Source organism: Spermophilus citellus (genome assembly GCF_964194105.1).
Source record: "Spermophilus citellus genome assembly, chromosome: 1".
NCBI classification, from domain to species: Eukaryota; Metazoa; Chordata; class Mammalia; order Rodentia; family Sciuridae; genus Spermophilus; species Spermophilus citellus.
This window is the reverse complement of record NC_138182.1, coordinates 133,120,302-133,179,475: the sequence shown is the minus strand read 5'-3', so window position 1 is coordinate 133,179,475 and position 59,174 is coordinate 133,120,302. Positions and strand designations below refer to the sequence as shown.

Below are 59,174 nucleotides of genomic sequence, written 5' to 3'. Positions count from 1 at the left end.
TGGCTTTGGTGGTGAGTCACTGTCCAAAGGTGCTCTTAGCAGAGAGAGGCTTCCTGTGCTGGACAGCAGGGAGCTGGAGTAGCCTCTTTCATCCGCTCCATCCCTAGCCAAGCCAAGAAGAAATATTCTGTCATCCACTCACTCATTCAAAAACTAAACTTTAAGTACTTGCTATGGATCCGTTACCCTAGCTCCACCCTCACCCCCTGAACCTCATGGACAGGGAAGCACACACTTAAAACAAATGTATTCTACCTGTCTTCAGATTTCTTATGTTTAAATCGGGGGAGGGGAGAATTCTCTGCTTGTTCCAACTTTCCCTAAAGACAAATTGATCAAATATTTCCACCGTAGTATTATTTTATTGACTGTTGACTGCAAATTTGGCGATAGACTTGACTCTCTTGTTTTTTATATGATACAAACTCACAGATACAGTAAAATGCACATGCTGTCACCCTGGTCCCAGACCTCAAACTTCTTCCCAAGGACAACCATCACTTATGTTTCCTTAAAAAGTGACCTATGTGTTTACCAACATAGACCCTCATGCCTTTTTTCCTTTTACATTAATGGTAGCATAACATGAATGTTTTTATGGACCCCTTTTTTCCGCACTCGGTTGTTTGTGGCAGTGCCCATGGAGCTGCATGGTATCCCATAGTCCCAAAGGATCTATAGTGATGTATGTAACTGGTTCCAGCTTTTGCTGCCAGAACCACACTGCAGTGGATATTCTGGGCAAATGGGTCAAAGATATAAATTCTTTCAACACAACTTTCCAGGGGACACTGAGGCATATACTTTGAGTAGTGTTTCCTCTGGGTCTTAATGGTTTGCACTTGCTATTTAGGACCAAACGCCTGAAGTCTGGCTTGGAAGACATCTGCCTTGTTATCACTTTGCTCTTTAATCAAAACTCAAGCTCACCCCTTTAAACTGTTCCTAGCTGTTTCCTCTACATAATCAAAAGAACATTTGCCAAATCCTTTGTGATGCTTGCCTAGAAATTCTTGAGATATCATTCTGCAGATTAGGCCTGACAATCAGGCAGGAAATACCAAAAAAAAAAAAAAAAAAAAGCAACAATTTGCAAACAGAACTAAAAAATTAGGACATTTATGAATATGTCCCATATTACCTTTTTAAATAATAATAGAAAAGGATATAATGTGACAAAAATACAAGAGGAATAAGTGAAAAGTCTCCCTATGTCCAGCGTCAGGTTCATGCCTCTCCGTGTGACCCATGCAGTTGTATAGCATCTGTGCTCAGTTCAATGCTCCACCACTGAAATTCTGAAGAATTCATCTTTGAACCTGTGTTCCATAAATGAAGCTTGTTAGGACAGTGGAGTATGCAGGAGAGCAGAGCAAATAAGTGCAATAGGTGTCTGCTGTTCCTTGCAGTCTCGTTTGCCTTTCATATCCTGTGCCTCATGAGCACAGAATTCCCATGGATCTACGAAGCATTGTGTGGGTTGAGATTCCAAGGGATTACAAGGCAGGTGGGTTAGGTTTACAAGCTGCAGGGGAGGGTAGGCAGTAATAGCCTTGGGAGGCTGAGGGTTCCATTTGAACCAGAATTTGCTTTGTGCCCAGAAGGAAGGTGCTGCTTGTTTCCTAGGGTTGCTGTAACAAAGTGCACAAGCAAAATTGCTTAAGGACACGGACGGACATGCATTCTCTTGGTTCTGGATGCCAGAAATTTGAAGTCAGGCCTGGCTATGCTCCCTTGAAGACTCTAGGGAAGGACCTTCTTTGCTTCTTCCTAGTTTCTGGTAGTGGTCAGGAGTCCTTGTTCCTTGGCTTTTGGCTGCATGATTCCAAACTGTCTGCATCTTCGCCTGATCTTCTTCCCTCCTGCCTTCACCTAGTCTTATAAGGACACCAGTCATATTGGACTAAGGGCCCACCCTACTCCAGGATGGCCTCATTGTAACTAATGACATCTGCAACAACCCTATCCCCCCCCGCCCCGCAAAAGGTCACAATCTAGGGTATTAAGAGTTAGGGTTATCTTTTGGGGTACACAATTCTGCCCTGTAATAAAAGGCAATATCATTCTAAGTAACATGGATTATCAAGAAACCCTGTTATATGCTTTCATATGACTGTTAACTTCCTGCCTTAGGCATCCAGGTACCATGACAGAGAAGGGAAAGAATATTGGGTTAATCACTAGTTCCTCTTCCTTCAGCTCTTCTTTACTCTTTAGTAAGCCAAAGGTAGAGAATATTGATTAGATGTGCATGTATGTATCAAGAGGGGCAATAAAAATAATCAAGTTAGTTTTGTGCAGTATTTCTACTGTTTGTGGTTAGAACTAAATATGTATGTGTGCATCAGTTGCAAAATAGGTGTGCAATTTCAGTGATTCAGCATGAGTTAGTTTTTTTCATTTAAAACTGGCATTTTACAACATAAAGATGAATTATTAACACCAATGTTATTATACAACAAAAGTATCAATACTAATTTTAATACTAATATTTCAAATTTTCCTTTACTGAGAACATTAAATAACATATTATTAAAAAAAAAAAAACCTGGGCTGGATATATATAGTTCAGTTGGTATAGCTCTTGCCTGGCATGTGTGAGGCCCTGGGTTCCACCCCTAATACCACCAAAAAAAAAAAAAAATCAAGAAAGATGGGAGGGAGGGAAAAAACTGTTTATCTGAATACCTTTCATAACACTTTTTCCTACTTTTTGAACAAAGGTTCCAGTATCTTTATTTTGCAATGGGTTCCACAAATTGTGTAGTCAATACTGTTCTCATCCTGTTCCTGTGAACTCCATCCCAGAAGAAATCCATTTATGTTTCCCTCCAGAGATGTTCTATGCCATTTTACTCTTTTTTAAAAAGTATGATCAACAGATTTTTTTTTTAGATTTTTTAACCTTTATTTCTCTATTTATTTTTATGTGGTGCTGAGGATAAACCCAGTGCCTCACACATGCTTAGGCAAGTGCTCTACCACTGAGCTACAACCCCAGCTCCATTTTTACTCTTAACTGGCACTTACCTAGTTTCCTCTTTGGGGCCAAAATTTCCCCTTTTCTAGTTTTTCAAAAACTTATTCTTCAATTTTATGATAATTTTCAATATTTTTGTCAATAAATATGATAAAAATCTGTTTGCCATGCACAGTGCCACAGGCCCAGATGAGAGTAGGTGTCCCTCGTCCCCAAGGAATTAGCCATCCCCTTTCCTCTAGTTCTCCCATGTCCATCTGTATCCGCCCTCACACAGGCCTGGGTCCTGGAAGACGAGGACAGCGTTTGTCATATTTGTATCTCTGGTGCCTAGCACAGAGCCTGAAGTAAAGGAGGTGTTGATATGGGTTTACTGAATTAATAACAGTGGACATGTGGATGGCAGAGCCAGTAGGGGTTGGGGGGGTGCTAAAGGAACCCTCTGGCCCAAACTTTGGACTGATAAGGAGTTGTCCCCATTTTCAAATGGGATCCAGAAAGTTGCAAGACCTCAGACAAGCTGCTTAGGGCCTTGTTCATATTAGTAAAATGAAGGAACCACTCTTTCCTTAAAGGGTTGTCCTGACTTTGAGTGGAACCATACACTATTCTCTAACATCATTTTGTCATTCATAATAATAATAGAACACGCTAGTATCTTCCTAGGACATTGCTCTTTAGAACCAAATGCAAGTCTGTGCAAACTCCCTGAGGGACTGGGGACATCTCCTGAATGGTACATATTGGCTTTTTAAAGAAACTCTGCACGGGCCACACACACAGCACCAGCCCTGGTTTGGGAACCAGGATTAGGGATGCAGTAGGAGCCTTCCAGTCTGACTGGGATTCTGTGGGGAATAATGGAACAAGATGCCAAGAACTTCCCAGATTGCAGGAGGAGAAAATAAAAGGAACCATTAACTTCAAAGCTCCCAAAGCCTGCCAGACCTCCCTTCCCTGACAGACAATGAACAGGAAGGAGACGGAGACTGGACAGTAAAAAGTGACCAGACAAGCTTGCCCATGGGACCCTCAAGCCAGGGAGCCCCAACTGCCAGCAAAAGGGCACTGCTTTCCTTGGGCCACCAGGATGTCACTAAGTCACCTTCTATAAGGAGCTACCAAAGCTTCCAGATATTCAGAGACTTGAATTCAAAATGAGGATCAGGATAGCAGTTCCTTAGATGAGGGGTCTGAGGCTGGGGTTAAAGGCAAATGCCTTGAAATATTAAAGCTTTTAAAAATTATGTAAATACCATTTCTCTTTCTAACATTATTAGAGCATGATTAAATATAACTAAAGGTCTTGACACCTCCCCCCCAGCAGGTAAACAATTCATATCAGTGCAATAGCATCCTTGGCTGGGTACAGGGACAGTGGGGGGCAAGGCAGACCATTGGAGACAGCTGTAACCCAGACAAGAGGGGCGGTGGCTTGGACCAGGTGGAGGTAGCAGAGGAGGAAAGGAACCAGATCCACAGCTGAGTTGAAAATAAGGGTTGACAGGATCTGGTGATGGACTAGATGTGGGGTGGGAGAGAGAGAAGGGAGTCAGATTGAGCCCAGGTTTTAGTGCTGAGCATCCTGAGGAAGAAGTTCCCATTTAAGGCAGATACGGAATTTAATCCCACCTCTCAGGATATTGTGATGTATTGTCCTCACCCAAGCCCTCCCCTACCTACCTACCCTGCCTCCCACCAGCTCAAGGATGAAAGCTAAGACTCAGAGTAAGAATGCCTCTGATTCAACCTTGGCTTGGATTCTTTCCCATTGGTGATCTCAGGCTAAGTTAGTTAACCCCAGAGTCCTTGTTTGCAAAATGGTGATAACAACAGTACCCACTTTATAGTATGAAGATCAAATGGCAAGAATGCTTGGCCTTTGGAGGGTGCTGCATAAGAGTGAGCGAAAATTAGTATGGGATCATTAAGCTATCTCACATATACGGAGTTTTGTATCCTGCTGCTTCTAAGCCCAAAATGATCTCATGAGCAGTTTTCATGAGATACCTTAAAAATGCCTTTTGAAGATATTTTAATGACTGCATAATGTTCTATCATACACCTGGGCTTGGTGGTGCACACCTGTAATCCTAGTGGCGTGGGAGGCTGAGGTAGGAGGATCTTGAGTTCAAAGCCAGCCTCAGTAACTTAGTGAGGCCCTAAGCAACTTAGTGAGTCTCTTGTCTCTAAATAAAATACCCCAAAAGGGCTGGGGATGTGGCTCAGTGATTAAGCACCTCTTGTGTTTAATCTCTGGTACCAAATTTAAAAAAAAAGTTATATCAGGGATAATTTAACCAGTTTTTAAGTTATTGAATATTTTAAAATATGACTAAAACCACCTTATAACTCTTACAACATTTCTGGATTTTCTCCATTATAAACAACACGGAGAGGAAGATTCTAAAAATGTAATGATTTTATGCTTCTTCAATTACATATTGGGGATACATTCCTAGAAGTGAAACTGCTGTAATGAAGGATGTGATGGTTAATTTTTTGTGTCAACCTGATCAGGCAATGGGGTGCCCACATATTTGGTGGATTACTGTTCTGGGTGTGGCTATGAGGACTTCCTGGAAGACATTAACTTTGTCGGTAGACGGGGTGATGCAGATGCCCTCCCTATTGTGGGTGGGCCTCTTCCAATCAGTCCTATGCCTGAATAGAATAAAAAAAGTAGGTGGGAGAGAGTTCTCTCTTTGCCTGACTGCCCTTGAGTTGGGACACGGCTCTTTCTTACCCTCAGACTCAAGTTCACCAGCATTCAGAGTGGAACTATCCCACCAGCTCTCCTAGTTCTCAGGCTGTAGGACTTGGACTTGAACTAGTTGAACTATACAACTTGCCTTGCAGACTTTGGGACTTGTCTCCATAAACACATGAGCCTAATCCTCATAATTAATTTGTCAACCAATCAACCCCCATTGGTTCTGAGTCTCTGGAGAACCCTGACTTACACAAAGGGTGTGAACAGTTTTAAGACTTCTGAAACAGATTATAAATTGACCTCTAGGAAGCCTATACCAGAACATCCCCTATCAACAGCCATGTTAGAAAGTTGGATCTTCATCAGGATTAAGTCGCCATTAAAAAAAAAAAGTAGGAGCCGAGTACAGTGATGCTTGCCTATAATCCCAGCTACTCAGAAGGCCAAGGTGGGAGAATTGCAAGTTGGAGGTCAGCCTGGACAACTCAGCAAGACCCTGTCTCAAAATAAAAAATTTTAAAAGGCTGGGAGTGTAGCTCAATGGTAGAGCATCCCTAGGTGCAATTCCCAACTCCCCCTACCCCAAATCTATCATTTGTATTTCTTCTTCTCCAAACTGTCCTTTACCTCATCTTTCTGTTGATGTGTTGGAGTTTTGCGAAAGGAAGAGTCAGTTATGTGCTGAAACTAACAAGCTCTGCTCTGCTGGACCTGTTACATGTGTTTTTCCTGTTGTCTTTAAATGTTTTTTTTTTTTTTTTTTGCATTGATTTTTAGGACCTCCAATACACACGTGGTCAGACTCAGTTTCCTTTGTGGCAGTGTATGATTTCCAAAGCACATTGGCATATGTGCTCCTGGGATCCCGGGTGCTAGGCCTGCCTCAGTCCTCACTTGCTATGTGGCCTTGGGCATGTGACATCTCCTCTCAGATCTCAGCTCCCCCATTTATCAGTGGGGGTGGAGGGATAGGCCTGCGCTTCCTCAGGGCTCTGGCATTCTGGGATTCTAGTTCTAGGACTAATAATCCAGCACACTGACTGTGAGCTTAGAGTTTATTTCAAGAAACCATTGAGGGCCATCGTGGTTCATGCCTGTAATCCCAGCGGCTTGGGAGGCTGAGGCAGGAGGATCATGAGTTCAAAGCCAGCTTCAGCAAACATGAGGCACTAAGCAACTCAGTGAGACCCTGTCTCTAATTAAAATACAAAATAGGGCTGGGGATATGGCTTAGTGGTCGAGTGCCCCTGAGTTCAATCCCTAGCATCAAAAAAAAAAAAAAAAAAGAAAGAAAGAAAGAAACAAACAAACAAACAAACAAACTATTACTGTCTACTATAACAGTCTCTGAACCGGCCCCCTGGTTCTGATTGCTCCGTGCCCCAATTCTTAATGCGCACTGTCAACACCAACTTTCCTAAAGAGTGGTTCTATGGGTGGGTCTGTGGCTCAGTGGTAGAGCGCTTGTGAGGCACTGGGTTCGATCCTCAGCACTACATTAAAAAATAAATATACATGAAAAATGTACTCACAGTATCTATGACTTTTTAAAACTAAGATCTGTTTAAAAAAATCTGTTTCAACAGATGACCGTGTACAATACCATGTGGTGAAAATGAACTCAGACTTATTAAATGACTGAACTTGTTAAAAAACAACAACAACAAAAAGTGGTTCTAAGCACACTGCACACAGTCCTCACACCAGACTTCAATCCCTAGTCAGTGGGTCTCCCACCCTGCTGTTCCAACCTTATCACCTGCTACTCCCTGTCAAATGAATATTGTGATTCCCAAATATTTTTGCTTAGGCCGTTGTTTTTCTGGGAATGTGCCCAACCCCGACCTGTTTCATGGAAAATCTTTACCTAACTTTTAACTCCCACCAACCACCTTCCCATAAAGCCTGTCTTTATTATTTCCTGCTTCAGAGGAATCTTTGTCTCTTTGGAACTGCAGTGTTTCTCACGTGCCATGGTATTATGGTTGTTGATACTTATGTCTTATGGAATGAATGGAAGTGTACAAACCTCTGAGCAACACAGCAGGCCACTAAATTAAGGAAAACTGGCAGCTCATACTGTTTTTGGAATTGGGGAATTTTACATAAAAATCTTGATTTCCATTTTCTCTCAAAATATCAGATCTGACTTGTATTCTTAAACACAAACTATAACCCATAGACCAAATCTGACCTGGCCCCTATTTTTTTGTGAATAAAGTTTTATTGGAATACAACGATGCTCACCTCATCATAAATTCTCAGTGGCTGCTTTTCAGCTAAGGTGGCAGAGACGAGTAATTGCAATAGAAACTCTGTGGCCTGACAAGCCTATTTGCCATCTAGCCCTTTGCCTAAAAGTCTTCCTGACCCCTGATAGAAGGTCTAACTGCGGAACAGGTAGAGGTGCCCTTCCAATGGAGTCGTGCTCCAGGATCCCACTATCTCACCCCACGTCTTTATCCTGCCCTTCCAGGGCCTTGGAACTTTCTGAGTTTTTCATTCTTATTAATTCTCTCAATCACAGCCTAATACAACATGAAATCCATTATGCCACACATGTTAGTTTTTTGTCACTGAGGAAACACCTGAGAAGATCAGCTCAGAGGAAGAAAGATGACTTTGGTCCCACAAAGTTCCAGTCTGTGGTCTCTTGTACCCACGGTTTGGGCCTGTGGTGAGGCGGGACAGCCTGCCTGGGAGCACAAGGCAGAGCCGAGCTTCTCACCCCATGGCAGACACAAACCAGGCAGGCAGGGAGGGAGGGAGGGCTAGGGACAAGATGTTCTCCACCCCCATTCCCTGAGGACCTACCCCCTCCAACTAAGTTCCATGTCTTAGAGTTTCTATCACCTTGAAAGAGTCCAAAAATCCATTCAGCACTGAATCCCTCAGCAGATTAATCCACTGATGAGATCAGAGCCCTTACCATCCAATCACTACCCCAAAGCCCCACCTCTGAACATGGCTGCCTGGGACACCAAGCCTTCAACGCAGGAACCTTTGGGGAACATTTCAGATCTAAAGCAGAACACCATGTAAGCAAGACAATTTCTAAAAAAAATCCAGAAACATTCTACTGCCGACACAAACTTTGCTGATCAAGTTTAATGCTATCCCTCAGTAACTGTAGCTACTGGCAAAGCAGCCTGAGGTCTGAGGGCAGACAGTCTGAATCTGTACTCCAGGTAAGCTACCTACGTGAGCCAGGTGACCCCAAAGCAAGGCAGAGTCTTTGTTACCCCATTTAAAAAGAGGACAACAACAGTGCCTGTCCTGGTTTGATGAAAGGACTGGTTAGATTCATTCAACTAATATGTATGATACCTACTACGTGTTTAGCACCATGCTAGGCCCCCGGAATATATCACTGAACAGAACCAAGGTACCTCCATTTATGAAAAGCTTAGTGGGGGGAATGGATCAAGGCAGCAGACACCACCTGTGCCTGCCCTACAACTGTTCATTCTACCTATGAGCCACAGCTGTGGGGGAAGTTCTGAGTCCCTGCTGGGTGCCAGAATCTTCTCAGTGCAGCTAGAACAGGCTTGACCCCAGGCACATGCATTCTGGAAACCAAGGGAGTTAGAACCCCTGAGGCAGCCCCTACCAGGGGGGGAGTGGGAGTGAGTGGATAAAGGCTTTGGCTTCCCATCTTCTAGAAAGTATTCTGTGTGCTTCCAATAGGTCCTGGTGGAGCAAAGCTGCAGAATAAGCAGTGAGGCTGATAACCCTCTTCTCCTGGCTTAGCACCTTCCCTGACTCACTTTCTGTGTTTTCTGACAATTCCTTCCAAATACACTGTCTGTGTCCAAAGGTCTCAGTCCCTGCATTTGGGGGAATCCAAAATTAACAAATATAAACAAAGACAAGAAAATGCAAAAGAATAGTAACAGGTTGAACTGTTATATGAAGAGAATTAAAATAGGTTGAACCAAGTGAGTGATCAGACGCCACATGATGTGGGGCCATGGAAGGCCTCTTTTGAGACCCGAGTGACAGGAAGAATCTAGGCACGCACAGACGAGGGGAAAGGACATCCAAGCAGAGGGACAGCTGTTGGTGCAAAGGCCCAAACCAGAAATATGCTCGGCATGTCAAAGAAAAGAAATGTTGTGTGCAGTGAACATAGTGGGTGCAGAAATGAGGTGGAGAGGAGACCACATAAGGGACTTTGCTGAAATCCACGTATAATGATTTGAACTTTTTTTTTTTTAAGAGAGAGTGATAGGGGAGAGAGGGAGAGAGAGAGAGAGAGAGAGAGAGAGAGAGAGAGAGAATTTTTAATATTTTATTTTTTAGTTTTTTGGTGGACACAACATCTTTGTTGGTATGTGGTGCTGAGGATGGAACCCGGGCCGCACGCATGCCAGGTGAGCGCGCTACCGCTTGAGCCACATCCCCAGCCCCTAATGATTTGAACTTTATCTTAAATGCCATGGATAAGAAGTCATTGGAAGTTTCAAAGCAAAGGAGTAACATGGATTGACCTGCAGTTTCACAGTGTCTCCCTGGCTGTGGTGTGAGAGTGGGTTAAAGAGAGAATGGAGCTGGACTCGGTGGTGCACACCTGTAATCCCAGCAGCTTGGGAGGCTGAGGCAGGAGGATCAAAGCCAGCCTCAACAATTTAACGAGACCCTAAGCAACTTAGTGAGACCCTGTCTCAAAATAAAAAATAATGAAAACCAGGACTGGGGATATGGCTCAGGGGTTAAGCAACTCTGGGTTCAATCCCTGGTACCAAAAACAACATCAAAAAACCTATCACCATCACCACCACCAACAAACAGAGAATAAGGAATAAAACCAGGACACTTGCCAAGGAGGTTACTGCAGAAGTCCTGGCAAGTGATGGTGGTGGCTTGAACTAGTCTTGTAACAATGCATAACGAGAAGTACATTGGAGATGTCTTGGAAAGAATAACAGCAAACACAACTAGGACCTGCAGTATGCCAGGCTCTCTTCTGCAATCATGATAAATCAATTAATGCTCACAAATTCCCTCAGAGGTGGATACCATTCTTAGCCTCATTTTATGGATGAGAAAACTGGGGCACAGAAAGATTAACTTACCTAAGGTCACCCAGAGGTAACAATTATTTTTGTTGTTGTTGTTAAATTTTTTTTGCAGGACTGGGGATTGATCCCAGAGCCTCACATGTTCGGCAGGACTGGGGATTGATCCCAGAGCCTCACATGTTCGGCAGGTGCTCTATCACTGAGCCTTCTCTCTAGCCCTTGTCAATGTTCAAAATTCTGAGACAAGAGTCTGCATTGAATTGTGGTCCTCCTGCCTCAGCCTCCAGAGTGGTTGGGATTACAGGGATGCGTAACCACATTCAACTGCAGAACTGAGATTTGAATGAAGACCATTGGGCTCCACTGCCCATTCTCTAACTCTACATTCCCCGGCCTCACCAGAGCCCACCTTTCTGAGGGGTCAGATTCGAGGGCAAAGGGCAGAGGAAGCACGGAGCTAAGCTTGTGCACAGAGTTCCCAGTGATAAATGAAATCCACAGGACTCATTGTTATAAACTGAACTCCTATCACAGGCCCACCTGGACAGATCCATCCAGAGGGCGGTTGGGTGCTTGTCCTCAGTGCCACATGATCAAACTAAGAAAAACAGGAGCTTCACAGCAGCTAACCCAAAGGGGCCCAGTCAGTGTACATTGCATAATACTTAAATCTCCTCTGCTTTAACCCTAATTTTTGTTCCGTTTCTGCTTTCTTCAGCCATGCTGCTAAAAAGCCCACACCCTTGACTCGGCTTACTGAGCCTCTCTCTTCTGTAGATGCGCTGTTGTCCTATTCACAGATCACTGATAACAACCAATTTGACCTTGGAAACTCAATTGGTTGACATTTTGTCCTTGGACTCAGGTGTTGGTCTTGGGACTACCTCTTCCCTAACCTCCATACTGCACTGCCACTGGGGGCAGAGGAGGGGGCATCGCCACCATCTCTGTGCTCCTGGTGAGGCCCCTTCCCTGCTGTCCCCACCTCATGTCTGTTACTGAAGAAGCTAAGGTCTAAAGCGGGGATCTCATGAAGTTGGAAGTAGGAGGGTTACCAGAGTCTGGGAGTGTGGGGGAGGGGACGGATGGGGAGAGTTAGGAAGAGTGAGAAAGGGGTGGGGACAGGTGGGGAGAGGGTGATCATGGGAACCAAGTTACAATTGGATAGGAGCAAGGAGCTCTGGTGTGCCATTGCACACCGAAGTGACCACAGATAATGATAATACATATTTTAAAACGTTATAAGAAAGAGTTTTGAAAGTTTTTACTGTAAAGAAATGATGTTTCTTTTGCTGAGAAGAAACTTTTTAGTTTGAATCCATCCCATTTATTGATTCCTGATTTTAATTCTTGTGCTATAGGAGTCTTATTAAGGAAGTTGGGGCCTAATTTGATATGATAGAGATTAGGGCCTACTTTTTCTTCTATTAGACGCAGGGTCTCTACAGTTTTATTCCCAGGTCCTTGATCCATTTTGAGTTGAGTTTTGTGCATGGTGAGAGATGGGGTTTAATTTCATTTTGTTGCATGTGGATTTCCAAGTTTCCCAGCACCATTTGTTGAAGAGGCTATCTTTTCTCCAATGCATGTTTTTGGCGCCTTTGTCTAATATAAGATAATTGTAATTTTGTGGGTTAGTCTCTATGTCCTCTATTCTGTACCATTGCTATTATGAATAACAAACAACAATAAGTATTGGTGAGGAGTGGGGAAAAAGGTACACTCACACATTGCTGGTAGGACTACAAATTGGTGTAGCCAATATGGAAAGCAGTATGGAGATTCCTCAGAAAATTGGGAATGAAACCACCATTTGATCCAGTTATCCCTCTCCTTGGTCTATCCCCAAAGGAATTAAAAACAGCATACTACAGGGACACAGCCACATCAATGTTTACAGCAGCACAATTCACAATAGCTAAACTATGGAATCAACCTAGATGCCTTTCAGTAGATGAATGAATAAAAAAAATGTGGTATGTATATATATATATATATATATATATACACACACACACACACACACACACACACACACAGTGGAATATTACTCATCAATAAAAGAATAAAATTATGGCATTTTCAAGTAAATGGATGGAGTTAGAGAAGATAATGCTAAGTGAAGTTATCCAATCCCAAAAAACAAAATGCTGAATGTTTTATCTTATATAGTGGGATAGGAAGGGGGAGCATGGGAAGAATAGATGAACTCTAGATAGGGCAGAGGGGTAGGAGGGGAATGGAGAGGTTAGAAATGATGGTGGAATGTGATGGACATTATTATCCAAAGTATATGTATGAAGATACGAATTGGTGTGAATGTACTTTGTATACAACCAGAGATATGAAAAATTTGTGCTCTTTATGTGCAATGTGAATTGTACTGCATTCTGCTGTCATATATGAATTAAAAAATTATTTTAAAAAAGGAAATGATAAATGTTTGAGGAAATAAATATTTAACCTGATTTAAACATTATACCATGTATAAACTTATCAGACATTACATGGTACCTCACTAATATGTATAATGTTAATCTTTTCCCCATGTCAGTTAAAAAAAAAAAAGATAAAGGAACCCCCCCACCAAAAAAAAAAAAGTATAACAGGTTGTCTGGGATTCCAAGGCCAAGCCCCACGACTGCTCTGATTTAAACCAAGCCACACCAACTCTCAGCTGGACTGTGGCAAAAGCTTCCTAAGTAGTGCCCCTTTATCAGCTCTTGCCCCCCATCCCACCCCACTTTGCCCTCCCTCCACACAGAGCCAGAATGATTTGATCAAAATGCAGTTCACATCCTTTCTTTGCTCAAAACCCTTCGACTGTTCCTCATCTCACTCAGTGAAGGCCAAGTCCTTTCTTTACCTACTGCCCTGCAGATCTGCCCACCCTTGTCCAAAGCAGCTCTCCATGTACTCTGCCCCTGGGCAGCCTGGGCACAGTCAAACAAATCCAAGCCAATGGTCTCACTTAAAACTGATAGCGGCCACACTCAGTGCTCCCTGTGGTCAAGGTGCTGTTGTGGGTGCTTTACATATAATAAGTTATTTAACCTCACAACAACCTCGTGAGTTATTCATAGCACCGTTATTTTCAGGATAAGGAAACTGAGGCACGGAAAGGTTAAGGGCTTGCCCAAGATCACATAGCTAGGTGGAGGAATTAGAAGAACTAAACCTGCAAATCCAGCTCCAGAATCAACACTCACCACTACTCTATAGGCCTCTCAGGATCCACTAACTTCTTTCAGGCAGCTCATGGTACCCAGTGATTACTTCCCACCCACTTTGGCTACAATGACCCAGGGGACCAAGCATTTATCAACCTGGAAGGTTTGGGCAATACAGATGGCTGGTCCCTCGCTCTGGGTATCTGAATACATGACAAAGAGGGGCCTGATGACTAGCCTTCCTAACAGAAGCCCAGGGGATGCTGCTGGGCAGGATTGGGGTTTCTCCTTGACAACTCTGGCCCTGGTCCATTTATCCCTCCTTCTCATGGGTCACCATTTCAGCCTTTCCTCAACCTTCAACATCTTGTCCCTTGTCTCATATGTTTGCATGTATTTTTGGTGCTGGGACTTCAACGTAGTGCCTTGTGCATGCTAAGCACACACTCCACCACTCTACCTCTGCATCTTACACCCCCAGCTCCTGTTCTTCCTCTTGATGGATGACTTTGTTCTGGTCCCCTGAGAAAATAGGAGCCAATTAGAAGAGGGTGTCTATAAGCTGCCCTTCATATCTCCTCTGCTTTCTGAACCTTTGCCTGGGTAGCCTCCCTGCTTCCTGGATAATTCACATCAGTATGTAAATGTGCTATAAGTTTTCCCTTCTTAAAAGAAATTACTTCAAGCTGGGCAGGTGGCACATGCCTATAATCCTAGTGGCTTGGGAGGCTGACGCAGGAGGATCATGAATTTAAAGCCAGCCTCAGCAAACATGAAGCACTGAGCAACTCAGTGAGACCCTGTCTCTAAATAAAGTATAAAATAGGGCTGGGGGTGTGGCTCAGTGTTTGAGTGCCCCTAACTTCAATCCCTGGTACCCCGCCCCCCCAAAAAAAAGATATTACTTCAGCTATTCCTCTAGCTATTTTTTCTGTTTTTAACAAAATTTCTCAAGTCTGTTGCCTTACTCACTGTCTCCAAGTACTCATCCCCATTTTAAAATTCTTTTAAAAGATGCAATTTTATTTGTTTTTCTCAATAGTGGTACCACTCTACCACGGAACCACATACCCAGCCTTTTTCAGTTTTTATTTTGAGACAGGGTCTTGCTAAGTTGCACAGGCTGTCCTTTAACTTGCAACCCTCTTGCCTCAGCCTCCCAAGTCAGTGGGATTACAAAAATCATTTTTAAAAATTATTTTTAAAAATTAAAGAATTTTTGGTAATAAAATACATAAAACATAAAATACACCCTTTTAACTATTTTAAGTATACAGTTCAGGGGCATCAATACAATTATACTGTTGTGTAGTCATCACTACTGTTTTCAAATCTTTTCCCATATATAGACAACTCCCAGAATCCACAAGAAAGTTATTAGAGTTAACAAATGAATTCGATAAAGTTGCAGGCTCTTATTATCTCTCGAACATTCCCTGGCTGTGTATTGTCTCTGTTCCTCCACCTGAAATGTTCTTCCCAAGTCACCTCTGAGCTCTGTCTTGCTAAAGCCAGTGGCCAATGTGTGGTCCTTGTCTTAATTTTCTGACTGCCTCGTCTGGTGGGCTTGATCATTCCTTCCTTTCTAGCACACTCTCCAGGCTCTCTCTTCTGGCTCTGTACCCACTACTTACACCTCCGTTTCCTTTCTGCTTCCCACTCATCTCCCATGCTCAGACTCTCTCCTTCATGCCCCTGGTGATCTCAACTAGGGCTAAGACTTTAGAGATGTCTGTAAACTCACAACTTCTAAAGTTAAGGTCAGCTAAGTTCTCTCCTCCAAACTCCAGACTGAGAGATGTTCAACTACCCACTTTCCATCTCAGTTTGGACGTTCATGAGTTTGGTGATGGTTTCCCAAAAGACATGTCTATGTCAGGTCTCTGGGACCTGTGAATATGACTGCTATAATTTGGATCTGGAGTGTTCCCCCAAGGGTCCGTGTGTTAAAGGCTTGGTCCTCAGCTTGGTGCTGTTGGGAGCCGGTGTAAACCTTTAAGAAGTGGGAGGCTTTAGGTCACGGGGAACATGGTCTTGGAGGTGGGGATAGCAGGAATCAGCATCTTTCTGTCTCTCTCTCTCTCTCTTTGCTCCAGCGTGTGCTGTTCCTCATTGCCATCCAGCACCCCACCCAGAGACCCAAAAGCAATGGATCTACCTGATCATGAGCTGAAGCCTCTAAAACATGAACAAACTAAACCTTTTCTCTTTGTTAGTGACAATACAGTGACCTGATTTCTGAAAAAGGAACTTTGCAAGAATCATGAGATGGGGAATCACTAGAGTGAGTCCTCAATCAAACACACTTGACCTTAACAAGAGACATACAGAGGAGAAACAGAATCAGAGAAGGTAATGTGACCAGGGAGGCAGAGATTAAAGCAAGGGGGCCAAAGTCAAGGATCACTGGCAGCCACCAGAGCTGGGAAGGGCAAAAACATCTTCTTCCCCAGGGCCTTTGGTGTGAGCACAGCCCTGTTGACACCTGGATTTCAACCTCTGACTTTCAGAGCTGCTAGAGAATCCATCTCTATGGGTTCATGCCATCAAGTTTGTGGTCATTGGTTAGGGTAACCATATGATGCTAATTCAGATGTCTAATAGATATCTCCAGCTCAGCGTGTTCTAGCTCACCCCCAGCTCCCACCAGCCAGACTTCTCCACTTCCAGCAGCAGTCCTTCCCATCTTAGTAAAGGGCAATTCCAGCTTAACGTCATTTGGATCAAAACCTTGACTTTGACATTTCGACCCTTCACGTTCCATCAAACCCCTCATCCAGATCATCAACCAACCCTGGTGGGTCCTTTTTCAAGGATAATGCAAATCAGATCACTTGTCACCTTTGACCGTCTGACCACTGAGATCCAAGTCACTATCATCTCTTGCTTGGATTATGACAATAATCTCTGGTCTCCCTATTTTTTGTCCTAGCCCTTATTAGTCTCAAAATACCAGCTGGAGTGACACTTTTCTTTTTTTAAGTTTATTTTATTTTTTCTTTTCTTTTCTTTTTTTTTTAAGTTTATTTTTTAGTTGTAGTTGGACACAATACCTTTGCTTCATTCATCTATTTTTATGTGGTGCTGAGAATCGAACCCAGGGCCTCGCATGGGCTAGGCGAGCACTCTACCACTGAACCACAACCACAGCCCCTGGAGGGATGCTGTTCTAACCTAAGATTCCATCCAGCTTCTGCTCAAAACCCTCCAGGGATTTCCCATCTCACTCAGCATAAGAGCCAAGACTACAATGTAGATCCACAAGGGTCTCCCTGATCTTGGTGCCTGCAACCTCTCTGATATCACCCTCTGTCACCTACCCCGTTGCTAGGCCCCTGGAACCCATCATATTGGTTCCCACCCCGGAGACTTTACACTGAGAATATCGGGGATTTGCAGGGAGCTATTAAGATTTCCAGGCTAGATTTTGGGCCATTTGAAATTTGTAGACTTGAATTTAAAGTGAGGCCAATCGGCATAGCTGTGTCCTTTTCCCCATTCAATTGGGAATGTGTGACTTGGCCAGATTAAGGTTCTGCTGGGGAATAATGATGGGTAGAAAGGGGCAAAAATAGTAAGGCCATTTGTATATAGGAGCGATGGCTAACGTTGGACCATGAAATCTGAGCTGGGTAAGAAGGAATTGAGTTAAGTCATGCATATAAAGCACTTACTATAGGACCTGGCACGTTGTAAAGGCTCAATAAACCTGAGCTGTTATTACTACAAGCATTCATCCTAAGTCTGCTAAAAGCACTTTTAAATGCAAAAAGACCTGGCGAGATATTAACTTCAGTGCCACAATCTAGCCTAGCCTTGTAATTAAACCTCGAGTCCTATAAACAAGAGAGGGCTTTGAAGATAGAGCAATACAACCCAAGACAAGGATAATACTTAAGAAATGTACGTGTATTTTAGGCATAAATAAATAAAAGATATAATTTGGCCTTTGCCACCACCAGAATGAAAAGCCATCATTGCTTTTCAACTCAAGAATTTACTAGTAACATTCAAGCAACACATCTAAACATGTTCTTCAATTTAAATTCAAAAAGATTTACTTCCTCTTCCAAATATTTCTACTGGATAATATTGTGGTTTTCTCAGAGATGCATGCCGCATTTTACAAATCTTTATCGATTTGCTTTCAGTTATATATTAGTGCTGACACCAAAAGTGCTTTTTCGTCTGTTACCCGTATCTGCCAAGTAGCAAGCTGTGACCGGCTAATTGGAAACACACAACCAAATGGATCAACTTTATCAATGTGTTCCAGGTACCCAAGGCCATGGCCCATGTTCCTCAAGCTTCAATATTATTCGAAGACTTGGCTAAGGAAAACATTTTAAGTTCACACAAACAGAGGTGTTAATACGTGGAATGTCAGAGTCACATCTATTTTAAGGAATTAAGCAGATCAGCAAAACTCAGGAGTGGGTGCTTGGAGCAAGAAATTAACAGATGGGAGTCATAGACGGAGGCTCCATCTGCCAATTCAAGGTCCCGCTCATTTAGGACTAAGGGAAACCCTTGGTGACAACATGGTGGTGGCGGGAATGAGCTCCATGTTTTTGAGCTGAGCCCCCCAGATGGATGGATTTGCTGGTTACTAAAATGTAGGAGCTGGGGGTGGAATAAATGGCTGAGGGTTCAAGTCTCTCTCTGTTTGCTTCTAACTGTAGGAGCCCAAGTTTATTGTCTGTGAAATGGATGTGAAATCTCCAAACTTCCTCAATTCTGTCATTCAGTTTTTGACATTTCTGCTCTTAAGAATGTGTCTTAAAATTAATCCATTTGGAGCTGGAGTGTCTGCCAAGCATCCACAAGGTCCTGGGTTCAATCTATAACACTGCCCAAAAAAAGGAAAAACTAATCTCAGATAGGGCTTGTCTTTTAGTGGAAAATTCTGAAATGGAAGTCTTTTCTTTTACATGCTGTTGATTTTAAAATGTTGTGAGGATACATGTGTTGAAATGTAAAGCCTTTAGGGAAGTGTCTGGACCTTGGGTGCTGTTAGGAGAGGTGAGGAGCGAGTCAGAGATATAGGCTGAAGCTGTCCCATGTGCAGTCAGCTGTGCTGCTAAGACTTCCATTTTATCAGAGCACAACAGAAGAAAGGAAAGGGACAGCATCCCTACCCAATTGTGGGATGATTTCTTATCTCTCATTCAGTGTGACTGGGTTAAGGGATATGCATTTCCCTCAGTGTTTCCTACCCCAACCCCTTTTTGGTTAATCATTGTGAAGCCTACTTCAGAACAAGGTCATACTACTCTGGACCACCCAAACAGCATCTTTACATGGGGGATCTGGAACTCTCATTTATTTCCTGTTTACATGAAAGTCATTTATTTAAAACCATTGTTCAAAACATTCCAGAGCCCAGTGTCGGTCAACAGTCTGCAATGCCATATATGATCTGCCCACCATTACTTCTCCAACCAGCAACTCCAACCACAGTGGCTGTTCCTTCCACACACCAGGCATCCTCCTGTCTCAGGATTTTGCATTTGGTGGTCCCTCTGTCTGAAAAGGTCCCCTCATCGCCAACCCTATGCATATCTCATCTTCTAAAAAATCTTTGTTCAAATGTCTTCTTTGCAGTAACATCTTCTCTGATCAGCCCTGAAGGCTATAACCCACCCCAAACAGATCCTATTTTCTCACTTCCATCCACTTATGACATCTAATATATACTATTCCATGTGTTTACCTGGATTATTGCTTCTCTGTTAGCATACAAGGAATCTTTCGATATTGTGTTCACTGTTTTATCCTCTGTGCTCAGAACTGATCCTGGCACCCACAGGTATTCAGTAAGTCTTTATTTCAAATCTAGTCGTTATGTATTTAACATTTTCCTTCTTTAAGTTGGAACTCTGGGCCAAAAGGGATGACTATTTTCTCTAGTTCTTCATCTAGGCTGTTCCGTGTATCAATAGCCTGTACCTTTTTATTGCTGAGTAGTATTTCCTGGTATGACGTACCGGTTTGTTCAACAATTCATTCATTGAAGGATATCTGGACCCTTGCTACTTTGGCGCTATTATGAGTAAAGCTGCTGTAAAAAATTATGTACAGATTTTGGCGTAATTGCAAGCCTTCATTTCTCTGGAATAAATATCAAAGAATATAATATAGTTGTTGGTTGCGTGTTTAGGTTTTTAGGGTTTTCCTTCTTTCTTTTATTTCTTTTCTTTTTTTTTTTTTTAAAAAAGAAACTGCTAAACTGTCTTCCAGAGATGCTGTATCATTTTATATCCACCCTCAATGCACAAATGGTCCACTTTCCCTGAATCCTTGCCAGTATTCATTATTGTCACTGTTATTTCCTTTAGTGATTGTCATAGGTGTATAGTGATGTAGAGGTTCTGATTTGCATTTTGCTCATGTCTAATGATCTTGAACAAATTTTTCTATACTTATTTTTCATAAGATATTTTCCATCTGTATGTCTTCTTCAGTGAAATGGTTCTTAATATCTTTTGCCCATGGTATAACTGGAGGGTTTGCTTTTTATTATTAGCTTTTGAAATTTTTTTATGTATTCTAGATACCAGTCCTTTGAGAGATATTTTCTCCCACTTGGAAGGACTCCTCCACAGGATGAGATTGAGAGTCTTCTCATGCTTTTAACAGGGACTTTCATAGAGTAAAAGTTTTAAACTTTGATGAAGTCCAATTCATCAGTTTTTTCCTTGAATATGTCATGCTTTGGTGTCAAATCTAGAAGGGTTTTGCTAAACTAGGTCTTGAAGATTTTCTCCTCTCCCTCTCTCTCTTTTTTCTTTTTTAAAGACAGGGTCTCACTATGTTGCCCAGGCTGGTCTCAAACTTGTGAGCTCACTCTATCCTCCTGTCTTCAACCCCAGAGTAGTTGGCTTGCACTTCCATGCCTGGTTCTTTTTAATTCAAAGTTCAATAGTTTAATATAGTTCAATACACACACACACACACACACACACACACACACACACACACATATTTATTGTGTGTGTGTGTGGGGGGAGGTACTGGGGATCAAACCCAGAGCTTTATACATGGTAGGCAAGTACCGTACCACTGAGCTACATTCCTAGTCCTTATCCTGTAGTTTAATGTTTTACATCTGCATCTGTGATCTACCTTGAGCTAATTTTTGTATAAAGGTGTGAGGTGAAGTTAAAATTTTTTTATCTTCTTATTTTTTGGCCTGTGGATATCCAATTTGGAACTTGAATTTTAACAAACTTTTTAGGAACATCAGAGTCTGATAACCGGAACCATTCATGGGATTTAGACTGTGATGGTAAATGTTTAACAACCCACTTTTTTTTTTTGGGGGGGGGGCGGGGGCGGAGAGGGGGTGGAGATGCAATTCCATTCCTGTGAATACAACCTACAAGCTGATTTCAAGCTACCAACATGAGGGCTGGGGATGTGGCTCAAGCGGTAGCGCACTCGCCTGGCATGCATGCGGCCTGGGTTTGATCCTCAGCACCACATACAAACAAAGATGCTGTGTCCGCCGATAACTAAAAAATAAATATTAAAAAATTCTCTCTCTCACTCTCAAAAAAAAAGAAAGCTACCAACATGATGCCTCTGAACACAGACGTGCAAATGCACAACATTATGCAATATTGCTATACTTTAAAATAGGTGTAGACAACCTCAAATGTATAAATAATAGTAAAATGTAGTAGGAGTTACAAGTTTCCCCTTTGCTTTTGATATAGTTTAGTAAACTTTAAGTTCATTTCAAGAACTTTGAAGCTTCTGAGTTTATCTTACTTTGAAACTGACAAATGAGCTCATCACAGTTTCATGGATGCTGGCAGAAGACACAAGATTCCTGGGTCAGAGACAAAGGTCTCTGTTATTCAGGGCAATCAGAATGATCTTGCACTGGTCCTTCAAATGCTCATGACCATAGGGTGATTTAAAGTGAGCCAGCTGGTACTGCACATGCACTGGAAGAACACGAGAGAAATAGGAGAAGAATCCTGAGCGTAGGTGGCTGAATCTTTTATAAAGAAAATTTGATTTTTTTTAATACTATAGAGGTACATATTATTTTTATCATTCTAGACAATAAGCAAATTTAACTTATTTACTGGAGAAAAATAGTATGCAGAAAGTTTGAAGATAACCCAGAACAAAAACAATCAAAGCCTCCACTCATGAAACCTGCTGAAACACAACAATAGACCCATGGAGAATTGCCTCCCAACAGTTTATATAATTTAATTTTTTTAAATGACTGTCTTTTGTGTGTGTGGTACTAAGGATTGAACCCAGGGGCCCTTTTACCACTGAGCTAAATCTCCAGCCCTTTTTGTTCATTATTTTTGAGATAGCATCTCACTTAATTGTACAGGCTGGTCTCCAACTTGTGATCCTCCTGCCTCAGCCTCCTGGGTTGCTGAGATTAAAGGTGTGTGCCACTGCCCCCAGCAATAATGGCTGCCTTTAACAACCAGTTCATAAAATTCCCGAAAACTTAACAATAGATTCTTAGAGCTAGGACAAGCTGGATTAGAGGAAGAAAAAAGGAAAGACCCAGAGGAAAGATTTCCTTGGTTAATTTCTCCAGCTGGGAGCCAAGGAAGCTAAAGAGGAGGCCTGTGGCTGGAGGGGGCTTTTTGATTATTTGTTTTCCAAATATGGCAATTACAGTTTATAACAATGTCAATTAAAATTAAAACAGCAGCTATTCTTTTTTTTTTTTTTTTTTTTTTGCTTACCAACCAGGGATCATGCAGTTTGGGGCTTTTAATTTAATCTAATTCTCACAATGAGCCTTTGAAGTAAGGACCATTACCATCCTCATTAATAAATGAGGAAATTGAGACTCCCAGAGGTCAAGAGTAACAATGGGACGGGAATGGACTTATCTGGTGTATTCATTATGAGCTGCTGAGAACTCAGTTCTGGAGACAGCCTTACCTCTCAGAACCCATATCAACTGGTATTGCTTATGACACACCTGCCTTCTCTCTGCTCCTCCCTGAAGCAGGGCACTGTGGCACAATGGTTGGAAGGGCTGAGGGTGTAGGCTTTTGGTCTCTGTCCCTGAGGTACAATGTGACCTCAGACAGATTGATCTGTCTCTGTGCCTCTGTTTCCTCATCTGTAAGATGGGCTGAGGGTACTTCTCTGCTAGTCTTGCTTCATTATCCTGAAAATCAAAGGTGCAGTGGAATCACCGGGATTCTGGAGTAGGCCTGTCACTTAGGCCTAAGCTAAAGTGAAACCTCTCACCCCTACTAGTAGGTTTGAGTGAAAACCAATTGAAGTCTCATAATTTCCTCATCACCCACATTTACTTATATTATGAGGTGGTCCTCAGAGGTCAGCATGAGACTTGTCAGATTCTGTGAGTCTATAAATGAGACAATGACTCCCGAAGGGCCTGAAAAGACAGAAAGCAGCCTGTGATGTGAGGTACGACTCTGTACTCTCTGCTGCCCCATCTCCTTCCAACCTCCTGCGCCAAGAGGGTGAGGTGAACATTGTGAGTTGAGTCTTGGAGGGCAGTAGTGGGGTGCTTCACATGGGGTTGGTCTCCCTGGGGGCAAATAAGGCCTCGCTCCAGATACTAGGGAGAAAGGTCCTAGAAGCAGGGAGCATGGGCAGAGCCTTTGAGGCCCTTTCCTCAGAGCTTTTCTGGGCCACAGCTGCCTGGAGGTCAGTCCTGGGTTTTAGGCCCAATTGCCCTGGCCCAGTAGGGTGCTCCAGAGCTGACTGCTTCATCCTCCTAGTTTCCTCCTCTAAGAAACAAGGATGGAAACTCCCCTCAGAAGGATTGTAAGTGAGGCTCATGTGACGAGGAGATTGTAGTAACAACTATGAATTTTAGCTACTGTGATTAGTAATGGCAGAACCAGGAATAAGACATGTATTGATTTTCAAAGCAGCGCCCGCTTCATGTTAGTAATGAACTTAACCCATCCTTTACAATGTACCATTGACCTTACGCTTGCTATCTCTCGGCAATCTCAGCTGGTGGATATTATTTGACTTCCATTTTACAGATTGGAAAACTATAAAATTGAGAGATTGAGTCAGTTGCCTAATGTCACATAGTTGAGGCACGTGGAGGCAGGATTTAAACCCAGCCCACCTGATGCCCAAGTTCTAGCTCATTCTTCACCATCTAGCTCATCTGTGTTCTCTGGCATGCAAGCTACCCAGGTGGTCAGCAAGAAGGTGCTTCCCTACTGAGGGCCAGGTTCCCTTCCAGACTGTGTAATAACAAAGACCCTTCCTCACAGGGCCTGAGCTGAGATTTCAGGAGGAAGAGGGAGAGTGATCAAACAAATTGCTGCGGAAGAGTATTCCAGGCTCAGGGACCACTGGGTGCAAAGACCTGGAAGGGTCATGAGTTTGGCATGTTAAAGCAACAGACAAGTGTAGCTGGAGAGAGGAAGAAGAAAAGGTCACATGTCACAACATGACCCCAAGCAGCAGAACCCCCAGGCATCCCAGGGGCCAGAAGGGGCATGTGAATGATGTTCTCTTGGGCTTTGGCTGTGCAGCCCTTAGGCATGGTCCCAGCCCTGAGCTGGGGGCAGGCTGGGCTTTGGGAGGGGTCGTCTACCTTTCATAGCTCCAGATGTTCTTAAAGGAGTGGGTTGTTCTCCAGCCAACAGCCAGCAGCACCCAGCTGTGGCAGTGCCACTCTGGATCTGCAGATTTCATTTCTTCTCTCGGTTTGTCTGCAGGCTGGGCCTGGGCCAGAGGGAAGGTGCTGGCAGGGACTCAGAGATGCAGCCTTGAGGACTCAGCTCTCCCTGCCCAGCCCCTAGAGCCAGCATGGCATTACGAAGGTCCCTTGACCTCCATCTGTCAGTTCCAGAAACCCAGTCGCCTTGTGGGGAAGGCTTCTGGCAGCAGAACTGGTGAATCATAAAATCACAGAATATCTGAGCTGAAAGGGACTTTGAGGTCACTGAGTCCAGCCAGAGAGATGGCTCTGCAGTAAAAGCTTTCCCAAGTGTTTCCCATGCAGTTGGCCAGCTGGTCTCCACCTGGCTGCACAACAGACCTACCTGGGGAGTTTCCAGAAGTTTCCAGGGCTCAGGCTGCATTGCAGACGAATTGCATCAGAATCTCTTGGAAGGTTGGGGGTCAGGATTGAAATTTTTAACCCTTCACCCCGGTGATTCCATCATGCGTGCATCCAGGGTGAGGGCTGGGGACATGGCCTTTGTGGCCTCTTGGCAGTCAGGGTGCTGCATTCATTACAGATGGAGCTCTGGGGTCAGAGAAACTTGAACTTGAGGTCCTGCTCTGCAACTTCTCTGACTGGGTGACCTCAGTCAACTTTCTGAACCTTTCTGAGCCTCTATTTCCTCATCTGTAACGCATCACAGTAATAACACCTGTATTATAAGGTCAAATATATTTATCCACAAAAAGCTCATGGCACAATGCTTCATTCTTAGTAAGAGCCCAATAAATGTTAGCTTTTATTGTTGCTTTTCCAGGGCCAAGCATTCCATTTGAAAGCTCTTCTTTAGGTTAAGTTGAAATGTTCTTCTTGGAGCTGCAAGACTGATCTTCTTAAAACCTGTCTGCTTATGTCACCTGCCCACTTAAAATCAATCTGTGATTTTCCATTATTCTCTGGGTCATTTGACCGGTTGGCCTTTGAAGTTGGGGCTCCACCCCCTTGTCTTCTTGCACCCTCTCCCCCGTATCCTGGAGAGGGGCATCTTTGATTCCCCCCAGCTGCCATACTTTGTCTCACCACAGGGCTTGTGCATGTGATGCCTCCCTTCTGAATACCGTCTCCACCCAGCTTACCCTGGCTAACTTGCCCCTCAGCCCTCAGCTCTATTGTCACCCAGTAAATTCCCCCGATGTCATTGCCCGTCCTCCTGCTATTCTCATGGCACCATTGCCACAGCTGACATTCTTCATTTATTAGTGTGATCGTTGATGCAATGTTTGTCATCTGTGCTAGACTCTAAGTTCCAGGAGGACACAGACCATATCTATACTTTGCTCATTGCCTATCCCTAATACCTAACTTGGTGCTTGGCACAAAGTAGAGGATCAATAGATATTTGTTGAATAAACAACTTTTTTGGGTAGCTTTTGGAATTGAACCCAGGGCCTCACACATGCTAGGCAAGCACTCTCTCTACCACTGAGCTCATTCCCAGGCTTTTTTAAATTTCTATTTTTTTTTTTTTTTTTTTTTGGAGACAGGGTCTGGCTAAGTTACCCAGGTTGGCCTTGAACTTGCCACCGTCCTGCCTCAGCCTCCCAGATAGCTGGGATTTAAGGTATGACTTGAATAAACAAAGTTGGTAAAATCTTCCAGCTCTTTCTGTTCTGCTCTCCAGAGCTCCTCAAAGCAATGAGTGCCCTCCTCCCAGGACCACCCTGCAGAGGTGGACAGGCACCCTCTGGACTCCCATTCTTCTCTCTGTTCCTTATGGCAGGTGGCTCTTCAAGACCCTACACACCTTTCTTTGCACAGGTTCAGGCTGAATGACAATGGAACAGGACTCAGTATTGGGCAGTGGGAGCTTGTCAAAAAACAGTTTGCCCATCCTGCTCCGCCACGGAATGGGGCAGCTGTGAAGCGGGTTGGATTAGTGTGCAAGTCAGCAGTTCCGCCCTGAGCCCTCAGTCTCCATGTAATTATGCTCATACATTGAATGTGTTCCATGGGATAAGAGCCTGCCAAGTGGAATATGGGCATTTCACACCAGGATTACTGTCAGCCTCAGCTGGAAAAACCCACGTGGGTTGGGGACAGAGTAGGCACCACACTTTACAAAGACATCAGCAAGAAGAAATGCCAGTGAGGGAGTTGGACTCTCCCTTTTTATTTTTAAATCAGGGCCAATCTGAGACAAAATTATTAAGTAGATGAAGAAAGTCTGGGTGGGGATGGGGGGGTGAAAAAGAAAATCTGTGTGCCCAGAACCATCTTTGGATCTTTTCTGTCCATTTTAGGCCTAGGCCTCAGGAGCAGTGAGAGGAAGTGGCTAGGATTTCATAGCCCTTGAAAATAAGTGAGCCACCATCTCCTGCCCTTGGACAATGTGAGCGGGGAATTGGGCCTGTGACCTTCAGATTCATCTGCAGAGAGCTTCATTCTGTATCCATGTGGGTCCCAGGACAGCTGGAGATGCAACACCAGGGAAGGGGGAGAGGAACAAAAGGGTACATGCATCCCACTTCCCTGTAGAGCCGAATCCAAGTGGGTCCTGTTTGAATTTCCCCTGCAGCCAGACCAACGCTGGCCAAACTGCGGATCCAACAGGGGCACTCATTAAAATCCAGACTGAGGAAACTGAGACTCCAGAGGAGGCCGATTCTGCTCTGGATGCCTCGGGTGGTTGTGGTGCCTCATCTGACCCGGCTTGGGGACCACTGATGCATACCCAGGCTTCCCACAGCAAGTACCGAGGGACATATGATGAGTTGAAATGAAACGTTCCATGGATCCTGCTTTGGGGAGGGAAATATTTCGGTTCCCTCTTCTTTCTTTCTTTGCTTTAAAGTCAGGGCAATTCCCATGTCTCTGGCTGCCCTCTAGGGTGGGCTCATAGCTCACAGGAGGACCTGCTGGTGGCCACCTGCTGACAGCGTACTACTGGACCCAGATGTGCCTGCTGCTGTCCTGACTGTGTCACCTACCAGCCACATAACCTTTGGCATCCCCCTGAATCTCTCCATCTGCAAACTGAAGATGGTGATCCTGGCACCTGCTCACAGGGGTCTGGAGCAATGAAGAGTCCCTGTAGCAAAGTACAGCATCTGGCTAATATGCAATAAATGTTAGCTATTCTTTATATTCTAGCTTAAGAAACCTGACAACAGCACTTTATTAAAAGTGTTTAGGAGAAGAGGGGGCCGAACGTGAGAGTTCAACCTTTCAGAACATGCTGACAGAATTCACCCAGCAGTTTTAATGTACGTTTTAGGAATCTTAGCTCTTTCTTTATAGTCAGAAACATATTTATTGTCAAAATGGATTCTGAGATCATTTGGTCCAGCCCTTCATTTTATAGATAGGTAAACTGGGGTCACCAGGGTTGATAACATGGCCAAAGCCATACATGATAAGTGAAGACACACAGCAGGATAGGAACCCAGGCTTCTTTTCCCCTGGACAATGCTATATTGCTATGCTGTTCCAGGCTGCCTGCAACTTACAGGGCTAAAAACCTCTTTAAGTGAAAAAATTAGAGAAGAAGGGTGCCTCTTGTTTTCTTATTTCTTTTCTTTTTCTTAAGGTCATGGCTGCCTAAGACCCTGCCTTAAAGCTCCATCCCTTTCTGTCTGTGCAGAAGGCACAGAAGCGGATCTTCCAGCCTCTGCCTGGGTGACAGTTTTTGTAGTAGACCTTCTCCCCCTAGTGGCACAAGTGTAAATGACAAGCAGGAGAGAGAACCACAGGTTCTGCCTTCAAGGCACTGTTGATGGATGATCCGGGGATCCAGTCTGCCCTTGTAGGACTAGGTCTCCCTCACCTAAAAATTTTGATATTTTGTTCATCATGGCTTTTTTGAATTAATTTTGATTTATTAATATATCGTATTAAAGCATTATTAATATTGGTTACTGAGTCTTGTGGCATTGTCTTAAATTTTCTGCATGAGGAGAGTGTTTCATTCGCCTGTCCAAACCCCCTCCCCAGGCATAGTCCTGATGGGGAAATCAGCTCAGGAAGCTCTAAACAGAGGAAGTGCATACCCTCCTCATCAGGTGACGCAGGAGGCCTGTCAGGCACTGTGGGTCTGGTGCTCTTTGCATTATAGTGATCAGATCTGCACGGTCTCCAAGCTTTCTCCAGAGGGGGATGGCTTGCTTTGCAACGTGTGCCCTGAATGAGAAAATACCTTTGGATCAAGAGTGATTTTATTGCACAAAGATGCACCAAGTTTGGCTCTTCCATGCCTACAGTTGTGAAGGCCAAAAGATAGGCCCTGGCTGCTGAGGCCCAGAATAAATAGCCAGAGGTATTTGGGAGGAGGGGCTGGATCCCCAGAGCATCTGGGAAGGCCACCTCTTGGGAACACCTTCCTCACTTGGGCCTCCATCAGGAAGCATCTGCCTGAGGGTTCCAAGTGGCTTTCCAAGGTAGCAACCACCTCAGAGGTATCAAGGGATAATCCAGAGCTCAACTTTGCTCTCAGTGGCTACTAGGAACCCCCTCATCTGCATCACCTGCTTCTGCCCCTCCTGTCAGAGGCCTAGCATCTCCAGCAGCCCCAGACCACATCCAAGAAGACAAGACCCCAGCCCCGGGACCTGTAAGGTCTCTGCTCCTCTGTCCTCTCCCCAGAGTGCTGGGTATACCCCATGATCCCTACCACTCCTCAGTAGGATGCCAAGGAGACACAACCACAGAGCTCTGGGTCCTGCCCACCTTGCTCAGCTTGGATCTATTACTCAGCTGACAAGGGGTTAAGTTAACTGCCCACAAATGCCTATATCCCTGAGGACAGAAGAGGAAGTGGCCATAGGTACTCAGAAAAAAATTAAAAATAAAGGAAAAGAAAAATGACTATTTACTAACAAAGGTGTCACTCAATCATGCTGGCCCTTCCTACAGGGTGCTGGACAGGACCCCACCTACACACTGCTCTGTTTGGGTCTTAAACTCTTGCTTGGGTTTCTCAGACCCATCCCAATCTATATCATTTGTGGCCCAGTGAAAATGGAGTTATGTTAAATAAAACTGCTTTAATTATGTCAGAGGCCACTCTTTCTGGGACCACCCCATGCAGCATTTCCTGTCTCTGACGGTCCCAGAAGGGGTAGGTCAGAGCAAGCTGCTGGGGGGCTGTGGATCTGTGGGGCCTGCTCAGCACTAGCTATTTGCACTGTGGCTTCTTAGGCCCCCAGATGCCCGCACACTGGAGACACCTGGGCCAGAGGTGAGATTTATTTTATTCCTGCCATCCTGGAGCATGGCTCTCAGGTGGGTGCGGAGAGCCTGGTCTATCTCACTGACTGTGAAGCAGGCTGATGTGTGATTTGTAACTATTAATGAGGTGCTAGAATCTGTGACTTGACTGGTGCTTTGAGCAGATTCAAAGTTATCCCTGTGTTGATGTCATGCTCTCCCATCCTGCTGAGCTCTGTGGCATGAGATGCAGTGGCCTTAAGTTCTTCTGTATGAGCTTCCAGACTCCCACTTTCCTTCCTCTTTGTCACCTCCCCATCCTCTGGCCTTCAGTCACTTCCTCCAATGCGCCAAGCTCTTCCCTGCGTCAAGGCTCTTGTATGTGCGGCTCATTTTGCCAGGGGGACCCTCCCCCCTGTCCTTTGCATTGCTCTGTGTCTTGCTTCAGGACTCAGCTTAAAAATGAATCTTGTGGAGGGGCTGGGGTCCTAGCTCAGTGGTAGACGATGCTTGACTGGCCTGTGTGAGGCCCTGGGTTCGATCCTCAGCACCACATAAAAAGAAAGTTATTATGTCCCTCTACAACTTCATTTTTTTTAAAAAATGAATCGTGCTGATACAGATGGTCCCTGATTTAATGATGGTTTGACTTGCAATTTTTTAACTTTAAGATGGTGAAAAGCATTTTGCATTCAATAGAAACCATACTTCAAATTTTGATCTTCTCCCTCACTGTGGATACAAGATACACACTCTCTTGTGATGCTGCTCAGAAGGTGAACAGCTGATGCTTTTTGTGCTGTGTTGCTAAGCTCTCATGCTGCATGGGGTGGGTGTGTTAAGTGCACTTTCATCTTAGAATATTTACAACCTATGAACCCAGGGCCTCACACATGCTAGGCAAGTGTTCTACCTCTGAGTGACATCCCCTGTGATTTGTTTGTTTGTTTGTAACTCTAATGCAAGACTAGGACTATCCTGTACTGACTGGGAGAGTTCTTAGCCTTCAGGAGAGGGGGATGGAAGCTGGAAATAGTTTGCTAGTTTGTTCTTAATCTATATAGTGGTTTTAAGGTGTACACTTCAGTAAAAACTCATTGAGCTGTCCACTTAAAATTTGTTGACTTGTCTATAAATAAACTGAAAAAGATGAACTATAAAAAAAAAATTCAGCCTACTCTGGGTCTCCTATTATTCCTACCACTTTTGGGACATGCCCATTTCCATCCTGGTATAATAATTATATCATTAGATTGTCTATTTGTAAATTGTATCTCCTTCTAGCACATAAGCCCCATGAGGACAGGAACCTTTGTCTTGTCCTCTGCTGTAACTTCCAGAGTGCAGCACAGAGCCCGTGGCAGGACAGACACTGGAACAATTAGTGATTAGACAGATGGATAAAAAAGCTTAGATTTAATGATTAAAAAAAAAAAAAAGCAGAGGAGATCAGCCTGAGGCTAGAAGCTCCTGAGATTCCCAGCACCCAGCCTACAGTTGAGGGGTCTTGCTCTGTAGGCAGAAATCCAGAAGCTCGGTCCCTGCAGGGAGGACCCTGTCTACACCTCGTTGGGGTCTTCCCTGTCGGCATAGATGAGAAAGCCCGTGAAGAGGCTGTCGGTCCAGTAGGGGTCATAGAACAGCCCGTTCTGCTCCGAGTAGAAAATCTGCAGCCAGACCTCGTCACCCTGCTTGAGAGCCAGGATGGTGGAGCCCGAGGCCACATCGTGGTTGCCGGTGTTGGCGTCGAAGGTCCGGATGCGGTACTGGCCGTTGTGCACCAGGCCGATGGCCAGGTGCTTGTTGGCCAGCGTGATGTCGTAGGTGAAGTAGTAGATCCCCGGCACACCGCAGACGAACTTACCGCTGGATGCGTTGTAGTGACTGCCCTCATTCATCAGAATCTTGTCAAATTTGATGGGCAGTCGCTCCCGCGGGTAACTCTTGGTCACTGCCACTGAGAAGGCCGACTTGGCACGGCCACTGCCGCAGCTGCAGGGGCCCGGGAGGCCCGGCTCGCCCTTCTTGCCCTTGGGCCCCTTCTTGCCTGGAGTTCCGTGCTTTCCAGGGGTACCGCTGACCCCCTTGGGGCCACGAGGGCCAGCCCGTCCAATGGCCCCGGCTTTGCCCTTTGGCCCTTGCTTGCCCCGGTTACCTGTCCGGCCAGGTGGACCTGGAAGACAGAACAGCTGGTGTTATGAGGAGGGGGGGTCCTCATAGGCCTAGGCACAGGCTGCAGATCTTGCTCCCTTCCCTTCTTGTAGCAGGAGCCCTGGAGGAGTGGAAAGAACAAGGCGGGATCACATAGAACTGGGGCAAGTCTCATGGCCTATGGTGGGGGCACTTTCCTTCCTGGTTTTATCTGGAAAATGGGAATGGTGATAACTTTCAGAATCACTGTGGACAAAAAAGAACACATGATAATTTACACCCTCTGCTCTTCCTGCTCTCTGAAGGACAGCCGGTTTTGTTTGCCAGATCAGTCCTTCTGTGGGCTGCTGTGGTAATCCCTGGCTCAGGAACAAGAGCCCCATATATCTGCCCCATACACCAAGTTTTATTGCAGCATTGCTTATAATAGCAAAACAAAACCAAAACCAACCAATCAAATGCCTTTCCAAAGGGAAATGATTAGAAAATTATGGTCCATCTGTAGAATTCTAATTCTACGTGTTAAAATAAAGGGAGGCAGATTTACATGTACTATAAGCTACACTTAAGAGGAAAGAGCAGATGGTGGAACCCTTTCCCTTCAAGATAAACCACAAAGCTAAACACTTCTGTCCCATCAAGGTGCCTAAGACAGTGGCTGGTAAACACACTAAGTACTGGTTGGCATTACCCTGCAGGACATGTCTCCAACAATGTCTCCTGTAGAGTACTTCTCAGTTCTTAATACTCATATTTCATGGAGCTGGGGCTGTAGCTCAGTGGTAAAGTGCTTGTCTAGCATGTGTGAGGCACTGGGTTTGAGCCACATAAAATAAATAAAGATACTGTGTGTTCACCTACATATAAATAAATATTTTAAAAATACTTGTATTTCATAAAATGTACATTTCTCTCAGTGCAACATTTCAGACCAATGATGACATAGAAAACAACAATTATATTTAGGATTCCCAATATAACACAACATTTTAAACATAATAAATATAGAAAAAGATTTATATATGAATACAATTGTACATTTGGCAAAATAACAGAATTGAAGCTAGGTGCTTTGAAGTGCAGGTCGAATGTTAACTAAGGGTCCTGCTTTTGAAGACTGTTGGTGCCCACAACCATCCTTACATCACTGGACACAGCACTATTCTTTATTACAGCCACAGGGTTTGGGTGACGAAGGAAAATATTGTTACGCACTTTACCTCCTGACAGGGTATTTACATATACGTATATAGGCATTTCACCTTTTAGAGAATTATCAAGAAATGTGTTTAAATTTTCATATTTTAAATATTTGGGAAATAGATTTCCAGATGGCATTTTCTCACTGAAAACTGAATTTTCTGGAACATATTCCTTATGTTAACTGCTTAGCAATACCTGGCATTATTATACACATAGGTAAATACCTAGAAAAATGCTGGAAGGATACACGGGTAGCTAACCAACAGGGATTCCCCGCAGAGGATGTGGGCAGGATGAGAAGGGTCCAGATGAAGGAGGACCCGCACCCTCTGTGTTGCTTGACTATATGACAACGGGAAGGTGTGTGTATTTTTATTTGTACAAGAAGAAAAAAGAAAAAGAAAAAGAATGGGGGTGGAGGTGTGGCTCCTTGGTGGAGCTACTGCCTCTGGGAGAAATGAGGAAGAGGAGGAAGAGAAAGAGGGTGAGGAGGAAGAATGGGGGAAAAAAAACCTGATGAAGGTCACAAAACTCCTCCCTGAAACAATGAAAACAAAGAGAAGGTGGGAGAAGGGGCTGAGAAAACAGGGGGAGCAGAGGTTTGTTTTAGCTTGGAGCTTTTCCCCAGGAGGCACCTAAATAGGGAAGCTTACCCGGGAGTTCCACCATGGGCTCTGAGATGCGCTTCCTTCTTTTTTTTTTTTTTTTTTTTTTATTGGTTGTTCACAACATTACAAAGCTCTTGACATATCATATTTCATACATTAGATTGATGTGGGTTATGAACCCCCAATTTTACCCCCAAATGCAGATTGCAGAATCACGTCGGTTACACATCCACAATTTTACATAATGCCCTATTAGTAATTGTTGTATTCTGCCACCTTTCCTATCCCCTACTATCCCCCCTCCCCTCCCCTCCCATCTTCTCTCTCTACCCCATCTACTGTAATTCATTTCTCTCCTTGTTTATTTTCCCATTCCCCTCACAACCTCTTATATGTAATTTTGTATAGCAATGAGGGTCTCCCTTCATTTCCATGCAATTTCCCTTTTCTCTCCCTTTCCCTCCCATCTCATGTCTCTGTTTAATGTTACTCTTTTCTTCCTACTCTTCCTCCCTGCTCTGTTCATAGTTGCTCTCATTATATCAAAGAAGACATTTGGTATTTGTTTTTTAGGGATTGGCTAGCTTCACTAAGCATAATCTGCTCTAGTGCCATCCATTTCCCTGCAAATTCTATGATTTTGTCATTTTTTATTGCTGCATAGTACTCCATTGTATATAGATGCCACATTTTTTTTATCCATTCATCTATTGAAGGGCATCTGGGTTGGTTCCACAGTCTAGCTATTGTGAATTGTGCTGCTATGAACATCGATGTGGCAGTATCCCTGTAGCATGCTCTTTTAAGGTCTTCAGGGAATAGTCCGAGAAGGGCAATAGCAGGGTCAAATGGTGGTTCCATTCCCATCTTTCCCAGGAATCTCCAAACTGCTTTCCACATTGGCCGCACCAATTTGCAGTCCCACCAGCAATGTACAAGTGTACCCTTTTCTCCACATCCTCGCCAGCACTTGTTGTTGTTTGACTTCATAGTGGCTGCCAATCTTACTGGAGTGAGATGGTATCTTAGGGTGGTTTTGATTTGCATTTCTCTGACTGCTAGAGATGGTGAGCATTTTTTCATGTACTTGTTGATTGATTGTATATCCTCCTCTGAGAAGTGTCTGTTCAGGTCCTTGGCCCATTTGTTGATTGGGTTATTTGTTATCTTATTGTCTAATTTTTTGAGTTCTTTGTATACTCTGGATATTAGGGCTCTATCTGAAGTGTGAGGAGTAAAAATTTGTTCCCAGGATGTAGGCTCCCTATTTACCTCTCTTATTGTTTCTCTTGCTGAAAAAAACTTTTCAGTTTAAGAAAGTCCCATTTGTTGATTCTTGTTATTAACTCTTGTGCTACGGGTGTCCTATTAAAGAATTTGGAGCCCGACCCCACAATATGTAGATCGGAGCCAACTTTTTCTTCTATCAGACGCAGAGTCTCTGATTTGATATCAAGCTCCATGATCCATTTTGAGTTAACTTTTGTGCATGGCGAGAGAAAGGGATTCAGTTTCATTTTGTTGCATATGGATTTCCAGTTTTCCCAACACCATTTGTTGAAGATGCTATCCTTCCTCCATTGCATGCTTTTAGCCCCTTTATCAAATATAAGATAGTTGTAACTTTGTGGATTAGTCTCTGTGTCCTCTATTCTATACCATTGGTCCACCCTCCTGTTTTGGTACCAGTACCATGCTGTTTTTGTCACTATTGCTCTGTAATATAGTTTGAAATCTGGTATCGCTATACCGCCTGATTCACACTTCCTGCTTAGAATTGCTTTTGCTATTCTGGGTCTTTTATTTTTCCATATGAATTTCATGATTGCTTTATCTATTTCTACAAGAAATGCCATTGGGATTTTGATTGGCATTGCATTAAACCTATAGAGAACTTTTGGTAATATCACCATTTTGATGATGTTAGTTCTGCCTATCCATGAACAGGGTGTATTTTTCCATTTTCTAAGATCTTCTTCTACTTCTCTCTTTAGGGTTCTGTAGTTTTCATTGTATAAATCTTTCACCTCTTTTGTTAGGTTGATTCTCAAGTATTTTATTTTTTTTGAGGATATTGTGAATGGAGTGTTTTTCCTCATTTCCGTTTCAGAAGTTTTGTCGCTGATATACAGAAATGCCTTTGATTTATGCGTGTTGATTTTATATCCTGCCACTTTGCTGAATTCATTTATTAGTTCTAGTAGTTTCTTTGTAGACCCTTTTGGGTCTTCTAGGTATAGAATCATGTCATCTGCAAATAGTGATAATTTAAGTTCTTCTTTTCCAATTTTTATGCCTTTAATTTCTTTCGTCTGTCTAATTGCTCTGGTCAGTGTTTCGAGAACTATATTGAATAGAAGTGGTGATACAGGGCATCCCTGTCTTGTTCCGGATTTTAGAGGGAATGCCTTCAACTTTTGTCCATTCAGAATGATGCTAGCCTGAGGCTTAGCATAGATAGCTTTTACAATGTCAAGGTAAGTTCCTGTTATCCCTAGTTTTTCTAATGTTTTGAACATAAAGGGATGCTGTACTTTGTCGAATGCTTTCTCTGCATCTATCGAGATGATCATATGGTTCTTATCTTTAAGTCTATTGATGTGGTGAATAACATTTATTGATTTCCGTATATTGAACCATCCTTGCATCCCTTGGATGAATCCTACTTGATCATGGTGCACAATTTTTTTGATGTGTTTTTGTATTCGATTCGCCAGAATTTTATTGAGGATTTTTGCATCTAGGTTCATTAGAGATATTGGTCTGTAGTTTTCTTTCTTTGAGGTGTCTTTGTCTGGTTTCGGAATCAGGGTGATGTTGGCCTCATAGAATGAATTTGGAAGAGCTCCCTCTTTTTCTATTTCCTGAAATAACTTGAAAAGTATTGGTATTAATTCTTCTTTAAAGGTTTTGTAAAACTCCGCTGTATACCCATCCGGTCCTGGGCTTTTCTTGGTTGGTAGTCTTTTGATGGCTTCTTCAATTTCATCCATTGATATTGGTCTGTTCAAATTGTGTGTATCCTCCTGACTCAGTCTGGGCAAATCATATGACTTAAGAAATTTATCGATGTCTTCACTATCTTCTATTTTATTGGAATATAGGTTTTCAAAATAATTTCTAATTGTCTTCTGTATTTCTGTAGCATCTGTTGTGATATTGCCTTTTTCATCCCGTATGTTAGTAATTTGAGTTCTCTCTCTTCTTCTCTTCGTTAGCATGGCTAAAGGTCTGTCGATCTTATTTATTTTTTCGAAGAACCAACTTTTAGTTTTGTTAATTTTTTCAATAGTTTCTTTTGTTTCAATTTCATTGATTTCCGCTCTGATTTTAATTATTTCTTGCCTTCTGCTACATTTGCTGTTGTTTTGCTCTTCCTTTTCTAGGGCTTTGAGATGAAGTGTGAGCTCATTTATTTGTTGGTTTTTTCTTTTTTTGAGGAATGACCACCAGGCAATGAATTTTCCTCTTAAAACTGCTTTCATTGTGTCCCATAGATTCCGATATGTTGTGTCTGTATTTTCATTTATCTCTAAGAATTTTTTGATTTCCTCCTTTATGTCTTCTGTAACCCATTGATCATTCAGTAACATATTGTTCATTTTCCATGTGATGTAGGATTTTTCCTTCCTTCTTTTATCATTGATTTTCAGTTTCATTCCATTATGATCAGATAAAATGCACGGTATTATCTCCACCCCTTTATATTTACTGAGGGTTGCCCTATGGCATAATATATGGTCTATTTTTGAGAAGGATCCATGTGCTGCTGAGAAAAAAGTATATCCATTTGATGATGGTTGATATATTCTATATATGTCAGTTAAGTCTAGGTTATTGATTGTGATATTGAGTTCTATAGTTTCTTTATTCAACTTTTGTTTGGAGGATCTGTCCAATGGTGAGAGAGGTGTGTTGAAGTCACCCATAATTATTGTGTTGTGGTCTATTTGATTCTTGAACTTGAGGAGAATTTGTTTTATGAATGTCGCAGCACCATTATTTGGTGCATAAATATTGATAATTGTTATGTCTTGTTGGTGAATGGTTCCTTTTAACAGTATATAATGACCTTCTTTATCCCTTTTGATTAACTTAGTCTTGAAGTCGATTTTATTCGATATGAGGATGGCCACCCCTGCTTGCTTACGAGGACCGTGTGCGTGGTATATTTTTTCCCATCCTTTCACCTTCAGCCTGTGTATGTCTTTTCCAATCAGATGTGTCTCTTGGAGGCAGCATATTGTTGGATTTGTTTTTTTAATCCATGATACCAGCCTATGTCGCTTTATTGGAGAGTTTAAGCCATTAACATTCAGAGTTACTATTGATATATGGTTTGTACTTCCATCCATGTTTGATTGTTTATCCTTTTTTAAAAAAATTTAGTTTGTTTCTCCATGATTATCTTTCCCCTCGCCCTCTGTCTTTACTGAGGCACTTCCTGATGGTTTTGGTTATTGTTTTTCATTTCTTCCTCGTGTAGTGTTTTGCTCAAAATGCTTTGCAATGCTGGTTTTCTGGCTGCAAATTCTTTTAACTTTTGTTTATCATGAAAGATTTTTATTTCGTTGTCATACCTGAAGCTTAATTTTGCTGGATACAGAATTCTTGGTTGGCATCCATTGTCTTTCAGTGTTTGAAATACATTGTTCCATGACCTTCTTGCTTTCAGTGTCTGTGATGAAAAATCCGTTGTTAACCTTATTGGTTTACCCCTGAATGTAATCTGTCTCCTTTCTCTTGTAGCTTTTAATATTTTCTCTTTGTTCTGTATATTGGATATCTTCATAACAATGTGTCTTGGCGTTGGTCTACTGTGATTTTGTGTGCTTGGTGTCCTGTATGCATCTTTAATTTGTATATCTGTTTCCTTTTTTATTTCTGGAAAGTTTTCTGTAATTATTTCATTCAGCAGGTTACTCATTCCCTTGGTTTGACTCTCTGTACCTTCTTCTATCCCAATGACTCGTAAGTTTGGTTTTTTTTATGTTATCCCATAACTCTTGGATGTTTTTCTCGTGATTTTTTACCAGCCTTTCTGAGTTGGCTAGACTCTTTTCAAGATGATATATTTTGTCTTCATTATCTGACGTTCTGGCTTCTACTTGCTCCACTCTGTTAGTGATACTCTCAACTGAGTTTTTAATTTGGTTTATCGTTTCCTTCATTTCTAGAATTATTGTTTGATTATTTTTTATAATCTCTATCTCCTGATAAAGATGCTTAACTTCTTCTTTTATCTGTTTATGTAATTCATTCTCAATGTGTTCTTTCGTTGCTTGAATTTGCTGTCTTGTATCCTCTTTAAGGTTCCATTCCATCTGTCTAAGGTGTTCCTTGAGTTCTTTATATGACCATTTTTCTGTTGACTCTAGGTCCTCCTGAATATTTAGGCTGTCCTGCATTGTTTGTACTCCTTTTCTTCCTTGCTTTTTGAAGCTGCTCATGTTACTTCTTGTTCTGTTTGACTGCTGAGTTACTGTTTACTCCTATAAATTTATTTGATGCTTGGGAGGAAAGGTATTATAAGGGAAGGGAAGAAGTCACTAAAGAGAATGAGAGTAAGCAGGTAGAATTCAAGGAAGGGGGGATAAGAAAAATGAAAAAAAAAGAAGAAAAAAATAGGAAATAAAAAAGAAAAAAATTTAAAAAAATAATAATAATAATTAAAAAAAATAAAATTAAAATTAGAAGAAAAAAAATTTAAAAAATTGTTAAAAAAATTTAAAAAATAACAAGAAAGAAAAATGAAAATGAAAGAAAAACCCAAATCAAAAAAAAAAAAAAAGAGAAAAGAAAAAAAGAAAAAAAAAACTAATAAATGCAGTCTTAGAGTTTGATTAACTTCTCTTCCAGTAGGTGGCGCTGTGCCCACCAGGTCAAGTTTCTCCTGTCAATATGCGGGAACCAATCACTGTGCAGCAGCTCCTCCCAGACTGGGCGAGTCTCCAATCCTGAGTGTCTAGGCCTCCTCATGTGTCTAGTCACTTCCCACTTTTCCTCTAGCCAGGCCCCTCTCACCGGTGCCGCTCATCACAATACTGGCTACACACCAGATCTGCTGCTCCCGGGAGCCCTGTTTTCATGAACGACTGGGCACACTCTTCCAGTTTGCCATTCCCTCAGACCCTAAGTTTGTAGAGCTTGGGGCTGAGAATCCTCAGCGAATTTTACTTGCCCTCCGGTAGCCACACCCCCGGTAGCTGGTGCAAGAGACCTCAGCAGTCAGCCCTGGTGGGAGCGGTAGTCCCGCGCCACCTCTGATTCCCTCGGGCTGGCTGTAGCACTCACGGGAGAGCTGGGAGGGGCCCTCACGGGAGAGCTGGGAGGGGCCCTTAAGGTTTCCCCGATGTGTGGAGAGGGAAGGCTAGGGAATGACACACCTGTAGCCGCAGGTTTCAATGAAGTTATCTCCTCCACAGCAGTCTGATGACGTCAGTTCTCTGCCATAGTGGTGTCTCTTGCAAATGGCGACAGTTCGTTTCCCTTTGCCGGGCGACCAATGCAACGGGTGGGTCCTTACTGTCTCTCCAAAGCCCCGTTTCAAACCTGTGGCCACTACTTATGAAGGCTCGGTAGGCATTTACCTCCGTAGGATGAGAAGGGCTGACCAGTTGTTTCAGCCGGATGGATTAATGCTGAGTCACAGCTGTTTGTCTGCGGGAAGCAGGCGAACGGGAGCTTGAATTCAGCCGATCAGGGCTCAGTGTGTGTTCTGAGAGGCCCAGACTGTTCGCCCCAGATCCACGTCAGCTCAGCATTGCCTAGTGATCCTGAGCAAACAGATTTAGGTTGTTTACGACTCCCTATGCCCGCACAGCTGAAGAGATCAGAGACTTGATCTCTCTGCGCCTGCCGCCATGTTGGAATCCTTCTGCGCTTCCTTCTTGACTACCTTTTCTGTGAGACTCAGGGAACGTTAACTTTACTTTGGAAGAACTTTCTGGAAACAGATTTGTGTGTGTGGTGGGAGGGTGATTGGATATTATCCTGAACTGGCCCAAGGCGACCCAGTTTTATCTGGATTACGTGTTGGGACTCTCTACGCCTGTCTTCCACTGTGGAGACCCAAAGCATGGGAGAAAAGATAGCCTCTCTGATCAAGGGGAAAGTGTCCACATCAGACACTCTCTCCTGCAGGATCCATAGGCAAATCTCTGGGAAAGCTTTAATTGGCCCTGCTTGGAGTACATGTCCAGACCTGAGGGGGTCACTCCTCAAGTCCAAGCCACTGTTAGTACTTCCAGAGTTTTTCTCCTGGGAAGGAAGTACTTTTGGAGGAGTCAGTTTGGTGTGGTAGAAAAGGCCTGGATCTGAAGGCTGCTCCCAGCTTATGGGAGCTCAGCAAGTTAATTAAGGGGTGACTAACATTGACCTAGTCTCCTACTTGGAGACTAGGGATTTGTGTGTTATTCTACTTCATCTTCACCCCAACCTGGTGAGGAAGGTGCTGCTGTTATCCCTGTTTTAGAGATGAGGAAACCGAGGTTTGGATAGAGGATAAAGCGTTTCCCAAAACCGGTATCTAGATTTGTTTCCAAAGTTCAAGTTCCTGCAGCGATGACATAGTGTTCTTCATCACTTTGGTTCTCAGTTTCCTAATGTGTAACATGGGATAATAAGAATATCTCCTTTATAGGATGGCTTTGACGGTCAGAGGACAAATCTATTCAAAACTCCTTTGTCCATGTTTAAATGCCATGCCAACAAAAGTTATATAGGGTTGAGTGTGAAGCTTGATGGTAGAGCACGTGGTTAGCACATGCAAGTCCCTGAGTTTAATTCCCAGCAACCCCCCCATAAGTTATTATAATTTCCCTACTGCTTACACTTGGGGATTCTGACACTAAAAAGTGCTGGGGTGAAGGTTCAGAGCTGTAAGGAAAGCCAAAGCTGGAAAGGTCTGTAGAAAGCATCCAATCTGTCCTCTGCCTGGCAGCCCTGCCTTTAGGAATCCACCCTTCACTATCTTATGGGGTCTTAGTGAGGCTGTCAATCACAGTGACCAGTGGCCCTCACCACCCATTCACAAACACCCAGGGCTGGCACATGACCTGACAAATGGTGGTACCTCACCTCTATGATCAAAGGGATTGATCCAGGACACACAGGTGGCCAGGGAGGATCAGTCACTCTGAGGTGCTGTATAGATAAAGCCATGAACATGTAGACTTGAGCCCACTAGTTGCCATTCCAGAACTTTAGCCTGTGGGACAATGAAACCAACCCACAGAGAGAAGCCGTGCCCTGACAAGAGTGTTGAAGCTCCTGGACCTAGCTGTTGCTGAAACTCAACTCTTGGTCTTCCTGTACAGTACAATCCATTGGGGCTATACTTTGGGTTTCTGTTTCTTGCAACCAATAGAGTTTTGCATAATATTTCAGGGAACTTGCTCAAACTCACTTAGTAATTTAAAGTGCAGCTGCTGAGGCAAGAACACAGGATTTGCTATCCTCTGTTCCTTTCAGGACACACTGCTCTGTTTATAAAGAGACAGTGATTTGGTTTACAGAGAAAGCGATTCACATCACAAACAGCTACCTTAGCTCCCTCTGTGTCAATGTTGTCAACCCTGGGTGGGACAGTAGGCGTAGGTATTGGGCTTCTTACCTTCCTCTCCGCTGTCCCCCCGGTCCCCGTCCTGGCCGTCCTGACCGTCTTTGCCAGGAAAACCCATTCTTCCCACCATTCCTGAAGGCCCTGGGGCTCCTGGGGGGCCAGGTGGGCCCTGGGGGCCAGGCAGGCTGCAGACGAGTTGAGGGGAGCCCTTCTGGAAGTCCCTGCGTGCGAAGGCAGCAAGTAGTGGGTCGGCTGCACAGGGGAGGGCACAGGCCAAGAGCACCCAGGGGATCATGGTGGTCACCTGTGGGAGGCAAGAGAGCCGTGCAGGTGAGTGTGGCCGCGGAGCTGACCTACTGATCAGTCAGAAAGCCATCAGAGGAGGAGGAGGCAGCGGGGCATACTCAGATGCATTTCTGTCCCTTGCTCCATCCTGAATCACATACAAATAGCTGGACAATGTCATCATATCTTTTTTTAAATTAATGCCTTATAGTTATAAATAAAATCAGGTTCATTCTGACATAATTATATTAGCATGGGTTTGTCGCTATGTCTTGAGGACACATTTGGATGGGCTGTCATGTACCAGAAGATGCTTTGGAGGGGTCCTGGGGGCAAGATGTTCATACTGACACTCACCCACCCAGCTGGTTGAAATGCAGAAAGAATTTATTGCCCAGGACTGATGGCTGTGAGGAGCTGTGGAAGAGGGGAATGATCTATGGTTTTATTCAAGTATGTGACCTGAATTGACAATTACAAGGGCGGAAATAATTTGAATTGTAGGTGATGATTTGTAACTAGGCTGCTTCCATGGGGATGTTGCAGGTGTGGAGAAGCAAAGACCCGATGACTGGGGAAGGTGAACCACCACCAGAGCCAGACTGGCAGGCCACGGTGACAGCTCCTTTCCCAAGTGCCTCCTGCACCCCAGACATATGCCAAGAGACTCTTTCTTCACAGTACAGCCTCCTTGTGGAACATACACAGGTGGAGAAATGGAGACTCAGAGTGGACAGATAGCTGTAGGTCATGCAGTTAGCAGGTGGCAGGGCTGGGGTTTGACCTAGTCCATCCAGATCCAGAACTTGTGCCTTTCTGGTCCATGCTAGAGTGTGTCCTTAAGGCTAGGGCAGCAATGGCACAGCCCACTGGAAATCAAGATGTTATGCATTCACAGATTCTCTACTCCTCATGCTCAGTGGGCCGATGCAGAAACTGAGGCCCAGAGTAGAAATAAAAGACTTGGCTGAGACCTTTCAACAAATTGTCCTGTTGTTTTGCAATCCGCAGCCTGTCTTCCTAGAAGGAAACAGTCGAGAGAGCAAGCATTTTGGGTATCCTGCCACGGGGATGAGCTGTTACTCCAAAGGTAACTTATTTTGTGACCTTAGGCTCACCCTTTTCTATCTCTGAGCCTCAGTTTACCCACCTGAACAGTAAGGGCACTAGACTAGAAAAAGCAATGGTTCCCAAACTTCCGTGTGCATCAGATTCACCTGGAGGGGCCTTTTCAAACACAGGTGGTTGGGTCCCACCTCCAGAGTTTCAGAATCAATAGTTCTGGAGTGGGGATGGATAATTGTCATTCCTAGCAAGTTTATAAGTGATGCTGCTGATAGGGATCCCTGGATACCACTGTGAGAACCACTAGACTGGATGGTCTTGATGCTGAGCCATTCAGTCTCCAGTCTTTCTTCTCTTCCTGGGTATGAAGCATTGCTGGCTTCACGGTTCCCACACGCCTTTGGCTACTTAATCAGAGTCCTTAGGGGGCTCATGCCACCATGGGGCTGGTCGTGGAGCAGGGACATTGCTCAACCTCCCTTTGCTTCTGACCCTGATTTGGCCTTGGTATTGAGAACTAAACAGGCTGACCTCACCTTTCCTCCTGCCCCCCTCCAGCACCTTTAACCCTGGAAACAGATGAAGAGACAGAATGCCAGGCTGGGTGCTGAAAGGGCCTGTAGAGGGTATCCAATGTGATCACTGTCTGCCTGGTGTCCCTTCCTGGGGGAGCCACTCTGCCTGACTTTATGGGGTCCCAGTGAGGCTGTCAATAATAATGACCAGCTGTCCTTACCACCCACTCATAGTTCCCAGGGAGAGCTGGGGAGACCTTTCCCATGCCCTGCCCTGCACTTGGAGGTCCACGTCACTTCCAGTCCTGATGCTCACCAGTGGCGTGACTTTGGGGAAGCCCCTTCCTTTCTGGACCTCAGAGGGTTTCTCTAAGTAAGCGCCATAGAGGAACCACTGACCAGGTAGAGGACTTAGCCAGTGCCAGGTACTGCTTTCAATATAATCACATATGGCAACGAAAGCATTTTCTTTCCAACTTCTTCAATCCTGAATAAGGGAAGGGGGTAGGGGGGGATGTCTCAAGTTGACAGAGTGTGTCTTAAAAGTCTCGATACCCCTTTTCTAATGTCCCTATCTATCAACTAGTGTGGTCCTTTGTAGCAGTACAGACCCATTCCTTCCTCCATTCCCAACCATTTATTCAAAAGGTCTTTATTTAGTGCCCATCAAGTGCGAGACACTATTTTTTGAGAATACAGCCATGAAGCCTGAAGTCAAGAGTCCCCCCTGGAGTTTACATTTTAGTGGGAAGAAAGACAGTAAATAAAAATAAGTAGAATATTTAGTATGTAAAGGGGCGGGGCGGGGGGGGAGGGAAGGGATTGAAACCTTGAATGGGGAGTTTGTGTTTTGTTTTGTTCTTTATTAGAGCAAATAACAATTCACCCAGCAAAGTTCTTGGTTCTGAGTGCTGCCCTATTTATGAATCACTCAGTAATGTGGGCAGGCAATATTTATAGACAGAACAAAGGAAGTGAGGAGCAGAAACAGCTTGGGCATGGGGAGATGAGCCATTGGCCTCATATGGCTATAGTCTGACCAGTTGGCAGCATGTGATTGGCTGAGACTCAGTTATTTGACACTTTTGTGTTGCAGTGCTTACATATTAAGTTAGGTGACAGTTTGCTACCTAGGGATTCAAAGTATGGAGTCAGCTTTAGGCCAAATTTAATTTAATACTGATATGTTTCATTTAAAAGGGAGGAGAAGTAAAACCAGAAAAATCTGAGAATTAGGAACTTCACACAGCAGAAATGTGGGACTTCACCATCATATTAAGAAAAAGGAAGAAAGTTGGGAATGTCAGACGGCATGTTATAGAAAACACTATTGAGGTTCCTCAGAAATGTAAAAATAGAACTATCATATGAGCCAGCATTCCTGATTCTGGGTGCATATCCAAAAGAACCAAAATCAGGGTCTTGGAGAGACACCCGCATTCTCTGTTCACTGCAGTGTATTCACGATAGCCAAGATGGGGAAACAATGCAAGTGTCCCTTATCCACTAACAGATGGTGAATGAGGAAAATCTGATAAATATATAGAGTGGAATATTATTCAGCCTGAAAATCTTGCCATTTTCAATAATATAGATGAGCCTAGAGGACATTTGCTAAGTGAAGTAAGCCGGTCACAGAAGGAAAAACACCGCACAGTCCTACATCAATGAAGTATTTATAAGTTAAGCCCATGGAAGCAGGGAAGGGACTCTGGGGGTCAGGGAGAGCCTCCCTGTGAAGGTGACTTGTGAGGGAAGACCTTGGTGTTTGTGGGAATCCTGCAGGGAGGGGATGTTCACCCCTGTGGAGGTGGCCGCCCACCAGGAGCTGCCCAGCCTGCCACAGAGCCTCCTTTTGTGTTGTGACCTGATGCTGAGCAGAAGGTACAGAAATGGATCTTAGATGGAAAGGTCACATCACAAGCAGTGTGTACCCATTCTTAAAGAATTTTGGGTAGGCCACCCCAGACAGGAGCATGGGGACCCCAGCTACCTTGGACAGGAGCATGGAGCCAGGGACAGGGCCCCTACGGGGGGCAAGGAAGGCCTTTGGCACTGTGTAAAGAATGAGACAGAGGGACACATTAGTTTTGGGTGTCTAGTTCTCTGGAAAGGTGGTAAAAGAAGGACTTAGTGGGTGAATGTGGGAGGGCATTGAAATCGAATGACCCATCTGGGCACGTAAGATGCTTCATGCCAAACTGAGGTATGTGTCTCGGGGCAGAATTCACAAAGGAACAATTTTTTTTTTTAAAAGAGAGAGAGTGAGAGAGGGAGAGAGAGGGAGAGAGAGAGGGAGAGAGAGAGAGAGAGAGAGAGAGAGAGAGAGAGAGAATTTTTTAATATTTATTTTTTAGTTCTCGGCGGACACAACATCTTTGTTGGTATGTGGTGCTGGGGATCGAACCCGGGCCGCACGCACGCCAGGCGAGCGCGCTACCGCTTGAGCCACATCCCCAGCCCCACAAAGGTACAATTTGAGAGCCCATTCCATGTCTCTTGACACACTTGTTGATGAAGAATTTTAAAATGTGACTCATGTGGGGTTGGGGTTGTAGCTCAGTGGTAGAGCGCTTGCCTAGCATGTGTGAGACAGTGGGTTCGAGTCTCAGCCCCATATGTAAATAAAATAAGGTACATTGACAACTAAAAAAATATTAAAAGAAAATGTGACCCATGTCCATTGTGAGTGAAGAGCAGGACAGGACCTGAGTCTGAGGAAGCCAGCCGGCTGGCTGCTTGGTGGGAGGATACTAGGCAGCACTCCTGCAGCCTGCTCTCTGGGGAGGGGACTGATCACCTTTGACCTTCCCCTGATAGAGGAAGGGGACAAGACATTCTGCAGTAGGAGCTGGCCTGGCCCAGTGGCTGGAGTGAGGAAGGAAGCAGGTGGGAGAGATCTTCAAGGCGGATGAGAATCCTGCAAACAGCTGAATGGGCAGGAAACAGACAGCTAGATGAGAGAGCCGGGAAGGAGAGAGGGGAACCATCTGTCACAGTTCAGGGTCTCCTCTCTCTTCTGACCTCCACGCCCAGCCACACAGGCCCCACGACAGGGAGGTGGGTTCGCTCTCTCCAGTGCAGGTCTGCTTTGCACTGACCTCTTTGGACAAAAAGGAAACGCCTCTCAGTGACAGCCGCTGGACAGGCCCCAGTGCCTGGGTGGAGGAGGGGGTTCTGGAACAGGGGGAGTTTTCTCAGAGCTGGAGCTGGAGGTTCCTGCAGCCCTGGAGTCCCAGCATTGGAGCCAGGAACTGTTTTGGAAATAAAGGCGGGAGACTAGATTTGGTTCCAAACCTGGAGGGAGGGAGAGGAGAGTCTCTGCCGCCAGGGCACCTCCAAGAAAAACAAAACTCCAAATAGCTCTACTCCCAGCCTGTGCCCCACCCTGCCCCCACACTCTACACCCTGGCAGAGAGAAAGCCCAGGGGCAGGACTTTTAGGGAGGAGCCAGAACCCGAGGAATCCAGACAGGTTAACTCTTCCAGGGCCTTTTACATAGATGGAGAATCATGAACTTGGAGAGAATCCCTACGGACTATCATATCCCATCCTTTGTTACTGGTGGGGAAACTGAGGCAGAGACAGACTGACTTCATGATACACCTATGATACTCCAAGTATTGCTTACCTGCACTCTTTCATTCAAAGTGTACAACAGACTCCATGAAGGCCGTAGACTTAATGCCCCGGTTTTCAAGTGGAGAAACAGGCTCTGAGAAATGAAATGACTTCCTAAAGGTCACATAATCGGGGAGCAGTGGGCACACCTGACCCTGGAGCTGAGTGGCTCTGAAGACTGTTCACCCCACTCCACCTGCTCCCTTCCCTCACTACTTTTTCCCCCAGTTTTACAGAAGAGGAAACTGAGACTCGGAGAGACTAATCTGCTCATGTTTACACAACTTGTTGGCGGCAGAAGTTATATTTGAACTTGGATTTGGCTGCCTCTAGGACCCAAATGCTTTCCATTATGTCAGCATTTCTTAGATTTTTTTCCTCCCAAATATCCCAAATTATAGAAAAGACCTTGGAGCAAGCGCCAAAGCCACACATGGCAGTAGAGACATTTCTTTGATATGTTGTGTTTTATTTTATAATTTTCCACGCACGCACACTGCATGACTTTGAAGATGTAAAAGCAATGCTGTTTTGTTCTCGGAATACTTTAGTAAATCGATGCTTGAGGAAAACCTCCTGTCCTTTGAGACGCCCTCCTTCTAAGGACAGGAGCCTCCTGGTCATTTGGATCACTGAGCAGAGCCCACCAGCAGCCCCCTTGGTCCATCCATCCCTTGCTTGGACCCTGCAGCAACTGCTAGCTGCAAACTGCAGACACAGGGACCCTGTCAAGGCCCTAAATGACCTGGTCCCTGCTCTGCTTAGCCTCGGCTGCTCCCTCTCCAGCTCTGCTCCCTGCCAGCTGCCCCAGGCTCCTTCAGGTCAAGCTCCATTCCCTCATGGTCTCCTCTGGGGTAACCTGGCTGCTCCACCCTCTGACTTGCTGGCTATTTATTCTTTCTGATTCAGCTTAAATGTCCCTCCCTCCAGGCTCTCCTGATGCCACTCTTAGGTCACTTTCCTTTGGATCCCAGCTCTTCTTTTCTTTCCTGGCCCTTACAACAACTTGCTGGTATTTACTTTTATTTGGTTACTTCTCCTGTGTGTCTTATGGTAAAAATGTACCCCCCCCCACAGAATGGGACCCCCAGCTGGGTACCTGGCTTCAAACTTCTTTGTACACAATGAATTTCTAAGAAATATTTGCTTAACCGAAAAATGTTTGAGATTCAGACTCTGCCATCAAGAAAGTCCAGAGCAAAGAGAAATCGAGGCAGTGGCCTAAATCCCATAGGCCTTCAAATACCTTCAAATTCAAAGAGCTTCTCTTTCTTCCCTCGGTTTTTCCAACCAGCCTAGATCTGATCCCTCCTTCTTTGGACCTCCTAGCTGGGTCTGGGTCTTTCTCTGTCCCTGGGGCTGGGCTTACATAAGACCCCACAGATAGCAAACACTCCATAAATAGTTGCTCAGTTGATGAAAAGCAAGCATTAGTCCTTCCGTATCCTTTTAATGGTTTATGTATTTAATTACTTTTTTTTTTTTTTGTGATGCTGGGAATCAAACCCAGGGCCTTGCACGTGTCAGGCAATCATTCTTCCAATGAGCTACGTCCCCAGCCCAGCCCTTCCTTATCTTAAAAAAAAATAAAAATAAAAATAAACCTATCTAAATTGTGCTTTCTGGGTGTGGAAAGGTGTGAGATGGACAGGGGAGCCTCAGCTGTAGTCTTCCTATTGAAGGAGGGAAAAGATTTGTTGTTGAAATCCCAGACATGGAATCAGGAGGTGCTAAAATGTCTGGTTTTAATTTGCCCAGTCCCTGGCTTCTCAACTCTTGGTAGAGTAGCTGATGATTCCTAAGTACACATGTTTTGGAGGAGCCAGGGTGTTGTAGCCTGAAGTCCCCTGTGGGACATAGCCTTCTCCCTCCCCAGTCCCACACTCACAGGACACAGCCCCCTGGCTCATTCCTTGGGGCCCTTCGCCCAGACAGTAATGAGAGAAGGGGCAGAAGTGGAGACACTGGGCTCTCACTGATTCTTCTGGAATGTGGTCTGTCAGTACAAACTCCAGGAGCCCCTGTCTGGGCCTCGAGTGAGGCTGCTAGGCCTGGATGCCGAATAGTCTCCCCTTGGAGATTATAAATCCTGCTCAATTGTTGTTTACGTTTACAGCAGCTTTTAACTCGGTGGTTAAGAGCTGTGGGAAACACAACCACTTGGTTTCCTCAGCTTGGAAGTAATGGTGCACTTAAGACCCCCTGGACTTGGAGTGAGGAAGGAGGTGATGCACTCAAAGCTTCTAGCCTGTGTCAGACACCGAATGCTCAGCAGTTCAACAACACTCTGCCTAAAATGTTCCCAATCCTAACCTCCTCCGCAGGAGGCCTTGGAGCTGCCTGGTTGGCCCTTCAAGTTCTCAGAGAGGTCTGACCGGTGGCATGGTCTAAAGTGTCCTGCGCACCTGGCCCTGCTCTCAGACCACGCTGTTCTTCTGTTCAGAGCACTTGGCCCAATTTGTGATGATGTATTTGCTTGTTCCTTAACTGTCTGTCTCTTCCCAGGGAAGTGGGAGCCCTATCCCTTGCATTCTCGTACCCCCAGAGCCTAGCACAATGCCACATACAGGGCATGCTCAGCCAGTTCCTCAACATCCTCAATTCAATGGTGGCTCTTATAATTAATGAAATATCCACAGGATCACAGGATCTGGATGCCAAAGCTACATGTGGCTACCGGTGAGATGACTGGTCTTGGATTCAGAGGACCCTGACTGCCAGGCCTAGTTTGGTAACTGAGAGGTCACAAGACTGTGAAAAAAGACATTTCATCTTATCTGGACCTCCATGGGGATAATAACACTTCCCTGTTTGCCTGCCTTCAGGACTATTCTGATAAGAAATGTGAAAACAAATCCTCATACAAAATTTGAGCCTGATTTAAGACTGGAATTGCTACCAACTGCAGCAGAACTAAGGAATCGCAGTCCTGACCTCCCCTGGAGGGTATCATGGGGCTGCTTCATCCTGGGTGGAGGGGACACCTGAATCTGACCCAGCAGGATAACTCTGTCTGGAAGGATGAGGTGGGTGGCTGGAATAGGATGAAGCTTGCTTGCAGATGAAACTTGCTGAAAATCCACTTTGATGGGAGTGAGAATTCTACAATGGAAAACACCCCTGCCCTCCCTGAATTCCAGGAAGCAAATTGGAAGCAGCCCTCTCCAGTTTCTCTGGAAAGCTAAGAAGATCAAGTACCAGAAGAGAGGGGTTGGCTGTAGCTTCACATACAGTGCCCTCAAAATGTCCCCTTTCCTGGAATCTCAAGACTAGGGAAACACCCTGTTAACCGGGAGTATAAATACAGAGGATTAAAAATCATGGGACTCACTTCACTGGAGGCCCCAGAATAATTCATTTGATCTTCTCTCTCTCTCTCTCCCCACTATTTCTGGCTCAGCCAAGAAAAAGAGGTCCAAGGACAAATTATGACCTAACGAGAGGTCTCATAAGCCGGGATCTTGCAGATTTGTCTCAGAAAGCATTCCTGAGAGCACACAGGAAGTCAATCTTGGGATGGAAAGTGACCGCATCTTTGATACATACACCCCAAGTCCTTCCAAATCGACAAACGTGGTGCATAACGTGGCACAGTGGAGTCCACCCTCTGGGACCCATTTCAGGTCTGGGCCTCAGCTGCCTCCCTTGAACAACAGGGTAAGAGCCAGGCTCTGGGTGGCTGGAGCCAGAGCCGCTGGGCCTGGGACCTGCCCACAGCTGCTGAGAGCCACGTGGAGAGGAGTGTGATAGCGAGGGAGAAGAATGGTATGCAGGGTGTGAGGGGAAGGGATGAGGCCTGGGGGTGCTGGACACCTACACCCAGATCTCCTGAGGCCTAGCTCCCACTGGGTGGCACAAGGAGGTGGGGAATGTGTTCGAGCAACAATGACAGGAAAATGAAGCAAGCCACATGTGTCATTTTAAATGGTCTTACTGCCACATTACAAATGTAAAAAGCAGGTGAAATTAATTTCAACGTTATTTCCTCAGTATATTCCAAACTTCATCATTTTAATGTGTAATCATTATAAAAATTACTAATGCCTCCTTTACATCTTTTAATCAGACCATCTGGGAAGCCCAGCGCTACTTTTTACACTTGCACATCTCTCAGTTCAAATGGGCCACATGCCCAGTGCTCCCAGCCACACTGTGGCGACTGGATTAGCTCTAGAGGAGCTGTTGGAGATCCAGTTCCACAAACTAGCTTTAAGACCTTCCCATGGTTTTAATGTGTCCCCACAAAGTTCATGTGTTGAAAACTTAAGCCTCAAATTCACATGTTAGTAGTATTTGGAGGTGAGGCCCTTGGGATGTAATTAGGATTAGAGGAGGTCATGAGGATGGGGCCCCATGTTGGCATTAGTGACTTTTTAAGAAGATGAGTGACCCAAACTAGCATGCTTGTTCTGTCTTGTCATGTGATGTCCTCCCTATATGATAATGCAACAAGAAGGCTCTTAGCAGAGGCTGGTATATGTTCTTGGACTTCCCAGGCCCCTCCCCCCATCCACAATTTGGAGCTAAATAAACCTCTATTCTTTATAAATTTCCTAGCCTCAGATGTTTTGTTACAGTAACAAAATGGAAGAAGACCTTTAAAATGTTACATATCCTCTTTCCCTCATTCTCCTACTCTCTAAAATAGGGGGATAGGGATAATAATTGTACCTACCTTTGAAGGTTGTTATGAGGATTTCACATTCCTATAATAAGGTCTGGCTTTGTGGTCAGAGGAATAAAATCATTAGTTACTATTATTTTACCACTATCAAACAAGACAGTGGATCAACATCAAAAGTAAAAACATGATACAAAATTTTAAAACCTTGTCTAAAATCATAATTGTCAACAACTGTAGTTGCATTAATAGAAAACAATCCTGATCTCCCACCATGAGTTCTGTGGCACTTTGGGTGGGGGCTTCTGTATATTCCAATAAATTCCTATTTTCACTTGAGTTCATTTGAGTTGTGCTTCTGCTAGTTGCTACTGAAAGAGAGCCCTAGGGGGGCTTGACCTTCACTCCTGCCCTGCTGCTGCTGTTCTGAGCGAGGATGGGGGTGTCAGGTTGGCCCTGTACCTCTGAGCCATCTGGCGTTTTCATGCTCCATGATACAAAGATAAGCGAATCAATGGAGCAGGGCTTATCTCATCAAGAGACTGGGCCAAGCCAATGTCGCATGCCCCAATGTCGCATGCCGGATGCCGGATGCTGTGTGTTTGGCCCTGGCCATTGCTTGTCGTTATTGCTCTTGGTGCAGACCCTGGAGATCTGAAAGAGAAACAGTGGGTGCTGCTCCATTAGGGCACATTGTGAGCCTATGATGCTGTGGTTACTTAGCATCCAGCCTGGTCTGCTTGTGCACTCAGCGACCAGGACAGAAAATATGCCTTGTACCTCCTCTTTCTTTGTAACAGGTTCTGCTAAAGCATCTAGGACCAAGCAGGAGGCAGAGCAAGAAAATGTGGGGGCTAGATGAACCCTCAGAATGGTACCAAAAGGACCACAGTGGAAGACCCAGGAACTGAGGGTGAAGAACAAATTCTGAACTTTGAGGGGTGGGGAAGGAAAGGCTATCTCCTCGATATCTCTGGGCTGTTGTGAGGGCTTGCCGGCTCACTTGGGGTCAGGCCCCCATGGCAGTCAGGATAACCTGAAGGATCTGATGCAGGGCTAGCCTCAGAGATCACAGAGCTAGGCTGGTGGTGAAGAGTCATTTTCTAGAATGTTTGACCATAGGCAAGTTATTTGACCTCTCTGAGACTCACTTTCCTTATCTGTAAAATGGGAACAATGATATCATCTTATTTGAAATTATGTAAAAATATTTACTGTTTCACTTTATGTGTGAAATCTGACATAACTCTGCGGTTATTCTGGGCTATACTGAGTTTTATTGGTTATACAATCCATATAATGTGGACTGTAAATTACAAGTTGTGTTTATTCTCTAGCTACATGATTGAACTATTGCTGAGGCTGGCTTTGAACTCATAATCCTCCTGCCTCAGCCTCCTGAGATGCTGGGATTACAGGCATGTGCCACCTGGTGATGATAGCATTATTCAGCAAGTGCTTAAGTAGACATTCCTGCCACCCTTCTGCAGGTGAGTTTTGAATCACTCCAGTTTGGAATTGTTTGAAGTCTTCAGGACTATCTCCTCTAAGTGATTTGATTGCTTGCCCCTTGTAGAGTAATTATGAACATTAAACAAGACCATGCAGTAACCAGCCCACAGCAAGCACTCAGTGATAGTGTGCTTCTGAAAAAAAAATAATCATTTTTGAGAACAAAGAGATAGATGTTCTGTCAGAGAAGGATGCTACACCCCTGTGGACGAACAAGCAGACCTGGGTTTGCTGTCTCCTCACCTGTAATGTGGTAGTAACTGAGTTGTGTTGAGTTGAGCAGTTGTGAGCTTTTGTGTAAACAGCAGGCAAGATGCTATTTTTCTAGCATAGCATGAATGCAGAGATGCAGGATTCTACAGGTGTGACCTACTTTAAACAAGGTTGTAAAAATTCAGATTTAGCCAGTCACTGTGGTGCATGCCTGTAATCCCAGCAACCTGGAAACCCAAGGCAGGAGGATTGCAGATTTGAAGCCAGCCTCAGCCATTTAGCAAGATCCTGTCTTGAAATTTAAAAAATAATAATAATAAAAAATAAAAAGGGCTGGAGATGTAGGTAAGGGATGAAGCACTCCTGGGTTCAATCCCCAGTACCAAAAAAAAAAAAAAAAAAAAAGAATGTAGCCATTCAATCATCAATTTTTTGTTAATATTGCAATGTGTAAGAACTGGCTGAGTGGGGTTAAAAATCTGGGCTGGGAATGTAGCTCAGGGTAGAGCCTAGTGTGTGCCAGGGCAGAGCCTGGGTTGCATTTCCAGCACTGAAAAACAAAACAAAACAAACCCAAAGGTGACAGAACATGATCCTGCCACTGAGGAAATTACACGTAGGCAGAGGCGATCATCTGGCCACAGACCACACTGTGTGTTTGTTTTAATTTGAAATTGTTGCAGTTTAAAACTTGAAAGGTTTTTTTTATTATTAAAATAAAAATTTCCAGCTTTTCCTGGGATCCTGGAGCAGCTGGCAGCACTGAGCCTGTACTCTGGCAGGTCACCACGTGGCTGTCCCTTGAGACAAGATGTGGAGGGCTGAACTGTGATGCCTCAAAATTCACATGTTGACGTCCTCACGAGCAGAATCTCAGAACAGGACTGTATTTGGAGACGGGACCTTTAAAAGGTCAACTAAGGTCAATGAATTACATAGGTGGGTCCTGATTCCATATGACTTGTGTCCTTATGATAAGATATTAGGGGCCTGGGGTTGTGACTCAGTGGTAGAGTGCCTCCCTAGCATGTGTGAGGCATGGGTTCGATTCTCAGCACCACATATAAATAAAGGTCCATTGACAACTAAAAAAAATATTTTAAAAAATATTCAGGTGTGGATACACACAGAGGGACAATCAATATGAAAACATAGTAGAGAAACTATGGCCACCTGCAAGCCAAGGAGAGAGGCCTCAGATCTGTTTAACACCTTGATCATGGACTTCCAGCTTCCAGACATAAGAGAAATGTCTATTGTTTCAGCCCACCCCACACTGGCCACTGCCTCAGTCTGTGGTTTCCCGGTATAGCAGCCCAAGCTGATGAAGATACTGGGCTTGGTGTGGGTCCAAGGACTCATCTCCAGCAACTATGCATCTGTAATGCAGAGATTCTGGGCAGCTGCCACCTGACTTTCCTTTTTATTATTATAGTTTATTTAAACAAACTGTATAGTAACCCCTGATCTAGAGGAAAAGAGTGGTGATTCTCTAGATATGTGTGTCCTTAGTTTGAAGCTTTGATGTTCATAGCTCCTTTAATTCTCCCCATAGTTTTAAGGGGCTGATGTTGTCATCCCCACTTAGCAGAGGAGAAAATAGCTCAGAAGAACTAAAAACCATTTTTCCCAAGTCAAACATACCCAGAACCCAGCCAGGCCCACTGTGTCAGGGCCCAGAGCTCATGTCCCGCCCCACTGGCTCCTCTGCTAACAGGAGAGTTACTGACAGGGGGTGTGATGTGTGTGTGCATGTGAACATGTGTTAGAGAAGTAAACTATTTATAGAAGCAAACAAATCCAGGGAAGATTATTAGCTTGAAATAATACTCAGCACAGAATTTCTTTAAGAAGTAAACCTAGAGTAGGGCTTACTTAACAGATATCAGATTTATGCAGGAGTTTATTTCACAGAAGCAAAGTGTAGCTGGCAGCCCTCTGACCTGGAGGAAGGAGTGCAGAAGTCGCCACAGTGAACACTGGCAATGGGAAGCATCGGTGGGAGACTGTGGGAAAGTATGTCCCATGGGTGGCGTCAAGATGAAAGAAGGGAGGGAAGAATGGAGGGATTGGCAGAGAGAAAAGGGGCTTCCTGAAGAACTAGCTGGATGCTCTATGGAGACAGAGTAGCTTCAGATAGCTCCAGACTTGTGAAAAGGGACTCTCCATCCACCCACACAACCGCACACTGTGAAACCTCTGTTAGAACAAAGTGAGAAGAGCAAGCTGCAGCACTGGATGTAAAGGATGCTTCGTACATATTTAGGGGATTTCTGAAAACATGCTGAACTTTGTTAAAGGCGTTACTGCTCAGAATTGGGAAGGACTATGAGGGCTTTTACTTTTCACTTTCCACCTTTATGAACTGTCTGAATTTCGCATGAGGAGCATCATCATTTTATAATTTTTAAAACATGAGGTAGGCCTAAGGATTAAGGATTGGGAGACAGGTAGGGGTGATGTCCCTGCTAGGAGAGGGGGAGAAGGCAGACCTTTGGCTGTGGAGCAGTGAGGTGTTAGGAGGAGGGCAGTGGTGAGGTTCTGAAAGGGGCGGAGTGTCTGAGGAGTGGGTAGTCAAAAGCAGAGTAATGGATATGATCACCAGGTAACAGAATAATCCAGGCAGAAAGTCGGGCAGAAATAGGGATGTGAGAGATTTTTTAAAACAGTGCTAACTGGGCATCAGCCTTGACTTGATCTATATAGGATATTATCATTACTATTGCTGCTGGTTTGGTTTGGCTGAAACACAGAGTCTCTGGGAGATGGCCAGTCTAAGGAAGGAAACTTTGAAGGGTTCCAAGAACAGCTGTATGGCCAAAGAGCCCAGGAGGCGCTGGGTATAGTCAGTGACAGCACTTACCTAGCCTGCCTGAGGCCTGGGGAAACTCCCTTTCCCCTACAGGATCAGAAGAGGATCACTGAGTTTGGAAGAAGGGCTTAGGTGATAGAGAAGAGACTGGGCTGGAAGTCCACTAGAGGCCATTGCCATGATTCAAGCTGAGAGATAAGGTCCTGAATTGGGACAGTGGCAATGGGGATGGAGGATTAGGAAGAAAATAGATTAAGACAAGCTTGGAGACAAGTAGTTTGGGGATGGAGGGAAAGAAGGGGAGAGTTGTAAAGAGCTGGGTACAAACCTCTGGCTGCTCTTTATTACCTTTTGAAGTTGGTTTGTCCATCTGTATAAAGTATTTAATCAAAAAAGTGTTATATAGCATAAATGAGATGATGCACTCAATAAACGTTAATTGGTCATAGTTGTTAGCTCAGGAATTGGACTCAGACTTAAAGGAGTTCAAATCATTAATGTCTCTGCACCCAACTCTTTCGTAGATGGGGATAACTTGTTACCATGGAAATGAAAGCGCCCCAGTAAAGGGCTGGTAGGGCTTGGCACAAAGTAGCACTTAGTAAATGGCAAAGCTATTACTTATTATCATAACAGCTAAACCAACCCGCACAGAGGTTGGCACAAACTAAGTACTTAAGAAATGTTTTAATTCATAAGTTCAAGGTTGAGATTCAGAAACCAGCAGCTGCCCAGCTCAAAAAGAGGGTGCCCTCGCCGCCCTCTCGCCCTCGCAGGACCGCAACGCACGCGTCCTCTCGTCCCCACGCGCCCGCCGGTAGGCACTTTCCGCTCCTACCCCGCGCGGTGCAGGACACTCACCCTCTCTGCCCCCGGCCACGTCCAGGGGCGTCCGACGGAGGAAGCTCTCGGCGGCGCTGGGCGTCCCGCCTCCCGCGGCGGCAGCAGCGCTCACACGGGCCGAGCATAGTTTTCCCATCCGGTCATGGGCGGGAGCGCCTTCCTCCCGGTCACGTGGGCTGGCGCGCAGTCGGGCGCTCTCTTTTTCCACAAGGGTTTGGGTAAAACTTCCAGAGTTGGTGACACCTTGGGTGCGTCGCTGCATCTCTCTGTACGTAGAACTTGCCACTGTATTTGAAGGGTTAGTACACGAGGGTGATTGTTTTCCGTGAGTTTGCAAAGGTGTGAATACAGCGTAGGTGCGTGTGTCCCAATAGACATCTGCCCAGTGCGTGCTGATATTTATCTCGTTGTGTATCTGAGAATGTGTGGGAGCGTGACCACTTATAGCAAGAGGACGTTTCCCTGTGTACTGAAAATGCATGCGCTTTAGAGTGATTATGAAGCATATGTATGTGTTTAGCAGTGTGTGTGCATAAGGACCCTGTGTACACATCGGCAAGCACATGTGTTTAGCAGCTTGTGTGCCTAAGGACCGTGTGTACACATCTGCTCGCACAGGTTGAAGGCTGCGGCTGGGGTGTGTGACTGCAGTGTACCTCATGCTGGGTGTACCTGGTCTGGTTGTGTGTTGGGTGCATGTTTAGATGTGAATGAGTGTGTGTGTGAAAACATGTTGGTATGCATGTGGCATTAGTGAATGTGCAGTGGCTCTTTCCCTGTATTGATAAGTATGCATGCCTTGGTGTGGATTTTGCCCAGATGTGAATGTGCATACACATAATAGTGTGGATAGGAGCTTCTATGTCCCAGCTCTCTTCTCTTTCCTTCCCAGTGATGCTTCCCTGACCTCATTAACTCTGTGGCTCAGCTCAAGTCTTGGGGAATGGTCATCCCTACTGGAGGGTCTCAGTTACCAGGACAGTAGAATGATCCTATTTAGGTAGCAAGCATACACTGGAGGAAAAGAGAAACCATCAGAGACCTGTTTTTTGCTTTCTTTCCTGTTTTCTTCCACAGGCTACCAGTATTTCACTGGTCTGCTGGAGCATCTGCTTAACAGCTGGTATGTGATACAAAGTTTACAGTCAGAATTTTAATGTAGATATGCCTTTAAATTCCAGTGCTGGTTCCATTGTCTTAGACAAGTCAGTTAACCTCATAGATGGTGTTTCACTTTCTGAAAAGTAGGGAGAATAATAATTTTATCACCTGCACTGTCTTTCTCCAAAGTGGGGATGCTCATCCATAAAGGTATTTGGTATACCAACACACTATGTAGAGAATTATCACTAATATTACATAAATGTTATTTGAGGGTACAGGTTAGTAGGTTCAATGTTCATTCAACAAATATTTAATAAG

The 59,174-nt window shown here is 44.4% G+C and overlaps 1 protein-coding gene across 5 annotated transcripts; it reads right to left on the bottom strand.

Moving 5' to 3' along the window:
- Positions 1-31,127: 31,127 nt before the first annotated feature.
- On the bottom strand, positions 31,128-58,029 carry C1QTNF2 (C1q and TNF related 2). 5 transcript variants are annotated; one of them, XM_081284112.1, is made up of 5 exons: positions 57,771-57,848; positions 52,427-52,473; positions 47,762-47,845; positions 42,317-42,569; positions 31,133-31,913 (listed from the first exon to the last, which is right to left on the bottom strand). In XM_081284112.1, the coding sequence occupies exons 4-5, from the start codon at positions 42,558-42,560 to the stop codon at positions 31,300-31,302; spliced, it is 858 nt and encodes a 285-aa protein (XP_081140238.1). In that variant the 5' UTR covers positions 42,561-42,569; positions 47,762-47,845; positions 52,427-52,473; positions 57,771-57,848; the 3' UTR covers positions 31,133-31,299. The 5 variants fall into 5 exon arrangements, with proteins under 5 accessions (XP_081140235.1, XP_081140238.1, XP_081140237.1 ...); XM_081284111.1 differs by lacking the exon at positions 52,427-52,473 and having other exon boundaries at positions 57,771-57,901; XM_081284113.1 differs by lacking the exon at positions 47,762-47,845 and having other exon boundaries at positions 57,771-57,861.
- Positions 58,030-59,174: the final 1,145 nt, after the last annotated feature.

Bases quoted from the DNA above. Each gene is read 5' to 3' on its own strand.
- C1QTNF2 (XM_081284109.1), bottom strand. From the start codon at position 58,014: ATGCAGCGACGCACCCAAGGTGTCACCAACTCTGGAAGTTTTACCCAA. The intron at 31,914-57,770 runs GTGAGTGTCCTG...TCTGTCTTCCAG, and splicing joins CGTGGCCGGGGGCAGAGAGG to GTCCACCTGGCCGGACAGGT.